The sequence below is a fragment of the Solanum lycopersicum genome, chromosome 3, assembly GCF_036512215.1.
Source record: "Solanum lycopersicum chromosome 3, SLM_r2.1".
NCBI lineage: Eukaryota > Viridiplantae > Streptophyta > Magnoliopsida > Solanales > Solanaceae > Solanum > Solanum lycopersicum.
This window is the reverse complement of record NC_090802.1, coordinates 50,084,113-50,156,201: the sequence shown is the minus strand read 5'-3', so window position 1 is coordinate 50,156,201 and position 72,089 is coordinate 50,084,113. Positions and strand designations below refer to the sequence as shown.

Below are 72,089 nucleotides of genomic sequence, written 5' to 3'. Positions count from 1 at the left end.
CACATAATTGAAAATTGTTCAAAGTTGTAATAATGAGATGACTTATTTAGTATATAAATTTTTATATGTTGGCATATATTGTATCCTACTATTTAAATTATTTTGATCATGATTAAAACTATTGTTGTCAATATGATAGAAGGGTTATCACTTCATTTTAAAATATATCTTGATTGCACATAACCCATCATATATGCATACAATGCCAATTTATCTGAAAAGTAAAGTTGTATTGACTAATAAATGATCATGGCATACTCTTATTAAAATCTACAGCATATATAAAAATTTTCGAATAAGTACACATTTTTTTTAATTGTACATGAAACTTCATATGTTGTAAAAAAAATAATTATAATCTAATTAAAGTGTCGATTACAATAAATAGCAAAAGAAAATAGATATAATTAATTTTTGTATTACATAAAAATAAAAAAGTTGTCTAGATGATGATAAGAACAAAACACTCAAAGCAAATAACGTTCTATTACAGTTTACAATATGTAAGACGAAAAATATATATATCTTCTCTAAATAAAGAATGAGAATTTTTCAAACTATTAGTGCAAATTCTGTCTGAATGATGAAAACTAACTTTACCATCTTGTAAAATAATTGGATGGATAGTTATCACTTACCTTTGAGTAATTTGGTTGTCATGTATAATTTAGTTTTTCAACTTCTTTATCCATTTGAGGAGAAGGAGTGATATTTATACTATTTTATAGTAGTTCAATTGGAGAAGTCTGAAGGTTAAACAAATTTTAAATGTCCTACATTCATTCTATGTGGTGTACATTGAATTTTATCTCTATCTAAGAATTTTTATGCTCTGAAAAAAAAGGTAAAAATATTTTGAGCAAAGTACGAATCATATCTTACTTAATTTCATCATTAAATAATGTAATGCACATTGAATACTTGTAAAACTTATTAAATCTATATTTCATTAGATATTAGAATATATATTTGGTTTTGCATAAAAAATAGAAATAATGTTTTGTAGGGTAAAAAAATATTTCAATTTTTTAATTTTGATGTTCCCACTTTAGAATAATATGATATGATAATTATAGTAATTATATTTAAAAATAAATCAATAAATAATAATAATATATAAATGATATAATATGATGAAGATATATACATTGTTTTATATAGAGTTCTATGACGCGGTCGATTTGGAATATTTTTTAATCTATTTCCATTTTGCAATGTGGTCTTTATGATTTTAATTTCTTTTTTCTACTGTTGTAATCCAATCTAGTATACTAGTTTTTGGACACGTGTGTTGCACGTATATCACACGCTTAATAGGTGGTAGATTTTTTTATTTGAATTTGTAAAGACAACATAAAGGAACAGAGAAATGATATCACATTATTAGTTGATTTTGAACTTTTCTGCACCAGACTTTCTGTGAAATTATTTTATTACACCATCCATTAACAAAAAGTTAGAAGTACTTGCAACTCTTAAGACATTCTACAGTATTGGAAGCACAAATGCACTAAAATCATGCATAAGGGTTAGCCCCTAAACTACTCCGATAAAAATCATACAAATGATCATCAATCTCCACATCGACATAGGAACTCCAACGATTACATTGCAATTATTTTAAGATTTAATATAGGGACTCCAACGAAGAGGTTTGTAAAAATCACTCAGTGAGTCAATATGGATCATATACTTCGAGACAGAAACAAAGGAACGCACGTCACTTCATAAAGTATACAAATGTAGAAAGAATGAAGTTTAGTTACAGCATTACGAGAATAGATTTAACACATCGATAGCCACTTAAAGTTGGCACAAATTTCTACTTAGACGTTTTGACTTGATTTGGTTCATTCAAGACACCTCATGTAACGACCTGTTTAGTCGTTTTGAGCAGCAGATTTTATTTCTGGAAAAACAGGCTGAGACGACGGAACCCACGACGGACCGTCATGGGCACGACGGACCGTCGCAGTGTCTCGTTTCAAAACACTTAGAAAATCTGAAAATTGGGTACTGAAAACGACTCTCTAAACTTCGTAACGGAATGGCAGGACGGACCATCACAGGTGTGACGGACCGTCACAGACCCTTCAGAGAAATTGAGTCTCTGAAGTCTATTACGTAGCAGCAGGACGGATCGTCGCAGGCGCGATGGGCCGTCACAGACTGCGTAATCCCAGTCTGGGTCGGATTTCTTTATACGTTTTAAGGGACGTTTTGGACTATTCCTGCTTTAATTATAAAGTTAGTGGGTTAATGTTAATAAGTCTAATTACTTGGGGGTTAAAAGAGGTAACCTTAAGTTAATTAGTGGGTTATTATTGCCATCTTTCATTCTTAATTATATACTAATTAGGGTAAAAGAAAGAGGGTTTGAATAAGAAAATAGAAAGAACAAGAGAGAGAGGGAGAATCGAACGAGGAAGAGAGAAACAAAGCTTGGGAAATTGCTTGCTTGATCACGAATCTTCGGTGGAAGTAGGTTATGGTTTTCATTCTATTCGTAGTAAACTCTTAATAGCGAATGATATGTGTTAGTAGTATTGTAAACCCTTCTATATGCTTAATTGTATGCTTGCATGAATGATGTGATTATGTAATTATGAATAAATAAGCATGATGAAGCTATTGAATCCCAAATCTTGAAAAGAAACCCTAATCTACTTTGTTAATGATGATGCCTTGGTATAAAAGAAGGCTTGATGAACGAAAGTGGTGAGATTAGGGGATCGGGTGCCACGTTCCGGTACCAGGATAGTATATGGATCGGGTGTCACGTTCCGGTACCAGGATAGAATGAGGATCGGAGTGTCACGTTCCGACACCAGGATAGTATATGGATCGGGTGCCACGTTCCGGTACCAGGATAGAATGAGGATCGGAGTGTCACGTTCCGATACCAGGATAGTATATGGATCGGGTGCCACGTTCCGGTACCAGGATAGAATGAGGATCGGAGTGTCACGTTCCGACACCAGGATAGTATATGGATCGGGTGCCACGTTCCGGTACCAGGATAGAATGAGGCTCGGAGTGTCACGTTCCGACACCAGGATAGTATATGGATCGGAGTGTCACGTCGACACGAGGGAAATAAAGATAATGAATCTTGAAAGATGTTAATATATTCAACCTAATGAACCGAATTCCCAAATAAGTATGATGAGGAGGCGTGAGTCCTCATTGATGTGATTGGTGTTTTAACCAAGGGTTATGGTAACTGTAAATGCTGCATGCTAAGGATATTAGTTGATTTTATGATATTGCTTAATATATACTGTTTTCTATTTTGAGTTGGCCGATGATATCTACTCAGTACCCGTGTTTGTACTGACTCTCTACTTTTATGTTTTCTTCTTTGTTATTTGTGGAGTGCAGCAAACGTGCCGTCGTCTTCAACTCAACAGTAATTCTAGCCAGTCTTCGTCACACCGGATCTTCAGGGTGAGCTAATGCTTCTAGCTTGGAATGGATCTTCTTCCTCATGTCTTGATGCCTTGAAAGTTCCGGCATTGACTAGCTTTTATTTGTTTTAGCTTCTTAGAATACTCTTAGTTTAGTAATTTGATCATAGATGTTCTTGAGGTGATGACTTTAAGATTTTGGGGATAATAATAGTTATTGATTTTGTTAATGAGTTTAAGTCTTCCGCATTACTTTCTGTTGATATTATATTGAAATGTTAATGTTTAGATTGGTTGGTTCGCTCACATAGGAGGGTAAGTGTGGGTGCCAGTCGCGGCCGGATTTGGGTCGTGACAAACTTGGTATCAGAGCATTAGGTTCGTTGGTCTCATCACACAAGAATGAGTCTAGTAGAGTCTTAAGGAACGGTATGGGGACGCCTTTACTTTTCTTTGAGAGGCTATAAGACTTTAGGAAAATTTCATTCATTCTTTCTTTCTTTCGTGCTATTACTTGGGTCCAATTGGTATCTAGGTGATACAAATTGGTATCTGACCATCTTCACTCTATTTCGCAGATGGTTAGAACTAGAGCAACAACCGCGCCAACATCAACATCGGCAAGACAAGAAGCGTCTGAGCCAGCCATTTGGGTTGTAGCTCGAGGAAGAGTAGCGGCAAGAGGCCGTGGTAGAGGTCGTGGGAGGACGTCCTCTAGAGGAAGGGGACGAGCACCTAGCCCATCTGATACTAGGGCGGTGACTGCTCCACCAACTAAAGAAGTAGTAAGAGAAGGGGAGGATGGGGAAAATGAACAAGTGCAGACTGAGGGATTGCCACCCCAGCCTACCCCAGAGATGATAAATCAGGTGCTTGCTTATCTTAGTGGGTTATCTGATCAGGGCCAGACACCTCCAGTGTTTTCTGCACCAGCACCTCAGGCTTCGGAGGTACAACATGCGGCTACTCTGGCTCCCCGCATGGATGCCTAATTGGAAATAGGCACATTTCCTCGTCTGACTACAGGGTCTATAATGACAAATGATCAACATGAACTTTTCAGTAAGTTCTTGAAATTGAAACCTCCAGTCTTCAAGGGTGCTAAATCTGAGGATGCTTATGATTTTCTGGTTGACTGTCATGAGCTACTACACAAGATGGGTATAGTGGAACGGTTTGGTGTTGAGTTCGTGAGTTATCAGTTTCAAGGGAACGCCAAAATGTGGTGGCGATCACATGTTGAGTGTCAACCAACAGAGGCACCACCTATGACTTGGGCCTCATTCTCTAGCTTGTTTATAGAGAAGTATATCCCTCGGACTTTGAGGGATAGGAAAAGGGATGAGTTCTTGAGCCTAGTGCAAGGTAGGATGTCAGTCAATGCATATGAGGCTAAGTTTCGTGCACTATCCAGATATGCCACTCAACTTTGTTTCAGTCTACAAGAGCGGATTCGTCGTTTTATGAAGGGGTTGAGGTCAGAGTTGCGGATTTCAGCCTTACAGGTAGCGGCTACAGCTAAATCTTTTCAAGAAGTGGTAGACTTTGTAATAGAGGTAGAGGGAGTGAAGCCATATGACTTCACCATGGAAACTACATCAAAAAGGTTTAGAAAGGGAGGTGAGTTTAATGGTTCTTACTCTAGAGGACAAGGTTCCGGAGGTTACTTAGTCCGACCAATTCAGTCTTCACTACAGACTGTAGTTGGGGGTCCACCTCAGACCGGTCAACACTTCTCTGAGAGACCTATGCCTGAACCCAGAGAGTGCTATGGATGTGGGGAGATTGGACATATTAAGAGATATTGTCCAAAAACAGAGTTACAGACCTCCAAATGTTAGAGGTAGAGGTGGTCATGGTAGAGGACGTTATTCTGGAGGACGTGGTGGTCGAGGTAATGGTGGTCACCAAAACGGCCGAGGTGATGGGCAACCTGGAGCCACTACATCACAACATGGTAGGGGCAACGGGCAGACAAACGAAAGGGCCCATTGTTATGCTTTCCCTGGGAGATCTGAAGCGGAGACATCTGATGCTATCATCACAGGTAATCTTTCGGTTTGTGATTGCATGGCTTCTGTATTGTTTGATCCGGGATCCACATTTTCTTATGTATCTTCCTCATTTGCTAATGGTCTAAATTTACATTGTGAATTACTTGATATGCCTATTCGTGTTTCTACTCCGGTGGGTGAGTTTGTGGTAGTTGAAAAGGTATATAGGTCTTGTTTGGTGAACTTTGTGGGGAGCAACACTTATGTAGATTTGGTTATCTTAGAAATGGTTGATTTTGATGTAATTCTGGGTATGACTTGGCTTTCTCCGAATTTTGCAATCTTGGATTGTAATGCTAAAACTGTGACGTTAGCCAAGCCTGGGACAGATCCGTTAGTGTGGGAGGGTGACTACACTTCCAATCCGGTGCGTATCATCTCCTTTCTTCGTGCTAAGAAGATGGTTAGTAAAGGGTGTTTAGCTTTCTTGGCACATCTCAAGGATGACACTACCCAAGTACCTTCGATTGAGTCGGTTTCGGTGGTACATGAGTTTCTGGATGTGTTGCCTGCAGATCTTCCTGGTATGCCACCAGATAGGGATATTGACTTCTGTATTGATCTTGAACCGGGTACTCGCCCCATTTCTATACCCCCTTATAGGATGGCTCCCACGGAGTTAAGAGAGTTAAAAGCCCAACTTCAAGAGTTGTTGAACAAAGGCTTCATTAGACCAAGTGCATCTCCTTGGGGTGCTCCGGTTTTGTTTGTAAAGAAGAAGGATGGGAGTTTTCGTATGTGCATAGACTACCAGCAGTTGAACAAGGTAACCATAAAGAACAAGTATCCTCTTCCTCGCATTGATGACTTGTTCGATCAGTTACAAGGTGCTTGTGTCTTCTCTAAGATTGACTTGAGATCCGGTTATCATCAATTGAAAATACGGGCAACGGATGTGCCAAAGACCGCTTTTAGAACCAGGTATGGGCATTACGAATTTGTAGTGATGTCTTTTGGTCTTACGAATGCCCCTGCTGCGTTCATGAGTTTGATGAACGGGATTTTTAAGCCATATTTGGATCTCTTTGTGATCGTATTTATTGATGATATACTGATATACTCTAAAAGTAAGGAGGAACATGAGGAGCATTTGAGAATGGTATTGGAAATGTTGAGGGAGAAAAAGCTTTATGCCAAGTTCTCTAAGTGTGAGTTTTGGCTAGATGCAGTGTCCTTCTTGGGGCACGTGGTTTCTAAGGATGGAGTGATGGTAGATTCTTCTAAGATTGAGACAGTGAAGAATTGGGTAAGACCTACTAATGTGTCAGAAATAAGGAGCTTTGTTGGGTTAGCTATCTACTACCGCCGATTTGTCAAAGGATTCTCTTCTATTGCTTCCCAACTGACGAACTTGACTAAGCAAAATGTTCCGTTTGTATGGTCGGATGAGTGTGAGGAAAGCTTTCAGAAGCTCAAGACTCTGTTGACTACTGCACCAATTCTCACCTTGCCAGTGGAAGGTAAGAATTTCATTGTCTATTGTGATGCATCCTATTCGAGTTTGGGTGCAGTACTAATGCAAGAGAAGAATGTGATTGCTTATGCTTCAAAATTAAAAGTGCATGAACGTAACTATCCAACTCATGATTTGGAATTGGCCGCGGTAGTGTTTGCATTAAAGCAATGGAGACACTATTTATATGGGGTTAAGTGAGAGGTCTATACGGATCATCGTAGCCTACAGTATGTCTTTACTCAGAAAGATTTGAACTTGAGACAGAGGAGATGGATGGAACTACTGAAGGACTACGACATCACTATTTTGTATCATCCGGGGAAGGCGAATGTTGTAGCGGATGCTTTAAGTAGAAAAGCGGGAAGCATGGGAAGTCTAGCTCACTTGCAAGCTTCTAGACGCCCATTGGCTAGAGAAGTTCACATTCTGGCTAACGACCTTATGAGGTTAGAAGTAAATGAGAAGGGAGGATTGTTAGCTTGTGTGGAGGCAAGATCCTCCTTCCTTGACAAGATTAAGGGAAAGCAGTTTAATGATGAAAAATTGATCCGGATCCGAGATAAAGTGTTGCAAGGAGAGGCTAAAGAAGCGACAATCGATGAGGAAGGTGTTTTGAGGATTAAGGGAAGGGTATGTGTACCCCGCGTCGATGATTTGATCAACACTATTCTGAAAGAGGCTCATAGTTCAAGGTATTCGATACATCCGGGTGCAACCAAGATGTACCGTGACCTAAAGCAACACTTTTGGTGGAGTAGAATGAAGCGTGATATTGTGGATTTTATTGCCAAATGTCCAAACTGTCAACAAGTAAAGTACGAACACCAAAGGCCCGAAGGAACACTTCAGAGAATGCCCATTCCTGAATGGAAGTGGGAAAGGATTGCAATGGATTTCGTGGTTGGTCTTCCAAAGACATTGGAAAAATTTGATTCTATTTAGGTAATTGTTGATAGGTTAACTAAGTCTGCTCACTTCATTCCGGTCAAGGTGGCTTACAATGCAGAGAAGTTAGCCAAACTTTACATCTCGGAAGTGGTGCGATTGCATGGGGTTCCACTCTCCATTATATCAAATAGAGGTACGCAGTTTACTTCTAAGTTTTGGAAAATGTTGCATGCGGAATTAGGTACTAGGTTGGACCTTAGTACTGCGTTCCATCCTCAGACCGATGGTCAGTCTGAGCGAACGATTCAAGTGTTGGAGGATATGCTTCGTGCATGTGTGATAGAATTTGGTGGCCATTGGGATAACTTCTTACCCTTAGCAGAGTTCTCCTACAACAATAGTTATCACTCAAGCATTGATATGGCCCCATTTGAGGCACTATATGGGAGAAGATGTAGGTCTCCCATTGGGTGGTTTGATGCATTTGAAGTTAGACCTTGGGGTACTGACCTTCTGAGGGAATCGTTAGATAAAGTGAAATCTATTCAAGAAAAGCTTTTAGCGGCGCAAAGTAGGCAAAAAGAATATGCAGATCGAAAGGTTAGAGACTTAGAGTTCATGGAGGGTGAACAAGTCTTGTTGAAAGTTTCGCCAATGAAAGGGGTGATGCGGTTTGGTAAGCGAGGTAAATTTAGCCCAAGGTATATTGGTCCATTCGAAGTACTTAAGCGAGTAGGGGAGGTGGCTTATGAGTTAGCCTTGCCTCCAGGGCTGTCCGGAGTGCATCCGGTATTCCATGTGTCAATGTTGAAAAGATACCATGGGGATGGAAACTACATTATCCGTTGGGATTCAGTTTTGCTTGATGAAAATTTGTCTTATGAGGAGGAACCTGTTGCCATTCTAGATAGAGAAATTCGCAAGTTCAGATCAAGGGAGATTGCATCCATCAAGGTTCAATGGAAGAATCGACCCGTTGAAGAAGACACTTGGGAGAAGGAGGCAGATATGCGAGAAAGATACCCACATCTGTTTACAGATTCAGGTACTCCTTTTCGCCCTTGTTTTCCTTCTTGTGATCGTTCGGGGACGAACGATGGGTAAATTGGTATCTATTGTAACGACCTGTTTAGTCGTTTTGAGCAGCAGATTTTATTTATGGAAAAACAGGCTGAGACGACGGAACCCACGACGGACCGTCATGGACACGACGGACCGTCGCAGGGTCTCGTTTCAAAACACTTAGAAAATCTGAAAATTGGGTACTGAAATCGACTCTCTGAACTTCGTAACGGAATGGCAGGACGGACCGTCACAGACCCTTCAGAGAAATTGAGTCTCTGAAGTCTGTGACGGGCCGTCACAGACTGCGTAATCCCAGTCTGGGTCGGATTTCTTTATAAGTTTTAAGGGACGTTTTGGACTATTCCTGTTTTAATTATAAAGTTAGTGGGTTAATGTTAATAAGTCAAATTACTTGGGGGTTAAAAAAGGTAACCTTAAGTTAATTAGTGGGTTATTATTGCCATCTTTCATTCTTAATTATATACTAATTAGGGTAAAAGAAAGAGGGTTTGAATAAGAAAATAGAAAGAACAAGAGAGAGAGAGAGAATCGAACGAGGAAGAGAGAAAGAAAGCTTGGGAAATTGCTTGCTTGATCACGAATCTTCGGTGGAAGTAGGTTATGGTTTTCATGCTATTCATAGTAAACTCTTAATAGCGAATGATATGTGTTAGTAGTATTGTAAACCCTTCTATATGCTTAATTGTATGCTTGCATGAATGATGTGATTATGTAATTATGAATAAATAAGCATGATGAAGCTATTGAATCCCAAATCTTGAAAAGAAACCCTAATCTACTTTGTTAATGATGATGCCTTGGTATAAAAGAAGGCTTGATGAACGAAAGTGGTGAGATTAGGGGATCGGGTGCCACGTTCCGGTACCAGGATAGTATATGGATCGGGTGCCACGTTCCGGTACCAGGATAGAATGAGGATCGGAGTGTCACGTTCCGACACCAGGATAGTATATGGATCGGGTGCCACGTTCCGGTACCAGGATAGAATGAGGATCGGAGTGTCACGTGCCGATACCAGGATACTATATGGATCAGGTGCCACGTTCCGGTACCATAATAGAATGAGGATCGGAGTGTCACGTTCCGACACCAGGATAGTATATGGATCGGGTGCCACGTTCCGGCACCAGGATAGAATGAGGATCGGAGTGTCACGTTCCGACACCAGGATAGTATATGGATCGGAGTGTCACGTACCGACACGAGGGGAATAAAGATAATGAATCTTGAAAGATGTTAATATATTCAACCTAATGAACCGAATTCCCAAATGAGTATGATGAGGAGGCGTGAGTCCTCATTGATGTGATTGATGTTATAACCAAGGGTTATGGTAACTGTAAATGCTGCATGCTAAGGATATTAGTTGATTTTATGATATTGCTTAATATATACTGTTTTCTATTTTGAGTTGGCCGATGATATCTACTCAGTACCCGTGTTTGTACTGACCCCCTACTTTTATGTTTTCTTCTTTGTTATTTGTGGAGTGCAGCAAACGTGCCGTCGTCTTCAACTCAACAGTAATTCTAGCCAGTCTTCGTCACACCGGATCTTCAGGGTGAGCTAATGCTTCTAGCTTGGACTGGATCTTCTTCCTCATGTCTTGATGCCTTGAAAGTTCCGGCATTGACTAGCTTTTATTTGTTTTAGCTTCTTAGAATACTCTTAGTTTAGTAATTTGATCATAGATGTTCTTGAGGTGATGACTTCAAGATTTTGGGGATAATAATAGTTATTGATTTTGTTAATGAGTTTAAGTCTTCCGCATTACTTTCTGTTGATATTATATTGAAATGTTAAGGTTTAGATTGGTTGGTTCGCTCACATAGGAGGGTAAGTGTGGGTGCCAGTCGCGGCCGGATTTGGGTCGTGACACCTCATGTTATATTTCGTTGTGTGAGTTTGACACTTTTTTGCTGACTTGACATATTGTGTATGTTGCACGCATTTTGAGCGCGTGAGTAGTTTATTTTTTTAATTTTTTTTTCCTTCTTCACTCTTTATCCCTATCACTTATTCTACCTTCCACCATGCAACCTTAAAAATCTACATCATATGCTAGAAATAGATTTATTAAAAAATAAATGTTGCACTAGATATCAAAAATTCTAAAAAGTACAAAAATTACGCTTACATAATATGATTTTGTTAAATAAACAATCGTTAAAATTAACGATGAGGAAAAAGGCTCACTATTGACAAATTAAATGGCCAAATGGCTCATGAGTATCTTTAAGTGATTATTTTTAAAAAAAACCTCAAACATAAGGACCTCTCTACTTTGTCACATATTTTTGGGCATTGTAATCCAAACTAAGTATATCTTTAATGATTTTATAAAAAAATATCCGCCATTGTAATATGATTTTTCAAAATTTTGTTTTTGAGACGTGCTTTGTACATGTATGTTATACGTTATTATTTATGTTATTAAAAAAAAGTAAATAATTAAAATTTAATTGGGTACATATTTAAAATGTTAAAATGAATTTATATGACAAAAATTTGAAGTATTTAAACTTTTTATTAGTTTATAAAAATAGAATATTTTTAAAAATATCTATAAAATTTTAAACTAACATAATTGAAAATTGTTCAAAGTTGTAATAATGAGATGGCTTATTTAGAATATAAATTTTTATATGTTGGCATATATTGTATCCTACTATTTAAATTATTTTGATCATGATTAAAACTATTGTTGTCAATATGATAGAAGGGTTATCACTTCATTTTAAAATATATCTTGATTGCACATAACCTATCATATATGTATACGATGCCAATTTATTCGAAAAGTGAAGTTGTATTGACTAACAAATGATCTTGGCATACTCTTATTTAATCTGCAGCATATATAAAAAATTTCGAATGAAGTACACATTTTTTTTTCATTGTACATGAAACTTCATATGTTGGCCAAAAGAAAATTATAATATAATTAAAGTGTCGATTACAATAAATAGCAAAAGAAAATAGATATAATTAATTTTTGTATTACATAAATCTAAAAAAGTTGTCTAGATGATGATAAGGACAAAACATTCAAAGCAAATAACGTTCTATTACACTTTACAATATGTAAGACGGAAAAAAAATATCTTCTCTAAATAAAGAATGAGAATTAGTCAAACTATTAGTGCAAATTCTGTCTAAATGATGAAAACTAACTTTACCATCTTGTAAAATAATTGGATGGATAGTTATCATTTACCTTTGAGTAATTTTGGTTGTCATGTATAATTTAGTTTTTCAATTTTCTTTATCCATTTGACGAGAAGAAGAGATATTTATACTATTTTATAGTAGTTCAATTGGAGAAGTCTGAAAGTTAAATTTTTTTAAAATGTCCTACATTCATTGTATGTGGTGTACATTGAATTTTATCTCTATCTTAGAATTATCATGCTCTGGAAAAAAAAAAAAGGTAAAAATATTTTGAGCAAATAACGAATCATATCTCACTTAATTTCATCATTAAATAATGTAATGCACATTAAATAATTGTAAAACTTATTACATCTATATTTAATTAGTAATTAGAATATATATTTGGTTTTGTAAAAAAGAAAAATAGAAATAGTGTTTTGTAGGGTAAAAAGATATTTCAATTTTTTAATTTTGATGTTCCCACTTTAGCATAATATGATATGATAATTATAGTTATTATATTTAAAAATAAATAAATAAATAAATAATAATATATAAATGATATAATATGATGATGATATAGCGGTCAATTTGGAATAATTTTTAATCTTTTACCATTTTGCAATGTGGTCTTCATGATTTTAATTTCTTTTTTCTACTGTTGTAATCCAATCTAGTATACCAGTTTTTGGACACGTGTATTGCACGTATATCACACGCTTAATAGGTGGTAGATTTTTTTATTTGAACTGGTAAGACAGCATAACGGAACAAAGAAATGATATCATAATATTAGTTGATTTTGAACTTTTCTGCACTAGACTTTCTGTCAAATTATTTTATGACACCATCCATTAATGAAAAGTCAGAAGTACTTGCATCTCTTAAGACATTCAATAGTACTGGAAGCACAAATGCACTAAAATCATGCACAAGGGTTAGCCCCTAAACTACTCCGATAAAAATCATAGAAATGATCATCAATCTCTGTATCGACATAGGAACTCCAACGATTATATTGGAATTATTTTAAGACATAATATAGGGACTCCAACGAAGAGGTAAGTCAAAATCACTTAGTGGGTCAATATGGATCATATACTTCGAGATAATACAAAGGAACGCACGTCTCTTCATAAAGTATACAAATGTAGAAAAAATGAAGTTTAGTTACAGCATTGAGAAGGGATCTAGCACATCGGTAACCACCTAAAGTTTGCACAAATTTTCACCTAGACGTTTTAATTAGATTTGGTTCATTAGAGACAACTCATGTTATATTCCGTTGTGTCAGTTTGACACTTTTTGCTGACTTGGCATATTGTGTGTGTTGCACGCATCTTGAGCGCGTGAGGAGTTTATTTTTTAAATTTTTTTTCCTTCTACACTCTTTATCCCTATCACTTATTCTACCTTCCACCATGCAACCTTAAAAATCTACATCATATGCTAGAAATAGATTTTATTAAAAAATAAATGTTGCACTAGATATCAAAAATTCTAAAAAGTACAAAAATTAAGCTTACATAATATGATTTTGTTAAATAAACAATCGTTAAAATTAACGATGAGGTAGAAGGATCACTATTGACAAATTAAATGACCAAATAGCTCATGAGTATCTTTAAGTGATTATTTTTAAAAAAACCTCCAACATAAGGACCTCTCTACTTTGTCACATATTTTTGGGCATTGTAATCCAAACTAAGTATATCTTTAATGATTTTATAAAAAAATATCCGCCATTGTAATATGATTTTTCAAAAATTTGTTTTTGAGATGTGTTTTGTACATGTATATTAAACGTTATTACTTATGTTATTAAAAAAAGTAAATAATTAAAATTTAATTGGGTACATATTCAAAATGTTAAAATGAATTTATATGACAAAAATTTGAAGTATTTAAACTTTTTATTAGTTTATAAAAATAGAATATTTTTAAAAATATCTATAAAATTTTAAACTATGTTACACATAATTGAAAATTGTTCAAAGTTGTAATAATGAGATGGCTTATTTAGAATATAAATTTTTATATGTTGGCATATATTGTATCCTACTATTTAAATTATTTTGATCATGATTAAAACTATTGTTGTCAATATGATAGAAGGGTTATCACTTCATTTTAAAATATATCTTGATTGCACATAACCTATCATATATGTATACGATGCCAATTTATTCGAAAAGTGAAGTTGTATTGACTAACAAATGATCTTGGCATACTCTTATTTAATCTGCAGCATATATAAAAAATTTCGAATGAAGTACACATTTTTTTTTCATTGTACATGAAACTTCATATGTTGGCCAAAAGAAAATTATAATATAATTAAAGTGTCGATTACAATAAATAGCAAAAGAAAATAGATATAATTAATTTTTGTATTACATAAATCTAAAAAAGTTGTCTAGATGATGATAAGGACAAAACATTCAAAGCAAATAACGTTCTATTACACTTTACAATATGTAAGACGGAAAAAAAATATCTTCTCTAAATAAAGAATGAGAATTAGTCAAACTATTAGTGCAAATTCTGTCTAAATGATGAAAACTAACTTTACCATCTTGTAAAATAATTGGATGGATAGTTATCATTTACCTTTGAGTAATTTTGGTTGTCATGTATAATTTAGTTTTTCAATTTTCTTTATCCATTTGACGAGAAGAAGAGATATTTATACTATTTTATAGTAGTTCAATTGGAGAAGTCTGAAAGTTAAATTTTTTTAAAATGTCCTACATTCATTGTATGTGGTGTACATTGAATTTTATCTCTATCTTAGAATTTTCATGCTCTGGAAAAAAAAAAAGGTAAAAATATTTTGAGCAAATAACGAATCATATCTCACTTAATTTCATCATTAAATAATGTAATGCACATTAAATAATTGTAAAACTTATTACATCTATATTTAATTAGTAATTAGAATATATATTTGGTTTTGTAAAAAAGAAAAATAGAAATAGTGTTTTGTAGGGTAAAAAGATATTTCAATTTTTTAATTTTGATGTTCCCACTTTAGCATAATATGATATGATAATTATAGTTATTATATTTAAAAATAAATAAATAAATAAATAATAATATATAAATGATATAATATGATGATGATATATACATTGTTTTTTTTATAGAGTTCTATGACGCGGTCAATTTGGAATAATTTTTAATCTTTTACCATTTTGCAATGTGGTCTTCATGATTTTAATTTCTTTTTTCTACTGTTGTAATCCAATCTAGTATACCAGTTTTTGGACACGTGTATTGCACGTATATCACACGCTTAATAGGTGGTAGATTTTTTTATTTGAACTGGTAAGACAGCATAACGGAACAAAGAAATGATATCATAATATTAGTTGATTTTGAACTTTTCTGCACTAGACTTTCTGTCAAATTATTTTATGACACCATCCATTAATGAAAAGTCAGAAGTACTTGCATCTCTTAAGACATTCAATAGTACTGGAAGCACAAATGCACTAAAATCATGCACAAGGGTTAGCCCCTAAACTACTCCGATAAAAATCATAGAAATGATCATCAATCTCTGTATCGACATAGGAACTCCAACGATTATATTGGAATTATTTTAAGACATAATATAGGGACTCCAACGAAGAGGTAAGTCAAAATCACTTAGTGGGTCAATATGGATCATATACTTCGAGATAATACAAAGGAACGCACGTCTCTTCATAAAGTATACAAATGTAGAAAAAATGAAGTTTAGTTACAGCATTGAGAAGGGATCTAGCACATCGGTAACCACCTAAAGTTTGCACAAATTTTCACCTAGACGTTTTAATTAGATTTGGTTCATTAGAGACAACTCATGTTATATTCCGTTGTGTCAGTTTGACACTTTTTGCTGACTTGGCATATTGTGTGTGTTGCACGCATCTTGAGCGCGTGAGGAGTTTATTTTTTAAATTTTTTTTCCTTCTACACTCTTTATCCCTATCACTTATTCTACCTTCCACCATGCAACCTTAAAAATCTACATCATATGCTAGAAATAGATTTTATTAAAAAATAAATGTTGCACTAGATATCAAAAATTCTAAAAAGTACAAAAATTAAGCTTACATAATATGATTTTGTTAAATAAACAATCGTTAAAATTAACGATGAGGTAGAAGGATCACTATTGACAAATTAAATGACCAAATAGCTCATGAGTATCTTTAAGTGATTATTTTTAAAAAAACCTCCAACATAAGGACCTCTCTACTTTGTCACATATTTTTGGGCATTGTAATCCAAACTAAGTATATCTTTAATGATTTTATAAAAAAATATCCGCCATTGTAATATGATTTTTCAAAAATTTGTTTTTGAGATGTGTTTTGTACATGTATATTAAACGTTATTACTTATGTTATTAAAAAAAGTAAATAATTAAAATTTAATTGGGTACATATTCAAAATGTTAAAATGAATTTATATGACAAAAATTTGAAGTATTTAAACTTTTTATTAGTTTATAAAAATAGAATATTTTTAAAAATATCTATAAAATTTTAAACTATGTTACACATAATTGAAAATTGTTCAAAGTTGTAATAATGAGATGGCTTATTTAGAATATAAATTTTTATATGTTGGCATATTATTGTATCTGCTATTTAAATTATTTTTATCATGATAAAACTATTGTTGCCAATATGATAGAAGGGTTATCACTTTATTTTAAAATATATCTTGATTGCACATAACCTATCATATATGTATACAATGCCAATTTATTTTGAAAAATAAAGTTGTATTGACTAACAAATGATCTTGGCATACTCTTATTTAATCTGCAGCATATATAAAAAATTTCGAATGAAGTACACATTTTTTTTCATTGTACGTGAAACTTCCTATAGTCCAAAAGAAAATTATAATATAATTTAAGTGTCGATTACAATAAATAGCAAAAGAAAATAGATATAATAAATTTTTGTATTACATAAATCTAAAAAAGTTGTTTAGATGATCATAAGGACAAAATACTCAAAGCAGATAACGTTCTATTACATTTTACAATATGTAAGACGGAAAAAAAAATATCTTCATTGTATGTGGTGTACATTGAATTTTATCTCTATCGTAGAATTTTCATGTTCTGGAAAAAAAAAGGTAAAAATATTTTGAGCAAATTACGAGTCATATCTTACTTAATTTCATCATTAAATAATGTAATGCACATTGAATACTTGTAAAACTTATTACATCTATATTTAATTAGTAATTAGAAGATATATTTGGTTTTGTAAAAAATATAGAAATAGTGTTTTGTAGGGTAAAAAGATATTTCAATTTTTTAATTTTGATGTTCTCACTTTAGCATAATATGATATGATAATTATAGTTATTATATTTAAAAATAAATAAATAAATAAATAATAATATATAAATGATATAATATGATGATGATATATACATTGTTTTTTTTATAGAGTTCTATGACGCGGTCAATTTGGAATAATTTTTAATCTTTTACCATTTTGCAATGTGGTCTTCATGATTTTAATTTCTTTTTTCTACTGTTGTAATCCAATCTAGTATACCAGTTTTTGGACACGTGTATTGCACGTATATCACACGCTTAATAGGTGGTAGATTTTTTTATTTGAACTGGTAAGACAGCATAACGGAACAAAGAAATGATATCATAATATTAGTTGATTTTGAACTTTTCTGCACTAGACTTTCTGTCAAATTATTTTATGACACCATCCATTAATGAAAAGTCAGAAGTACTTGCATCTCTTAAGACATTCTACAGTACTGGAAGTAGAAATGCACTAAAATCATGCACAAGGGTTAGCCCCTAATCTACTCCGATAAAAATCATATAAATGATCATTAATCTCTGTATCGACATAGGAACTCCAACGATTATATTGAAATTATTTTAAGACATAATATAGGGACTCCAATGAAGAGGTAAGTAAAAATCACTCAGTGAGTCAATATGGATCATATACTTCGAGACAAAACAAAGGAAAGCACGTCTCATCATAAAATATATAAATGTAGAAAAAATGAAGTTTAGTTATAGCATTACGAGAAGGGATCTAACACATGGGTAGCCACCTAAAGGTTGCACAAATTTTCACTTAGACGTTTTAATTAGATTTGGTTCATTCAAAACACCTCATGTTATATTCTGTTGTGTCAGTTTGACACTTTTTGCTGACTTGACATATTGTGTATGTTGCACGCATTTTGAGCCCATGAGGAGTTTATTTTTTAAATTTTTTTTCCTTCTACACTCTTTATCCCTATCACTTATTCTACCTTCCACCATGCAACCTTAAAAATCTACATCATATGCTAGAAATAGATTTTATTAAAAAATAAATGTTGCACTAGATATTAAAAATTCTAAAAAGTACAAAAATTATGCTTACATAATATGATTTGTTAAATAAACTAATCGTTAAAATTAACGATGAGGAAAAAGGCTCACTATTGACAAATTAAATGGCCAAATAGCTCATGAGTATCTTTAAGTGATTATTTTTAAAAAAACCTCAAACATAAGGACCTCTCTACTTTGTCACATATTTTTGGGCATTGTAATCCAAACTATCTTTAATGATTTTATAAAAAAATATCCATCATTATAATATGATTTTTTTAAAAATTATTTTTGACACGTGCTTTGTACATGTATGTTATACGTTATTATTTATGTTATTAAAAAAATTAAATAATTAAAATTTAATTGGGTACATATTCAAAATGTTAAAATGAATATTTTTTTGAAGTATTTAAACTTTTTATTAGTTTATTAAAATAGAATATGTTTAAAAATATCTATAAAATTTTAAACTATGTTACACATAATTAAAAATTGTTCAAAGTTGTAATAATGAGATGGCTTATTTAGTATATAAATTTTTATATGTTAGCATATATTGTATCCTACTATTTAAATTATTTTGATCATGATTAAAACTATTGTTGCCAATATGATAGAAGGGTTATCACTGCATTTTAAATTATATCTTGATTGCACGTAAACGATCATATATGCATACGATGCCAATTTATCTTAAAAGTAAAGTTGTATAGACTAACAAATGATTTTGGCATACTCTTATTTAATCTGCAACATATATAAAAAATTTCGAATGAAGTACACATTTTTTTTCATTGTACATGAAACTTCGTATGTTGTCCAAAAGAAAATTATAATATAATTAAAGTATCGGTTACAATAAATAGCAAAATAAAATAGATATAATTAATTTTTGTATTACATAAATCTAAAAAAATTGTCTAGATGATGATAAGGACAAAACACTCAAAGCAGATAACATTCTATTACACTTTACAATATGTAAGACGAAAAAAATATATATATCTTCACTAAATAAAGAATGAGAATTAGTCAAACTATTAGTGCAAATTCTGTCTAAATGATGAAAACTAATTTTACCATCTTGTAAAATAATTGGATGGATAGTTATCATTTACCTTTGAGTAATTTGGTTGTCATGTATAATTTAGTTTTTCAACTTTTATTATCCATTTGAGGAGAAGAAGAGTTATTTATACAATTTTATAGTAGTTCAATTGGAGAAGTCTGAAAGTTAAATTTTTTTTAAATGTCCTATATTCATTGTATGTGGTGTACATTGAATTTTATCTCTATCTTAGAATTTTCATGCTATGAAAAAAAAAGGTAAAAATATTTTGAGCAAATTACGAGTCATATCTTACTTAATTTCATCATTAAATAATGTAATGCACATCGAATACTTGTAAAACTTATTACATCTGTATTTAATTAGTTATTGAATATATATTTGGTTTTGTAAAAAAAGTAGAAATAGTGTTTTGTAGGGTAAAAAGATATTTCAATTTTTTAATTTTGATGTTCCCACTTTAGCATAATATGATATGATAATTATAGTTATTATATTTAAAAATAAATAAATAAATAAATAATAATATATAAATGATATAATATGATGATGATATATACATTGTTTTTTATAGAGTTCTATGACGCGGTCTATTTGGAATAATTTTTAATCTTTTTCCATTTTGCAATGTGGTCTTTATGATTTTAATTTCTTTTTTCTACTGTTGTAATCCAATCTAGTATACTAGTTTTTGGACACGTGTATTGCACGTATATCACACGCTTAATAGGTGGTAGATTTTTTTATTTGAACTGGTAAAGACAGCATAACGGAACAGAGAAATGATATCATAATATTAGTTGATTTTGAACTTTTCTGCACTAGACTTTTGTCAAATTATTTTATGACACCATCCATTAATGAAAAGTCAGAAGTACTTGCATCTCTTAAGACATTCTACAGTACTGGAAGTAGAAATGCACTAAAATCATGCACAAGGGTTAGCCCCTAAACTACTACGATAAAAATCATACAAATGATCATCAATCTCTGTATCGACATAGGAACTCCAACGATTATATTGAAATTATTTTAAGACATAATATAGGGACTCCAACGAAGAGGTAAGTAAAAATCACTCAGTGAGTCAATATGGATCATATACTTCGAGACAAAACAAAGGAACGCACGTCTCTTCATAAAGTATACAAATGTAGAAAAAATGAAATTTAGTTACAGCATTACGAGAAGGGATCTAGCACATCGGTAGCCACCTAAAGTTGGCACAAATTTTTACTTAGACGTTTTATTTAGATTTGGTTCATCCAAGGCACCTCATGTTATATTCCGTTGTGTCAGTTTGACACTTTTTGCTGACTTGGCATATTGTGTGTGCTTCACGCATTTTAAGCGCGTGAGGAGTTTATTTTTTAAAAAAAATTTCCTTCTACACTCTTTATCCCTATCACTTATTCTACCTTCCACCATGCAACCTTAAAAATCTACATCATATGCTAGAAATAGATTTTATTAAAAAATAAATATTGCGCTAGATATCAAAAATTCTAAAAAGTACAAAAATTACGCTTACATAATATAATTTTGTTAAATAAACAATCCTTAAAATTAACGATGAGGAAAAAGGCTCACTATTGACAAATTAAATGGCCAAATAGCTCAGGAGTATTTTTAAGTGATTATTTTTTTAAAAACCTCAAACATAAGGACCTCTCTACTTTGTCACATATTTTTGGGCATTGTAATCCAAACTAAGTATATCTTTAATGATTTATGAAAAATATCCGCCATTGTAATATGATTTTTCAAAAATTCATTTTTGACACGCGCTTTGTACATGTATATTATACGTTATTACTTATGTTATTAAAAAAAGTAAATAATTAAAATTTAATTGGGTACATATTCAAAATGTTAAAATGAATTTATATGACAGAAATTTGAAGTATTTAAACTTTTTATTAGTTTATAAAAATAGAATATTTTTAAAAATATCTATAAAATTTTAAACTATGTTACACATAATTATATTGAAAATTGTTCAAAGTTGTAATAATGAGATGACTTATTTAGTATATAAACTTTTATGTGTTGGCGTATATTGTATCCTACTATTTAAATTATTTTTATCATGATTAAAACTATTGTTGCCAATATGACAGAAGGGTTATCAGTGCATTTTAAAATATATATTGATTGCACGTAACCCATCATATATGCATACGATGCCAATTTATCCGAAAAGTAAAGTTGTATGGACTAACAAATGCTCTTGGCATACACTTATTAAAATTTGCAGCATATATAAAATTTTCGAATGAAGTATCCATTTTTTTTTCATTGTAAATGAAACTTCATATGTTGTCCAAAAGAAAATTATAATATTATTAAAGTGTCAATTAAAATAATAAATAGCAAAAGAAAATAGACATAATTAATTTTTGTATTACATAAATCTAAAAAAATTATCTAGATGATGATAACGATAAAACACTCAAAGCAGATAACGTTCTATTACAGTTTCCTCTGATATTACCTCACTCGTGCAAAGTGAGCGATCTCCCTGTATTACTTGACTCTTCTCACACTAGTTTTTGATTTACAGGTGATGAAAATATTGAATTTGTTTGTATAAGTAATAACTATACCCTATTGATCATGACATATCAACAGTTATGGCTGCTTGGTTTCTTGTGCTAGGCTTGTTTTCGATATGTCGATGGGGATGTGCAGATCTACCGCCTACAAGCCCCTCTCATGAAATGTTATGTTTTGCCACCTTTGCCTCAGAAGCACGAGTTTTGTGCTTCTTAAATGTTTGCCTCTTTGTAATCATTTGTGATTGGGACTCACAATGCAGTTGAATGCTTTTACCTGAACTTGAGATCATGATATACGGGTTGATACATCTGTTTGATTTACCTTAATGAGTTATGTCTCCATTTATCAGACAAATTTGACTTTGCTCACCTGATATCTTCCATCCCCTTGTTTTGGTAAAAACATAATGTATTGTATGATAATGTTGGTGACGAATGATAACAACAGATTGAACTTTGGATAAAGCAAAACAATATTAGTCAAGGATCAGGTCCCTTAACTCAACGAGAACAGTAACTAAAAATATGCGTCCACTTACTTCGGTGGTACCAGGTTTTCAATACAGTGACAATAACAAGTAGTAAAATAAGTGCTGAAACTAAGGATTGAACAAGCAGCTTTATGTGGAAATCTCCTTGTTCAAGAGAGTAAAATCACGACCTGTTCTCAACAGGACTTAACTGCTTCCACTAATCTTCTTCAAGCAAAAGTAAAAGTCAGTTTACAAAATGAGATTAGCTGTTAAACTCCACACTAAGCAATACCACGAGCCAGAGCAGATACTACACTGCTCACTAAGCTATCACCCCTAGATAACTTAGACTAAATTAAACGGATATCACACCGCCCACTATACTGACTCTACTGATTAATATAGACTTTTACAGTAAGACACAAAGTTACACCTAATTATGTTCTTGTAAGACTCAAACCAGGTTTGAAACGTTTCTAACAAATAATGCAACGAATCCTACAAGTTAAGCTCAATACAAACATTTAAGAACAACAACAGGTACGAAAATCATTTTTTCTCTTAATCAGGTCCTTGCTCTATATATTCTTGTGCTTGAATTCTTCCTTGAAGATGGCCTTTTATTTTAAGCTCTTTGAGTTTTAGTTTGCCAAATCTTGAGTTTGTGTTTGTTGGAAAGAGATAATATAAATCACAACAAACTCGTCGAGACCATCCCATTGGCTGAAGGTCTGCTATTAGAAAAGTTGTGCACCTACCACATCAAAGGTGACAACTTCTTTATGAGTTCTTTGAAAGACTTGCCAATTGACTTCCTTCTTTGAATGAATATTTATTTTTTGTTCGTCATGTTGACTAAGTCAACCATAAAGAGCTATTGACCGTTGGACAAACAATTGTGTCCATTCTGATTGGTGTAGTACGCTGATGCCTCAACAACCTCTGACACAACAACTTTACAGCTGTTCCAAATAATGAATTTGGACGAGATAACTTAACAAGGGAACAGGTCCCTTTGTTTGTGAGACACTGAAACAAACCATCTCATCCGCTCTTCCTATTGGTGTAGGACACTGCACTTTTTACCTACCACCTGACACGACAGCTTTATAGTTGTACCTCATTTGAATCTGAGCGAAAACAATTTGTTAGGGACCAGGTCCCTACATTTGTGAGGATCATCAAAACACCTAAAACATAACATTTTTCCTCATTTTGATGAGTACACACAAATATTCCTTTCACTGTTAGTATTTCCAATAACAAGAATCTGGTTTCTTGTTAAATCATCAAAACATCATATCAAGTTCGAACTAACATCTCATATCAGCTTCGAACTAACAGTTCACAAAGCTATATATAATCTCTTCTTTCCTTTCATGTTTTAGTTTTAATTGTCTTCCACTATTTGTTGATTCTAGTAGTTTCCATGCAGATTCAGGAACACGTATATTTAAGTGATTATATATTAAATACCTCAAACATAAGGGACAATCTCTAATTTTGTCACATACTTTTTTTTGGTATTGTAATCTGATTTGATCTGGTATATCTTTTATGATTTTCTCAAAAAAATTATATTATTTCCATCATTGTCATTTGATCTATCAAATTTTTTATATTTATCTTTGTATTTTTTATTTTAAAAAATGATATTATAATTCAATATAGTATAGATTTTCCTTTATAGAGTTTTATGACACGGTATTGGAAAATTTTTTAATCTTTTTCCATTTTGCAATGTGGTCTTTATGATTTTAATTTCTTTTTTCTACTGTTGTAATCCAATCTAGTATACTAGTTCTTGGACACGTGTGTTGCACGTGTATTACACGCGTAGATTTTTTTATTTGAATTGATAAAGACAACATAAAGGAACAGAGAAATGATAATAGTTGATTTTGAACTTTTCTGCACTAGACTTTCCGTGAAATTATTTTATGACACCACCCATTAAAAAAAAGTCAGAAGTACTTGCAACTCTTAAGACATTCTACAGTACTGGAAGCACAAATGCACTAAAATCATGCCCTAAACTACTCCGATAAAAATCATACAAATGATTATCAATCTCCGTATCGACATAGGAACTCCAACGATATATTGGGATTATTTTAAGACATAATATAGGGCTGCAACGAAGAGGTAAGTAAAAATCACTCAGTGAGTCAATATGGATCTATACTTCGAGACAGAAACAAAGGAACGCACGTCTCTTCATAAAGTATACAAATGTAGAAAGAATGAAGTTTAGTTATAGCATCACAAAAAGGGATCTAACCCATCGGTAGCCATCTAAAGTTGGCACAAATTTTCACTTAGACGTTTTAACTAGATTTGGTTCATTCAAGACACCTCATGTTATATTCCGTTGTGTCAGTTTGACACTTTTTGCTGACTTGGCATATTGTGTGTGTCGCACGCATTTTGAACGCGTGAGGAATTCATTTTTTTAAAATTTTTTCCTTCTTCTTCACTCTTTATCCCTATCACTTATTCTACCTTCCACCATGCAACCTTAAAAATCTACATCATATGCTAGAAATAGATTTTATTAAATAATAAAGGGATAATGCACAAGTACCCCCTCAACCTATGCCCAAAGTTTCAGAGACACACTTATACTTTACTAGGTCCTATTACCCCTGAACTTATTTTATTATTAATTTTCTACCCTTTTTGGCCTATCTGACACTATCTTGTGGGTCCAATACTGGTTAACTTTTTTTTTCAAGCTAGTGCCACGTCGGCCGAAAAGGTGTAGAAAATTACTTATAAAATAAGTTCAGGGGTATAATAGGATATTAGTATAGTATAAGTGTGTCTCTGAGATTTCGGGCATAGATTGAGGGGGTGTTTATGCATTTTCCCAATAATAAATGTTGCACTAGATATCAAAAATTCTTAAAAGTACAAAAATCACGCTTACGTAATATGAGTTTTTGTTAAATAAACAATCGTTAAAATTAACGATGAGGAAAAAGGCTCACTATTGACAAATTAAATGGTCAAATAGCTCATGTCTACTTTGTCACATATTTTTGGACATTGTAATCCAAACTAAGTATATCTTTAATGATTTTATAGAAAAAAAAATCCGCCATTGTAATATGATTTTTCAAATACTCATTTTCGATACTTGCTTTGCACATATATGTTATACGTTATTACTTATGTTATTAAAAAAAGTAAATAATTAAAATTTAATTGGGTACATATTCAAAATGTTAAAATGAATTTATATGACAAATATTTGAAGTATTTAAACATTTTATTAGTTTATAAGAATAGGATATTTTTAAAAATATCTATAAAATTTTAAACTATGTTACACATAATTATATTGAGAATTGTTCAAAGTTGTAATAATGAGATGACTTATTTAGTATATAAATTTTTATATGTTGGCGTATATTGTATCCTACTATTTAAATTATTTTTATCATGATTAAAACTGTTGTTGTCATTGCACATAACCTGTCATATATGCATACGATGCCAATTTATCCGGAAAGTAAAGTTGTATGGACTAACAAATGCTCTTGGCGTACTCTTATAAAAATCTGCAACATATATAAAAAATTTCGAATGAAGTACATATTTTTTTCATTGTAAATGAAACTTCATATGTTGTCCAAAAGAAAATTATAATATAATTAAAGTGTTGATTACAATAAATAGCAAAAGAAAATAGATAATTAATTTTTGTATTACATAAATCTAAAAAAGTTGTCTAGATGATGATAAGGACAAAACACTTCAAAGCAGATAACGTTCTATTACGGTTTACAATATGTAAGACGAAAAAAATATATATATCTTCTCTAAACAAAGAATGAGAATTAGTCAAACTATTAGTGCAAATTCTGTCTAAATAATGAAAACTAGCTTTACCATCTTGTAAAATAATTGGATGGATTGTTATTATTTACCTTTGAGTAATTTTAAATGTCATACATTCATTGTATGTGGTGTATATTGAATTTTATCTCTATCTTAGAATTTTCATGCTCTGGAAAAAAAAAGGTAAAAATATTTTGAGCAAAGTACAAATCATATCTTACTTAATTTCATCATTAAATAATGTAATGCACATTGAATACTTGTAAAATTTATTACATCTATATTAAATTAGTAATTAGAATATATATTTGGTTTTTTTAAAAAATAGAAATAGTGTTTTGTAGGGTAAAAAGATATTTCAATTTTTTAATTTTGATGTTCCCACTATAGCATGATATGATAATTATAGTTAATATATTTAAAAATAAATAAATAAATAATAATTATATATAAATGATATAATATGATGATGATATATACATTGTTTTATAAAGAATTCTATGACGCGGTCGATTTGGAATAATTTTTAATCTTTTTCCATTTTGCAATGTGGTCTTTATGATTTTAATTTCTTTTTTTCTACTGTTGTAATCCAATCTAATATACTAGTTTTTGGACACGTGTGTTGCACGTATATCACACGCTTAATAGGTGGTAGATTTTTTTATTTGAATTGATAAAGACAGCATAAAGGAACAGAGAAATGATATCATAATATTAGTTGATTTTGAACTTTTCTGCACTAGACTTTCTGTCAAATTATTTTATGACACCATCTATTAATGAAAAGTCAGAAGTACTTGCATCTCTTAAAACATTCTACAATACTGGAAGCACAAATGCACTAAAATCATGCATAAGGGTTAGCCCCTAAACTACTCCGATAAAAATCATACAAATGATCATTAATCTCCGTATCGACATAGGAACTCCAACGATTATATCCGAATTATTTTAAGACATAATATAGGGACTCCAACGAAGAGGTAAGTAAAAATCACTCAGTGAGTCAATATTGATCATATACTTCAAGACAGAAACAAAGGAACGCATGTTTCTTCATAAAGTATACAAATTTAGAAAGAATGAAGTTTAGTTACAGCATTACGAGAAGGGATCTAACACATTGATAGCCACCTAAAGTTGGCACAAATTTTCACTTAGACGTTTTAACTAGATTTGGTTTATTCAAGACACCTCATATTATATTCCGTTGTGTCAGTTTGACATTTTTTGCTGATTTGGCATATTGTGTGTGTTGCAGGCATTTTGAGTGCGTGAGGAGTTTATTTTTTTATTTTTTTTCCTTCTTCACTCTTTATCCCTATCACTTATTCTACCTTCCACCATGCAACCTTAAAAATCTACATCATATGCTAGAAATAGATTTTATTAAAAAATAAATGTTGCACTAGATATCGAAAATTCTAAAAAGTACAAAAATTACGCTTACGTAATATGATTTTTTGTTAAATAAACAATTGTTAAAATTAACGATGAGGAAAAAGGCTCACTATTGACAAATTAAATGGCCAAATAGCTCATGAGTATCTTTAAGTGATTATTTTTTTAAAAAAAAACTCAAACATAAGGACCTCTCTACTTTGTCACATATTTTTGGACATTGTAATCCAAACTAAGTATATCTTTAATGATTTTTAAAAAAAATATCCGCCTTTGTAATATGACTTTTTAAAAATTCATTTTCGACCCGTGCTTTGTACGTGTATGTTATACGTTATTACTTATGTTATTAAAAAAAGTTAAAATTTAATTGGGTACATATTCAAAATGTTAAAATGAATTTATATGACAAATATTTGAAGTATTTAAACTTTTTATTAGTTAATAAAAATAGAATATTTTACAAATATCTATAAAATTTTAACTATGTTACACATAATTGAAAATTGTTCAAAGTTGTAATAATGAGATGACTTATTTAGTATATAAATTTTTATATGTTGGCATATATTGTATCCTACTATTTAAATTATTTTTATCATGATTAAAAGTATTGTTGTCAATATGATAGAAGGGTTATCAGTGCATTTTAAAATATATCTTGATTGCACATAACCCATCATATATGCATACGATGCCAATTTATCCGAAAAGTAAAGTTGTATTGACTAACAAATAATCTTGGCATACTCTTATTAAAATCTGCAGCATATATAAAAATTTTCGAATGAAGTGCACATTTTTTTTTTTTTTGCATAATACATAAATATGCCCTTTAACTTTGCTTCGAATTACATTTATGCCCTTCAATTTTGGGTGTGCACAAGTAGACACTTAAACTTATATAAAGTTGAACTAATAGACACGCTTATCCTGCATGTCATCCTACATGTCATTTTTTGTCCAACGTGGTGTCCTACGTGTATTTTTCCATGTAGGACTCATGTGTTTATTTATTTGAAAGTTGAATATTTAAAGTGTCTGTTTGTACATTATGAAAGTTGAAGGTCAAAGTTATAATTTGAAGCCAAATTGAGGGTCTAATATATGTATTATGCCTTTTTTTTCATTGTACATGAAACTTCATATGTTGTCCAAAAGAAAATTATAATATAATTAAAGTGTTGATTACAGTAAATAGCAAAAGAAAATAGATATAATTAATTTTTGTATTACATAAATCTAAAAAAATTGTCTAGATGATGATAAGGACAAAACACTCAAAACAGATAACGTTCTATTACAGTTTACAATACGTAAGACCAATAAAGAATATATACCTTCTCTAAATAAAGAATGAAAATTAGTCAAACTATTAGTGCATATTCTGTCTAAATGATGAAAACTAACTTTACCATCTTGTAAAATAATTGGATGGATAGTTATCATTTACCTTTGAGTAATTTGGTTGTCATGTATAATTTAGTTTTTCAACTTTCTATATCCATTCGAGGAAAAGGAGAGATATTTATACTATTTTATAGTTTAACGTCACAATATCATTGGACAATTTTATATATTTAACCTAATTTAATTTAGGATCACAAAATTCAAAATCTTCTTTATGCTCTTAAACTATTGCTTTTGATCCAAAAATAAGATAATTTCATGTCCAATAATTGATCACAAAATGCACAAATATCCATTCATTCACTTACAAGAATTAGGTTAATCAAAAGATGTTTAAAAAGAAAAAAGATATACAATCAATGAATCAAATAGACAATAATGGAAACTCTAGATATACTATACAGGATTAGATTGACCTTAAAATCAAAGAATTTTAACAATTCTCTTCACTGGAAGAAGCTTTATTCCCCAAAACATCATGGTTCGATGTGTTCAAATTCCGTCTTTTGCACTGCCACACCACAACTGCAATCAAGATTGTGATTCCCACAACCACAAGTGCACCAATTGCTATACCACCATAGAACAATACAAAAACTGTCAACAAAATAAGAAAAAACAAGTTAGTTAAATTTGATGACATGAGTATAGCTAATAATGTTGATGTATATATATTAAAACTAACTCCTACCAGAATAGTACTCGACTTTGCATCCGAAAGAACGTTCAGAAACAGGAGTGTCCTCTTTACAGTAATGAATACAAGTTGCTACATCACTATTGTCTTTGAAAACACATTCATCATCTCTCCCACACTCTCTGCATAAGAAATCACGCCTCCAAGAGAGATCAAATCCGTAACCCAGAGCTTGGTGAATGCTGGATAACGAAGACGATACGTTAGGTGAAATCCCCGGAGCTGCACTCCATGCCACAGTTTCAACTCTGCAACCGACTGCTAAATCTGAAGCTTGCAATATTTCACCTACGACAAGATAGCTAAAACTAGAATTTGTAGCTGTGCTACAAAAACTTGTAGGAATGTATACTGAGGAGTTGATTTGACCGCGACAGTTGACATAATTGATATCGTTATCAACACGAAGCCATCCGAAGATTAGGCTAGTCATGGCATCGTAACTTGCCCTGTGTTGTGGAAAAACAGAGCAATTTTCGGTCTGATTTTTCAGGCTGGGATCGAGTAGCCTGATTGAGAAGTTGGTATAGTTAATCTCCTGGACGTAGAATTTACGCGACTTGTAATGGAAAATGGTTTCGTTATTCTGGCAATCGAGTTCATATCCAGTCTTACCACAATGCTGGGGATCAGACCTCAATCGGAAAGGAAATTTTAGTTCGCCACTATCGCCACAGGATGAAGGGACACATTGAGAAGTAGTCTGGGCTATACAGCTTGTTATAAATGTAACAAATAGAAAAACAGTAGCAAAAAATGAATTTGTTAAAGACATTGTGTCAATTGAATAGGAAGATACTAATGATATTTATTTTTTTTCTTGATGTGTGGTTTATATAATGAATAAAATTTGACTTTTCTTGCAGCGTGTGCAATTAGACTATTGATTTGTTAAAATGAAGTTGAATGTGTTAACAAATGTATTGCCCAGTCTTATCCATCATACAAGTTGCTTTCAGTAACATGACATTTTCAAGATAAATTGGGGGAAATGATATTTAAGTTGCCATGTTTGAAAGTCAAAGATATGTATTGAAATATTCAACACAGAATGAATAAAATGGTTCTTTATATTTGAAGTAAGGTTTATAAATTATAGCAATAGTAGTTCTTTTAAGTACTCACTAAAGCAATTTAGCTCTTTTAAGTTTGTTAACGAGTCACTTATTATGTTTCAATTTATATGATATAGTTTGATTGGATATAGAATTTTTTTTAAAAAGTATTAATTTTTTAAAAAATTTATACTTTAAAGTTAAATTATTATTATATTGAGAAATGTGTCATATTTTTTAGCATTGTTTAAAAATAAAAGTATGTCATATAAATTGAGTCAACGAGATAGCCTTTTAGTCTCCTGCAAATATTTGCCAACTCTTTTTATTAAATTTGACGAAACATGTATACAGAGACAAAATTAATTTCTGTTACTTTTTTTAAGATCAAGAATCACTTTGAGCCTCTCTGTATATATGTATGTCTATTTTTTAACATTAATTTCTGCTACTTTTTAGTTTTTGGTTCAACATTTTGTATTGCAAATTTTAGAATTTGACGTTATTTTCTTGATATTTATGATTAAATCTTTTTTTCAAATGTTGTCCATCAAATCTAACAAACACAAACCGTTAAATACTTGATGAGTATTAAAACAATACTAGCTCCGTTTAAAAAAGAATGACCTTATTTTCTTTTTAGTATGTTTCAAAAAGAATGATCTTTTTTTTTTGGTAAACACTTTCCACGTGGTATGCTTAAGGCTACAAGATCAAAGGACAATTTTGTACATTTAACCTAACTTTACTTTAGGACCACAAGATTCAAAGTCTTTTTTATATTTTTAAACTCCGTACCAAATCAAATTAGATCATACTTTGTGAAACGGAGGGAGTACTTTGACTTTTTGCAAATTTGAAGGCCCAAAACTATATTATCCATACTTTTTAAAGTCTATTTTAATCTATTCTCAAACACAAGGGACAAATTTTGTCTTTTTTTTTTTCTCTTCAATTCAAACAGCTCAGCAACTTGTTATGATATGTTTTAGCGTGTTGACCTTTAAAACCACATTTTAGTTTTTCTCCAAAGGAACCATTTCCTAATTGGCAACTAAAGCACATTGTTAGAGAAATGCCTCATATACTGATCCACTTGTTTCTTCATCTAATTTTCTTAACTGTAACTCTAGCACAACTAGTACCACCCCATGATCAATGTTTACCAACAAGATGTGGCGATTTCGGTCCGGTGATTCGATTCCCTTTTCATCTCAAAAATCATCAGCCAAGTCATTGTGGTTACCCTGGTTTCGAACTATCTTGTACTTCAAAAAACATTACTCAATTCAATCTCCGATTTCCAATACAAGCAACTATCAACAAATTCGACATTTCGATATCAGCTAACGTTTCTGTTGAGGAAATTAATTACAAATCACAGACAATAACATTATCAGACCTCAATGCTTCGTGTCTTCCCAGACAGATTGCAAACACAAACTCCTCTGCTTCCATTTTCACTTTTGATCCGAACGCGTATGGTGGATTCACTTTATTCAATTGCTCGTCAAAGCAAAAATATTCATCGGCTTCTATTCGAATCGATTGCCTTAGCAGTCCTCAGTATGATGTCCTTGCTTTTAGATCTTACAATAGTATTTCTGAGTATCCCTCATCTTGTACAATGATGTACAACATTTCAGATGTTCCCTACGAGCTACTTTACGGGAAGCAAGAATATAGTTATACACGAATATTTCTGCATTGGTCTGAACCATTTTGTGGGAATTGTGAAGAGGATGGGAAGTACTGCAAGATGAAATCCAATAGTTCAAGGAGTGAAACTGAATGTATTGACATTCCAGAAGAACCTAGCAAAGGTACATCTTTGAAATTGATACTCCCCTTTTCAGTCTCTAATAATTTTTTATTTACCTTCAAAACTATTGTCTGAATGATAATCAGATCCTTAACATACAAGCTAGGAACATCACTGTTTAGAGATCAAGATTGTTAGTTAGTGCTAAATAGCAAGTAGAAGCTAACAATATTATCATCTTCATTTTATAGGGCTGTCAAAGAAAGTTACTGTTGCAATTGTATTCGGTAGCCTGTTTGCCTTTGTGTTAGTCTCTCTAGCAGTCTACAAGATTGTCAAATTGAAAATGAAGAAAGAGGATCAGCGGAGGATCGAGAGGTTTTTGGAGGATTATAAAGCTCTGAGACCTACAAGATACAGTTATGCAGATATTAAAAAGATCACAGAGCAATTTAAGTATAAACTTGGTCAGGGAGGCTATGGGAAAGTATACAAAGGGAAGTTATCAAATGAAATTCTTGTCGCGGTTAAGGTACTTAACAATTTCAAGGGTGAAGGGGAAGACTTCATAAATGAAGTTGGCAGCATAGGTAGAATTCATCATGTGAACGTTGTACGTTTAGTTGGATATTGTGCTGATGGTTATAGACGAGCCCTTGTGTACGAATATTTATCAAACGATACACTTCAAAAGATCATATCATCAGGGAATGGAAGAGGGTCATCATCACTAGGTTGGGAGAAGATGTTACAAATATCTGTAGGAATTGCCAAGGGACTCGAGTATCTCCATCAAGGTTGCAATCAACGAATTGTTCATTTCGATATCAAACCTCATAATATCTTGTTAGACCAAGATTTCAATCCAAAAGTTGCTGATTTTGGTCTTGCAAAGTTGTGTGCCAAGGAACAAAGTGCTGTGTCAATGACTGCTGCTCGAGGCACTATTGGCTATATCGCCCCTGAAGTGTTCTCCAGGAACTACGGAGATGTGTCCTATAGAGCAGATATATATAGTTTTGGCATGTTGTTGCTTGATATGATTGGTGGAAGGAACAAATTTGATGATGCTGCAAAGGCGGAGAACAGTAGTAGTCAGATTTACTACCCGGAGTGGATGTACAAACAACTCGAAAAAGGTGAAGAAATAGCAATCCAAATCGAGCATGACGATGAGAACAGCATAATCAAGAAACTGGCAATTGTAGGACTTTGGTGCATTCAATGGTTTCCAGCAGATAGGCCATCCATGAAAGTTGTGATTCAAATGCTAGTAGGAGAAGGCATTCCCATAATGCCACCAAATCCATTCGGCTCAATGAATTCGACAGACATGAAGACTAGTGCAGATAGAAACCAATATAGCAGTGAGATTCAGAGAAGTTCTGAAACTGGTGCAAATTCAAATTGAGTCGCTGTGATGCATAGTATATTTTTCAAATAATGTATAAATTTTGGTTGTTGTAAATTCTACTCAATAAAAATTTGAATGGAACTGAATTTTCAAAATAGAGAGTTTACTCTACAAAAGAGTGGGCGGCTCAATGCCTTTAAAAATTAGGCATAAGTTTTATTTTAGTAATAAGTCTTTACTAGTACAAATTAATTACTCAAACATATGCATTGTACTTTAGCATAAAAATTTCGATCTAGCTCTAACACATAATTCTCCATTAAGTCGAAATCGAATAAATCATAATTACAGTACTGCACAAATCAAAACTGAACCATATCCACCTAATTTTCAAATTATCGAATCGAAATTTTCAAAAGTCGGTACCATGAACACACATAGGGGAATTGCGGCAAACTGGACAAGAAGCATTTAATCGAAGCCATTCATCTATGCAGTCTGCATGGAAACAGTGTAGGCATTCAGGAATGGTCCTTAAAGTCTCTTTGGGCTGATATTCAGCCAAACAAATTGGGCAAATATTATCATCGGGCTTGGGCAAACGTCTGCTCTCTCCCAATATAGTTTTGGGATAAGATTCTATTGTGGGCCCATCTAGGCCCGTAAATACGATGGGTTGTGGTGTAACCGCAGAGCTGAATTCTAGGACTGGTTGGGCTCTTCTCCTGCAAGACCTTATCCTTCCACTTATGAAACATAGAAGCCCAATTAAGAATAACATTGCTGGTACTCCAGCTCCCACAATTATAGCGTAGCGCGCGCCTCTAGGAAATGCTGCAAAAGAAATTTACATCATTTTTTTTATTGTTATTGTTAGTGAGTTGGTATATCTTAAAATACATCAGCAACTATTAGAGATTATAGTGAAATGACAAGTACTTTTTTAATTTTTAACTGGATGTTTCGCAGGTCAAGTTCTAGATAGAGTCACTTTTGGTAGCTAGGGAGCATTTGGTGGGACTTACTAGCTAATTTAAATTAGTCAAGTCCCAAAAATAGGTACCAAACATTAGATGAAAAACCAAAAGAACTATTATTTGTGAATATAGATAGAAGACTAGTTATAAAGAAGGTAGTAAAAGGGGGAAAATTATTACTTCGGGCTAAGATGTTGACTTTGCCGTGGAAAGAGTAATGAGAGGAAAGTCTTGACCTTCCCTACTGCCGAGAGGTTCTAATCGGCCTAGCTTAACCAACCGTTACAAGCGTGCAGGAAATAGATATGATGGAGACTCAAGTCAAGGCGATGGATTACTATTACTATAAATAGATGCTTTCCCTAAAATAGATTTAACTTTGCATAGTGATGATGATGTGTTTTTTAACATCTCAGTGTATTTTAACCTGTTAAAACAAGTAATTTGTCCACACAAACAAATGATATCATTTTAATAGTAATAACTACTCATGGCAATAGTCACAGTCTCTCAAGTTATGACCTAAATTCTCTCTTTTCATGATAAGTCAAGCTCTTGACATAAGGAGATTCGGTCCAATATGTTCAATTCAATTTCCGTCCTATTTAAGTTATTGCAACTCTAGTAGAATAGCATATCTATAGTATACTTAGTGAAATTACACAAGTAAAATCTAAGAGGATAGAATATATGCAGACTTAGGTTTCCGAATTGCAACTCTAATATCTTTTTATAAAAATGACTATAGTATGAATAATGAGGGGTTTACTTTGATTTCACACTTCTATTTTTTATTTTATTTTTTTTGGTTCAACATATTTGCTTTGTCACTTTACCTACTAAAATAATGCAAGAAAGAGAAAAGTAAGGCAACATTCCACGCATGTCCTTGTAACGTAGAAGAAAGGGTGTATGTGGGGACTATTGACTCACTCAAAGTTTTAATGCTCCAATTCCAAAGTCAAACTTAGAATATTTGAGTGCAAAATAAAAATAAAGAGCGTTCCATAAAACTATTGAGTAACATAGATAAAGTGCAAGGAAATATAAAGATACAAAACCACAAAAACAAAATGCCACTAAAATAATGAAAATGGCTTTAAAAGTCATATGAAGTTATCATTTCTTGCATCTTCTTCTCTTTACTTGTCTTTTATGGTTTTTGATTTAGTAATGTCATTATCAAATTGGTCCATTATTTCAATTTCAAATTTGAAGTATACAATGTGAAGTTCGTTTCATGTCCAAACACAATAGGATTTGACCTCAGCATAGAGAATGAAGGTGTGAACAGCTTTCCGCAACACTCAACGTATTAATTGTCCAGATACAATATTTCAAATCAACTCATATTGAAATAACTTTCTACAAGTGTTTTAAACTAAAACTACATATTTTTTTTTCACATTATAGTAAAATCTGTTCAGATTTTAGAAACAGGATACTAGTTAATTAATTATTTAGCTAAGTACTTTCTAATATTATTATATATGGTTAGCTACTTCCGTGTTTATTTGACTATCAACTTTATGAGATGAACAAAGTCTTCAAGAAGAGAGGCTATGTTGACTTAAACATGTGAAAAGAAGTAGGAATTGCAAGCCTTCCAGAATATTGAATTAAAAATTAAAGATGGGAGACTTCAAATAAAGAACTTTAGGCCTAAAACCTTATTAGATGACATGAAATAATCATTTGAAAATTTTATTTGATCAAATTCAAAAAAGAGAGAAGAGAAACTCTTTCTTCTCAACAGTAGAACAAGGAAAGCCCTCAAATTTCGTATAAGAAGTGCCATGCTATACCAAAAAATTTATGAAAAAACATTTTTAGTTGCAAAAAAATAACACTAGAACTCGTAAAAATATATAAAAAGCGAAATAAATAAATAAACTATTGATTGCAAAACTCATATGGTGACGCAACTATAAATAGTTCAAGTATGCTTAGTATCAACTATCAACTATAATTAGAAAGCATCCAACAAGCCTTTTAACTTGCCTATGAAAAGCTCTAACCAATTTAGAGTTTAAGGAACTCTTTATTGGGTTTGAATATACTCTCCACTTACTTTTACATGTTTATTATATTAAAATAAAAATATTTTCATTTTATTTATTAATTTTCACGTATAAAAAAGAATAAATCATATTATTTTCCTGGTCTAGCCTCTAGTTGTAATTAGTCACCAAAATCATTTATCAAAAACTTAAAATAAACATCAATTCATATGAATATTTTGGTAATATTGTGAAACGTTTCAAATATGGACGAGTAAAAGTAGAGGGAGTAGTTAACAAACTTTCCCACTTCGGAAGAAGTGGTAAAACGGCAATCAGAGATAATATGAGGAAAGTTGATATATAACGAATGTTTAGAGATCTTACCAATTCCACGACTGTTTTCACAAATGATTTCTCGATTAAACGGTGTCCTCTTCAAACTACATCTTCCACCTCTTAACGCACAAATTCTACAATCTGGATTATCCCATGTGAGCAAGATATCACCACTAAGATCTGAGGACACCACCTGTTCGAAGAAAGGCCACTGTACAGGAACCGGTAAAGTTCCAATCGATTTACAATTTGATTTTGACAACAAGTCAAATCCCCTCATAGAAGATGTAGCATAAACAGTATAATTGGAACCACTCAAACAACCTATTGGATTTAGCTTGAGCGTCGTATGATCAAAGGAGCAATTGAACAATGTGAAATCCTGATAATAAACTCCCAAAAAAGGGGAAGAAGAGAGATTTAAGTTGAGGAGAAGCTGAGGAAGGCAATTGTTACGATCGTTAAGCCATAATTCCTGTGTAGAATAATTTATAGCTTCGATTGTGAATTCTCCTGGCGAACCTGGTAATCGAATAATTGTTCGATTTAATGCATCGCAGAATAAGTTGAATCCTGGATAGCCACAATCTAGGGATTGATAATTACGGAGACGAAAAGGGAATCGGATTAATGGTTCATCTTTGCTACATGCAGATGTGAAGCAACCTGTGCTAGCAACTACGACTGTTGTGCTAATTAAATAGCACAAGAGAAAAAACAGAGCAATTGTTTTATGCAATTCCATTTAAGAAGAAAAAACTAAACAGAAACAGAGTATTAGTTTGTACTATAGTATTTTTGTTAAAATGAGTAAATAACCATTATTGTTAATTGGTAGGAATCATGATAAAGGATGTCAATATCACAAGTCAATGGTATTAGAGTTATTTTATAATTATTATTTTTTTATAGTCAAAAAGAAGAGTAGTAATTTACTTTGAACTTACTGAAGATTATGAGAGAGTTATTAATAGTGTTGTTTTGTTTGTAATATGGTTTATAGTAAAGCAGAAAGAGAGTTGAATTCCTACTCTTTACCTAATTATAAATATTAGTACTATGTGTCCGATCAAAGTAAAATAAAGAATGGTAGGTAACTAACGAGTGGCGGTAAAAGCATATGATAAATTGAACTTTTATATGAAAGTGAATTAAAATAATAAGGATGGTAAAGTTAAATGACTTTGGAAAAGAAAAGTGCGTTATTATTTTTTTTGAGTAAATTAATGAAAGAAAATTATCGCATCAATGACGAAAGGAGCAGTAATTTCGTTGTAACAAACAATTTAAGGACCATAGCACAAGCAAGTGCACAACTAACGTTTACAGATTTGGTAATCAGTATAGAGGATTCGTAATCTTACAACTAATACTTTCTAGGATTATGATGTGAAACAAGAAATTGATCACACCATTTTACCAAGTCCAAATTACAAACAGATAATATTGTATTAAATTTTTGATTTTGTAGACATGGAGTTGGTCAATGCCTTAGTAAAATGGTATAATTGAATGTTCCATGACATAAAATGATTCAAGTCACCATCAAAGACTTAAAACATTTACCAAATACCAGAAAACATCAAATCATCTAATCCCAGATTTAATTGAACAATTAATATTCTTGCATCACCCTATAATCATAGAGATAATAATTTGTAAATTGTAATTAACAAGACTATAACCTATATTATTAGAAACTTTGCGTTGTATAATCATGTAACAACTGCTCTTATTCAAGCACCGCGAAAAAAGAAAAAAAAAAGAACTTTGAAAAATAACACCTACATTATTACTACTTCATCTCCAACATATCTGATAGGGAACTCATTACCTGTAAGACGACAGTTCAAATCAAAAGCTGAAAAGAAGATTAGAAATCAGAGCAGCGGCCACCACGCTCCCAGTCACCATAGCGGGTGGGTTCAGGACCTTTAGGGCCTCCAATCTCACCAGTCTTTTTGTTAACATTAGAAGTATCCTCTTCGTCATTGTTGTCCTCAAGTTTAATATTCCCTTCATTTTCGTAATCAACCTTCTCCTTCTCATCCAAAGTATGAGCATCATGCTCTTCATCATGATCCTGGTTGATTTGCTCTCCTTGAGTTGAAGAGCAAATGAGTCGACCAGCTGAGTTCTTTGAAAAACCAACTTTGGATATTGGAAGCTCAATCAACGATTTCAAGAGATGACCCATATTTCTTGCCATTTTCCTATTTGCTTCGCGCAGTCTTGACCAGACTCGTTAGCGAGACAGAAAACCTTCAGAAAGAGTAAAAAATAGTGCCTGATCAGATTGCAGTTAATAGGTGAACTGGCTCCTTACAAGTGCAATTCCATATTTTCTCCTTGACTATCATCAGAGAGTTTATAGTGAAAAAGACTTTCAAGTATAAGTTTCTCATGAAACACAACAATCAACAAGAAGCTGCAACATTTAGTTGGTCAATAAATGATTCTTATCATTTTTCTTGCTTCCATAATTTTATCAGCTCTGAGGAAGGAAGTGAAAATGATGAGATAAATAGCAACAAGAGAAAAAGGCAATCATGACAAACTTGTAGAAACAAAAAAAGGAAGCATCTAAAACTGCCACTAAACCTCATCTGCCACCTAAATAAAACAGTTCAAGTAATTTTTGAAAAGGAAAACTTTGTTTGGAAAGCACATAGAGAAATAACGACAGCAAATAGAAGAACCCTAACAAGACAGTAATTTTATGGAACAACTTAGGGAAACAGAAGCAAAGAAGTGAATTGAAAATAGACAGGGAGAGCACAGTGGAAAGTGATACTGAGAATAGATAGAGACATGAAAAGTTCTCTCTGTCTTAGGTGTGCTATAAAGACTGTTAATTGGAGGAGACTTGCGATTGGAGAAAAAATCTGAAAAATAAACTAGAAAGTTAATAGAGGACAAGTAGCACAAAATTAGCAAATAGATAAAAACTGTATATACTTATGGCAAAGATTTCATTTCTTTTATTAAAACAGAGTGATAAGAGAAGTTTACAGAAGGGAACTCATTGTATTGTATCTAATACTCGCATAGAGAAGGTGCAATTCAAAACCACATGTCAGATTCTTCCATCATCCCCTAAATCATAAAAAGCATTTCTGTTGCCATAATGGCCAACTGTGTGGCATAATGTTGGTTATGTGGAGATAACAAGATCAAAGAGAGATGGAGAAGCTATTTTGGTCAATTCTTCAACTCGAGCCACAAGAATATACAATTTGATCTAAATACATCTGCGCACGATAGAAACTTTAGCTATAATGGTAGAAGTAGGCCTAAAAATATTTTTAAAAGGCAGTTTGGCGCACAGAGAATTCTGCGTTAGCAGAGTCTGGGAAAGAGCCAAACCCCAAGAGGTGTTATGTAGACAGCCTAACCTAATACAAGCTTTAGTGGCTGCCTACATAAAAAAGAATATGAAGATTAGAAAACTATGCAGTCCAAATGGTAAATGCATTAAGATTTGGGAGTGTCTTCGGAAAAGGAGAGTTTACCAAGCTATTTAATGTTTTATTTAAGGTGGTAGGATGCATGACGAATAAAGGAGTATCCTAATTTCAATTTTTAAGTGTTAAAGTGTGTGACCATCTCATGTAAAAGTTTAAGCTATTACAGAGTGCACAATTTTATTATTTAATTATATTCTCAACACGCCCCTTCATGTTCGGGCCTGATCATTTTCATGGGCCAAGAACGTGTATTTTCTTTTAGTTTGGATGGCGGTGAGATTCGATCGCAGGACTTCTGCCTGCTCTGATACCATGCTGAAGCGTGTGACCATCTCATCTAAAAACTTAAGCTGTTAGAGAGTGCACACTTTTATTATTTGATTATATTCCCAACACAGGAGGCCTGATTTATTATCATGGACCAAGCACGTGTAAATTCTTTTTGATTTGGGTGGCTGTGAAATTCAATCTCAAGACCTCTGCCTGCTCTGATATCATGTTAAATTAGGTCTTAAACTTAACTCACACCCTAAAATCTAGCTCCAAGGGAGTAGGATTGCCTGAACCTTATAAGGAGTCCATCCATCTCATTAACGACCAACGTGGGACTTTTGACATTCTTTAACACCCCATCTCTGACCTCACGCCTAGTGCTTAGCATCTTGTGCATGGGCAATTTTTGGGGGCCAAAAAAGATTGTTTTTTATGACAATTATGTCCGAGCTAGCTTTCATGCACCATGACAAATTCCACAAAATACTTGTCCCCTCTTACCAAACAACATGTAGTAGATAACTTTGTTCACCAAGATTAGAACAGATGAGAAGAAATCACCTGGTGTTTTTTTATCTCTGTTGGATTTGAATATAAGACCTCATGGTTCTAAACCAACCATCGGGTCACACCCTTGGATACAAAGAGATATTCCAAGTTGTGAAAACGATCACGGAATTGAATTTATAAAATGAAACTCGAAGAGAAGGCGATAGGGTGTAGACTTAGGGACACTGCAAGAGTGGCTAAGAATCAGTTTGAATTTACAACCAATATATCTCCAACAAAAGTTATATTCTCATCAAGAAGATTGATGAAAATTCATAGCTAGAGGAGACTAGATGTACATATGGTGTTAATCGATCTTGAAAAAACATATGATAGCGTACCAAAATAGCTTTTTTGGTAAGTTGGAGAAAAAACCACTTTTGTTATCATACCCCAACCCTAGGTGAGGCAGACAAGTACCAAACACATGCTTTACAAGTGACCTATGATGAGAAAGTAAACTATCATGCGGATAGATTTACTGATGAGAAGCTTCATATACAACACATATTGACTAGTTGAACCGATACATGTGACAAGTAAAACCATGAATACAGATGATAGCTTTACGATGTCTACAAAACCTCTACTGGAATCCATGACTATACGACTATGAAAATATGCATAGTAAAGACTCGGCTCCTGTTAAATGGATAAATGTCAGAACGGACATGTATGAAGGAGCCATCACTAGGATGAGAGCGATAGTAGGAGATACAAAGGACTTTCCCATAACCATGGATTTTATACTAAGTTCAGCAACTGACCCCATAATTGTTTACCCTAGTAATCAATTTAAAGTGAAGATGGGATTGTTTTACATGGTCGGTAAGGATTCACATAGGCAAACCTTGATTTTGTTTAGGATTAAGGCATAATTGTTGTTGTAAGTCCTTAAAATAATACTCCCTCCGTCCCATTTTATGAGGCAAAATTTGACCAGGCACGGAGTTTAAGAAATAATGAAGACTTTGAAATGTTTATCAAATTGTCCTTCAAAAAAGTAAATTCACTTTTCTCTCTCCTCATAAATGTATTAGAGTACTATGTTTAAAATTAAGTGGGACCAACAAGAGTAAAAGAGGAATTGTACCTTTAAATACTTACCATATAAGGAAATATGACATTCTTATTGAGACTGACCAAAAAGGAAATGGTGCCACATAAAATGGAAGGGGGGGAGTAGTACATCCTAGGTGTATAGCGTCTAGGCTCTTAATAACAGCCATGGGCACTAACAGATGGATCTGAAACAAAAACTTAAGAAAGATTGTTGGTTAGGCTCCATCAGCTGGCACCTAAGCACTATCAGAAGTACATGAATTTACAGAGGTGCTACCAGAAAGAATGTGTTCTCACGGACCCTGGAGTCTGAACCTAAGGTGCTACGACTAGCACCTTGACTCCATCATTTAGAGTCTGCATGTCATCCTAGCACAACTATTTTTCCCTTGAAAAATTACGTCTTCCAAGGTCAAAAGATAGCCATGACAATCTTATTATTTTTCAAATAGATAAGATAGATTATATGAGGAAATAAAGCTGGACCTAGGTTCTTTTCTTTTGTTCATCCTTGGTTAGATAATATTCTCCCCACAAAGACGTTTCTTTGTTTAACCACTTCAGTAAAATCATATTTATACAACTGTGCATTGTCTAAGTAGTGGTCAATAATATTGCTATTCCAATGCCAAACAATTTCGCATGAATGAACATTATTGACCATCTCAAATAATCCTCCACATTAGTTACCGATCTCCTTGAACATTTTTTGAGACCACAAATTCATGGGTAGACCTAATATTCTGATCCATACCCAGTATCTTCTTATTTCTGCAGGCAAACTCGATCTCATGCATGTGACATAGTTATGCCAACTCATACAATATAATTTGGCATTAGAATAGCAAATATGTTTTTCTTAAGCACGAATACAACACAAGATCAACATTTCATGAAACATCTATAAATATTGAATTTAACCAAACTCACAAAGGGAAGTAAATAAATAAATGATAAAAAAGATAGGCTTGAAGAAAGTACAACCCAATTTTGCTACTTCTTGTTGTATCATTTGAAGATAGTGTCATCACTCATTAGATAAATGCAATTTCACGAACTATTGACTCATCACTTTAATTGTACTGAGGCCATATAAAGTAACTCTCCAAAATTTGATGGAAAATGCGAAGGTGATAATAAAACCAAGATTCCATGTCAAAAACTCAGAACTACTGGGCACAAGGACTTACACCATTTGACGCAAGATTCTCCTAATCAAGACCCTCTTTGATTATGAAATGTAAAATATTAGATGAATCATTGTATCAACAACGACAACATAAAAGACACAAGACCAAACCAGTCATATAGTTAGTAATTATGTACCTAAAATCACAAAAAAAAATGTAATTTTTGAGACTACCATATAAAAGAATAATTAGGGGAAACCCAGGAATTAGAAGAAGCAATCTCGTTGTTTTACAACCAATTTGCCACAACCCAAGTTACCAAGTTCAAAAAAGAATCAAGCTTAATTGTATGATTTAATTGATGAAGTAAAAACTAGGGGTTTAGGGAGCAACCTGTGAAATTGATTCTGCTGCGCCTTCGATCTTTCCTCTTTTTGTCAGTTCTTCCCTAAAAAGATTGGCAAATATATATAGGTCAGCTAAATGAAACTTACTCTAAATATATACGGAAATGAAAAAGAAATTTATTAAATTACGTGAAATTGAACAAAAATATATTTTTTATTTGGCCAACAATATCTTTGTTATCAATACTTTAATTATTGATAGTTTTTACTTTGGTCAAAATTACCCCAGCTATTAAAGAATATTTTAGACTCTTTTTCATTTTTTATTTGCGAAAATTAAATCTAACGCTTGCAGACTTCAATTGGTACAACTAGATTATAAGTTCTTAGAGATCCTTAGCATTGGAAATATGGCTAGTTTCTTGAAAGAAAAACAAGTCAATACTGTACTTTGGAGAGAGCTCACAGCAAGGATATCTTGTTGTAAACGGTAAGATTACGGCGGACTTGCTCCGACAACCTCGCCCGAGCCTCCCTCCCTTCATTCAATGCTTGACAGTTTTCTTCATGCGGCGCGCGTGACACGTCTATCTTTGACACTCATTAATCAGCTAAAAGACGACGGTTGCTTGACAGTTTTCTTCATGCGGCGCGGCGTGACACATCTATCTTTGACACTCATTAATCAGCAGCTAAAAGACGATGGTTGCGAAGGAAGCAAGGATGTTTATTGGCCCTATTTTTACAAGTGAAATTTTGAAATTTTGAATCGAATTTGTGAAACTATAGTACTATACTGAATAAGTAATTCTTAAGCAGTGTAACTTGAACGGACTACGCCTAGAAATACTTGAGACATATTAAAAGTGATGAACTTTTTACTTTGTTCGTATAGCTGAATCAATGTCATCTGATACTATGTTAATTTTCAGCATCTACATCTACACTTGAACAAATGGCAACAGTAAGTTGGATGATATACTTCACTTGTCACAACTATAACTTAAGTGAATGCTCAAAGTTTTCAGAAATAATGTATTACTTGCAAAGTACATAAACCAAATGAATCAACAAAATCCCCATATCTTAATTTTGGGCAAACGAACTGTACATATTATTATTTTTTCATCTTAGCTTATGTTGGGAGCTACCCTCCAAGCAAACTGGCACGGACATAATATAGTTATGAACACCCAAGATGCAGCAACCAAAAAACAAAAAAAATACTATTCCCTACCCTCAAACTCTCCCCAAAAAAAGAATCAGAAATTCTCAACTAGTCCCCCCTATCCTATGTTCCAGCTGAGCTGATCTTGATTTACTATTATGTATTTCTTTTCTTGGAAGTTGTTTGAAGGAAGATTACTAAAACCAGCCTCCGCCAAAAGCAAGTGTCTTATGTCACGACTGTTGGCTGCTTTTTGACAGATTCTTGTTGGCTAGCTGCATCAGCAGACGAGTCCTCGTCATCCTTCATGAGAAACTTGTCAACTTGAGAAGCTGCTTGTCGTCCTTCAGAGATGGCCCAAACCACCAAAGACTGTCCCCTACGACAGTCTCCTGCAGCAAACACCCCCTCCACACTAGTTGAGAAGCGTCCATAATCAGCCTTGAAGTTGGACCTGTTGTCCTTTTCTAATCCTAGTTTGTCTGCTATTGTCTGAACAAAAATCAAATACATGGTTTAACCAAGTCAACATTGAATTGAATTTCATCACAGCACCAGGATTCAAACAGGAAATTAAAATGAAGAGTCATTAAATACTAACCGATTCAGGACCAAGGAACCCCATGGCTAGCATAACCAGATCAGCCCCGATAATTTCTTCAGAGCCTTCTACTTCCTTGAATTGGAATCTTCCACTGGCATCTTTCTCCCACTGTACACGTATCACCTCCAGTCCTTTCACATTTCCATTTTCGTCTCCAATGAAACGCTTGGTCAAAACCTCATAGGATCTCGGATCCTTACCAAACTTTACAGCAGCTTCCTGATGCCCATAATCTACACGGAAGATACGAGGCCACTGCCAACAAAGAAATGTGAAGGACAGGTCACATTGATATTCAGGAATTTGATGAAAAAACTTGTCAACAGAAGTTATACGATCACTTTATGATCCTAACTCCAACTATAAAGCCAATTCTAGTAACTTCCACAGGAAGTATAAAAGAGCAGTTTCCTCAAGATCTTAACTGTCAAAAGCCTCATGTTGCCACTGAAACCATCATGCACATGATAGACATAAAGCAAGCATCTAATTGAGTAAAAAGCTCTAGATTAACTAAAACATGATCAAACCTGTGGCCAAGGATTTCCAGGAGCCCTAGTGTTTGGTGGCTGAGGAAGAAGCTCTAGATTCACTACGCTGGTGCAGCCATGGCGAATTGATGTTCCTATGCAGTCTGTCCCAGTGTCACCTCCACCAATAACAACCACCTTCTTTCCCTTGGCTGAAATGTATTTTCCATCCTGCAGATTGCTGTCAAGCAAACTTTTTGTGTTTGCGTGAAGGAATTCCATGGCGAAATGGACTCCGGATAATTCTCGTCCAGGAACAGGAAGGTCCCTACAAAAAGTCAACAAGTATTTAGTGAGCAATTACAAGTCGGAAAAGACACTAACGGCTGAACCAAAGTGAAATGACGACATCCAAGGTACTCACCTCGGCTTTGTGGCTCCAACAGCCAAAATAATTGCATCATGATCTTCACGAAGACTATCCAAGGAGTACGCAGGATCATTTCCAATATTTGCATTGACTACAAATTTCACCCCTTCCTTCTCCATAAGGTCAACCCGCCTCTGGACGACATCAATTTTGTCGGTCTTCATGTTGGGCACACCATACATCATCAGACCACCAATCCTATCAGCACGTTCAAACACGGTGACAGTATGACCCAATCTATTTAACTGATCAGCAGCAGCCAGGCCTGAGGGTCCACTTCCAACAATTGCAACTCTTCTCCTGATAGAGGAAAATTGTGAGCCATCAAAGTTACATATGGTAGAGTCTAAATGTCTAACCATTAAAGCTAATTACTATGAGCATCAATCAGTACAGGCACAACTACTTCTGAAAACCTATGATGCTAGCAGCAAACACATTGTAAGATAACAAACGGGAAAGAGGATAAAATGCATTACAAGCAAATGATGAGTGCATACCCGGTTCTCTCAGAAGGAGGTCGTGGCACCATCCACCCCTCCTCAAAAGCTTTGTCAATAATGGCACATTCAATGCTTTTGATAGAAACGGGATTCTCAATGATACCAAGCACACAAGATCCTTCACATGGTGCAGGGCACACTCGACCAGTGAACTCAGGGAAGTTGTTTGTCTCAAGAAGCCTATCCAGTGCTTCACGCCATCTATTCTGATACACTAACTCATTGAATTCTGGTATTTTGTTTCCAAGAGGACATCCAGAGTTCTCCTGCAAAATATTTTATATAAACATAGTTGACTCAGATTTTGGCCCTTTGCATTTCATTGTGTGTAATAATCACCACATATATCAGCATTAAAATTACCTGATGACAAAAAGGAGTTCCACAGTCCATGCAGCGTGCAGATTGTGTCGTAAGGAGCGGACCGGGTTTTGATTCCTCCATAACCTCTTTCCAGTCCTCCATCCGAACATTTGGATCCCTGTAGGACACACCCTGTCGCTCATAAGCAACAAAACCTCGATGCTTGACTGCCTCAGCAACTTGGATGGGCCTCTTCAATGTCTGCTCCTCTTCAACCTGCAAAGACCAAAACTACTTATATAAAGTTGCAACACATATTGTAAAGCCTCTCACATCTAAATACCCATATGCAACTCCAAAGACCAATAAAATAATTAAAGTAATAATCAGGTTCATTACATGGAAATGCAGGCATCTGAAACAAATATCCATCCAGTCCCAAATTGGAAGTGCAACGATGCTTTAATGATTTTAATAATAATAATAATAATAATAATAATAATAATATATATATCAGCATTTCTAGCTATCAATAGAAAATATAGGATCTCTATGGAATATGATGAAATAATACAAAAGAAATTCCAGGGTAGCTCAATTAGAAACTCCATAGATGAACTAACCTGACTGGATTCATCCTTAGATGCAGCTGCTAACTTCTTCAGCTCTTCAAAGGCATCTTTTTCCTTCAACTCTTCTTCTTCTTGCTCCTCCGCTTCCTTGATGGCACGTTCTTTTGCTGCTTCGTAAGCTTCCTCCTTTTTCATGCTTGCAAGAACCCGTTTATAATCTCTAGGGAAGACCTTAATAAATCTAGGCAAAAGATTATCAAAATCAGCAAGAACTTCTTTCGCCAGTTGGCTGTTTGTGTTACGCTGGTGTTGCTGTATCATCATCTTCAAAGTCATGATATCTTCTTCTTCTTCAACTTTATCGAGATCAACCAGCTCTGGATTGCAATGAGAGTGGAACGTGGAATGCAAGTCAAGTACATAAGCAACACCACCACTCATACCAGCCGCGAAGTTTCTTCCAGTCTTCCCAAGCACAACAACTGTACCACCAGTCATGTACTCACAGCCATGATCACCAACTCCTTCTACAACAGCTTTGGCCCCTGAGTTACGGACACAAAATCTTTCTGCTGCCATCCCATTAAAATATGCCTCCCCACTTGTTGCCCCATAAAGAGCTACATTTCCAATCACAATATTTTCTTTGGGGTCAAACTTGCTTCCTTTTGGGGGATAAACAACAATTTTGCCACCCGATAAACCTTTACCAACATAATCATTGCTGTCTCCTTCAAGCTCTAATGTGATGCCAGGGCAAAGAAAAGCCCCAAGACTCTGTCCTGCACTTCCACTAAGCTTGATATGAATGGTGTCTGTAGGAAGACCTGCGAGGTGATAACGCTTGGTCACTTCATGGCTTAGCATAGTTCCAACAGCCCGGTTTACATTGCAGATTGGAGTTTCAATATACACAGGAAGACTTCTCTCTAAAGCAGCCTTGGAAAGGGCTATTAAATTGTTATCTAAAGCCATGTCCAAACCATGATCCTGTTTCTGTATACAATATTGGGCAGCTTCAGGCCGGATATCAGCAGCAGGTCGAAGCAGTAGGGACAGATCAATATTCTTCAATTTGTCATTGTTCTTGACTAAATCATTGTCCATTTCAAGCATGTCTGAACGGCCAACCATTTCAGTAAGTGTTCTGAAACCAAGTTGAGACATAATTTCTCTCACTTCCTCTGCCAGCATGAAAAAGAAATTTATGACATGTTCTGGTTCTCCAGCAAACTTCTCCCGAAGAATTGGATCTTGAGTGGCAATCCCCACAGGGCAAGTGTTTTTGTGGCATTTTCTCATCATTATGCAGCCAAGTGTTATGAGGGGAGCAGTGCTGAAACCAAACTCCTCTGCACCAAGAAGAGCAGCAATGGCTACATCTCTTCCAGTTTTCAATTGACCATCTGTTTGCAGCACTGTTCGACCACGGAGGTCGTTAGCCACTAAAGTTTGATGCGTCTCTGCAAGACCAAGTTCCCATGGAAGCCCAGCACTCTTGATGCCAGTCCATCTTGAGGCACCAGTCCCTCCATCATGACCGGAGATCAAGACATGATCAGCATGTCCCTTGACAACGCCGCTGGCTATAACCCCAACACCAGCTTCAGAAACCAACTTGACACTAACACGTGCCCCAGGGTTTGCATTCTATAGGCACAATAGGGCAACACCTCAGGATCAATGAACAAAAATGCAGAAAGTATTCATAGTACAGATACAAGAGATTTGAATACCTTAAGATCATGAATCAACTGTGCAAGATCCTCAATTGAGTAGATATCATGATGAGGAGGAGGGCTAATTAGTCCAACTCCAGCTGTGGAGTTCCTAGTGACAGCAATGTCGCCAATGACCTTGTGTCCAGGAAGTTCACCCCCTTCTCCAGGCTTAGCTCCCTGCAAAATACAATAAGAAGTGAATAGGTGTGTTGACACATACACGGAAAACTTCACTGTTAACACTTATCTCACCAAATGCCAAATGCAGGTTTCAGTTAAAGAGGCAAAGACACCAATAGGTGCTTTGCAGATGCAGCATCATCTGTCCATGAACATAAATTCATAAACAAGAGAAACCTCTATTCCAACTGGAATACAGGATCCGATAGGAATGGACCAACATGTAGTACAAACATCACTATGAAGGAAAATAACTGTAAATGAAACATATTGTAGTGCACAAGCATGTAAAGTGTACCTGAGCCATCTTTATCTGTAGCTCGTCAGCATTTGTAAGGTAATAACTTGAGACTCCAAATCTACCACTTGCAACCTGCTTAATTGCACTTCTTTTTGGGTTCTTTGTACCATTGGGAAGAGGTTCCATCCGAGAAGGTTGCTCACCACCCTCGCCTGTTCAAAGTAGGTACAGCATTTATGTTACAGTAAAGAAATTCCACTACCCAAGGGTAAGACACGGTAGCCTCACAAAAGAAAGATCACTGTCAACATTCCATTTAAGAAAAACATACCTGTGTTAGATTTGCCTCCAATCTTGTTCATTGCTATTGCAAGAGTAGCGTGTGCCTCCAAGGAGATTGATCCATAACTCATGGCTCCAGTACAAAAACGTTTTACAATCTCACTTGCCGGTTCAACTTCTTCTAGAGGAACTTTAACCTCTCCCTCTTTGAATTTCAAAAGTCCCCTCAAATTGCATTGTCTATTTAATTCCTGTACACGCTTAGAATATTCTTTGTAGGCAGCTACACTATTAGATTGCGCAGCCTCCTGCAATTTTGCAATGGCAAATGGATCGTTAAGGTGAATCTCACCACCCTTTCTCCAATGATAATCACCAGGATTAGGGAGTGCCACAGCTTCTGCACTTCCTGGAGCCAAGGCCCGTGATGGAAATGCAAGTCCATGCAGATTGAGTGCATCTTTGGCAAGTGCCTCAAAAGTTGCACCCTCCACTCTGCTAGGAGTTCCATTGAAACATCGCTCCATCACTTCTGACGAAAGACCAACAGCCTCAAATATCTGAGCACCCTTGTACGATGCCAATGTTGATATGCCCATTTTTGCAAGAACCTTCATCATGCCATAGTGACTTGCTTTGAAGTATTTCTTGACAAGCTCATCCTTGGAATGAAACTCACCGGTTGACTTGGGTGGGATTTTTCCATCAACCTGTAGTCTCCATATAGCTTCTACGGCTAAATAAGGGCAGATAGCATCAGCACCAAATCCTACCAATGTACAGAAATGGTGCACTTCTCGTGGCTCGGCAGATTCAACAATCAATGCGACTCGAGTTCGCTCAAGCTTTTTAACTAAATGATGATGGACAGCACCAATAGCTAATAAAGAGCTCACAGCAACACGCTTCGGCGAGAAGCCTAGGAAAGTTAAGAAGAAAAATTTTAAATTTAATGCTATGTCGATAAAAGAGATAAAAGCCTATGTCCAGCCCAATGACAGATTTTTAAAAAAGAAAAAAAAACAAGTGTATAAAGAGTAGGCTTTCTGAAAAGAGTGGTACCTCTGTCAGAAAGTACGATTGCTGTATAACCCTCCTGAATTGCATCATGCGCTTCAGAGCAAATCCTGTCTAGGGTCTCCTCTAGACCTTTTGTACCACGGTCTCTGGAGTAGGTAATATCAAGAACCTTACTGCGCCACCCTCTGTAGTTCATCTTCTTTACAGCTTCCATTTCTTCAATGGACAAAAGAGGTCCTTTGAGTGAGAGCCGGTGACACTGTTCTTCCGTGGTTTCAGTAAGATCTCCTTCAGGACCAACCATACATTGCATAGACGTAACAATTTTTTCCCTGATAGGGTCAATAGGAGGGTTTGTGACTTGAGCAAACATCTGCTTGAAATACTCAAATGTAAGTTTCTCTCTATTAGACATCACTGCTAATGGAGCATCATTCCCCATTGAACCAAGAGCCTCAACACCATCTTTTGCCATTGGGAGTAGCAGCATTTCTAAGGCCTCTGTAGTGTAACTGCATAATAGGCCAGTGATTAAACTATTTTCTTCATGTTGTCAAAAAATCTCAACGAAGTTTCTGTCTTAGGCAAAAGATACATACCCGAAGGCCTTTAATGGAGCCAATAAACCGTGAAGTCCCATATTTTCCATACTGTCCTCATCACTTACCGCCTAAAATTTAGAAGACCAGATAGATAAACAAAATGGCACTTAAAGACCAACTAATAATAACAAGTACAATTAACAGCAAAAAGGTTTAATTAATAAGAGATTCAGAGGAACTAAACTAGTATGAGACACAGTACTTACAGGCAAAACTCCTGCAATGGGTGGAGGTACCCTATAGGAATAATTTACTGACTCAACAATGTCTTTCAGCTCTATCTTCTGCTTTTTCAGCCACTGTCCATAAGGTCTTGCAAGAGAGTACTGCTTCTTCAAAGCATCGTCATCTACAACAACATGGTTCTCAAAGTCCACCAGAAGCATCATTCCAGGGTTTAGTCTACCTTTCCTGGATACATCTTCAGGTGGAATATCAACTACTCCAACTTCACTTGCCATAATAACCCTACCACTGTATGTAACATAAAAGCGACCTGGACGCAGACCATTCCGATCTAACGTAGCTCCAAGATAGCGCCCATCAGTAACTGCAAAGCAAAGCATCCCCATTAAGCAAACAGCATGCCGGAAAACCTCATAAAAAATATCAGCTAATTCCTTCAAGTATATTACATGACATAAGAGCAGGTCCATCCCATGGTTCCATGAGGGCTGAAAAATATTCATACAATGCCTTCCGGCTAGGATCCATGTTTTTGTCATTTTGCCAGGCTTCAGGAATCATCATCATTACAGCTTCTGGGAGGCTTCTACCAGCTCTAAGCAGTAGCTCAAGCACACCATCAAAAGCTCCTGATAAATGGAGATCATAATCAGCTATGGGGCAATCAAGACAAATAACAGCTAGTAGGAAAATAGGTTGAGATGTTGACTGTTTCAAGGTGCAGAGAGGTAGTATACGAACCTGAGTCAGATGAACTGGCATCAACAATGGGCAAAAGTTTTTTCATTTCTGTCTTTGAAAGGCCAAGCTCTTTGCATTTAAGAAGACCCTCACGAGCCCTCATCCTGAATAGGCAAAAGTAATCAGTCCAGAACAAACTTTAAAATCAATGCAGATGACAAATTAACAAGAAAGAACAGTAATTTGCCACAGTTAAACAACGGATTTTCTCGAGATTCTTCCTCAGCTTCTGAGGAGTCAAGCTGGCCAATTTATAGTCAATATGCTACTCCAGAACACAAAGGGGACAAGAGAAGATATTTGATGCAAAAGGAAGGAAGACATGCTCGAGTAACGTGGAAAAAAATTTATTAATCAGCAACAACTACAGTCCACTCCTTATCCTCACAATTCATATCTTACAATGTGTCAATGGAGTTCCTTCTCAATTTTCACATGGAATCAAATTATCTAAACTACCTCTGCATTCAGGAAACTAATCCTAAATGAGTTACAGTAAACACTACATATACTACATCTATTAATGCAACTCTGCAGGGAACTTACCAGTTCACATTGCCTCGAAGTGTGTTAATTTCACCATTATGACCCAAGACACGCATAGGCTGAGCACGATCCCAACTAGGAAAGGTATTTGTAGAGAACCTAGAATGCACCTACACCAGAAACACCCAAAATTTTATATTTTGGAAAAATTTGATTTTCTTTAGAAGAAAAAAATAGAGATGCTGAGATATGTCTTCTGAATGCAGCGAGGATTGAGTTCAGGCACTTTGAAGATTGTTGCAGTGACAGAACACATCAGCTTGAGCCCTAGTCTAACCTTGAGCACACACAAATCCCTCCACATGATATAAGTGGAGGTTTTACTATTAAGAACAGATGGCAGAGAGCAAGGCACCAAGTTTCTGAAAACATTATTTACTTCATAATGAGTTTCCTTACCAACTCACCAAAGAGTCCAAACGGGCATCCAAATTCAAATTGTGATCAAGGGAGTGGAAGAACTTAAGAGATCATTCATACTTCAATGCCTCAGAAGTCATTCCTCAACCTTGCCTCTCTTCAGTTTACTGGTTGATCCATTGCTGTTCGTTGTTGAAGTATGGAGTCAGTGTACAAATTAAAAGAGAATGGATTAAATATTTACCAGGGCCATGTAGCTCGTAAACCTTTCATTGCCCAAATCTGCGAAGTAGTATTCCTTCAACTGATTAGGCTTCAACTGACCTTTGTAAACAACAGTCCTGTATTAAGCATATTCAAAATATTAGTCATAGCACTGCAGCAAAGAGCAATGTATTCTGAGTCTCCAGAACAAACCTTGAAGAAAGAGAGCATACATAGAAATCTTTCACGCCACCATGTTGGAGGTTTAAAGCAGCTCGTATAGCTACCATTGCCACCCTCCTCAAAATATACATCTGCAGGGGGGAACAGATTCAGAATGGATATGTGGATAGTACTTGATATAGTAAATAGTATGTACCAATGAATCTAAGAGGTACTTCAGTAACAGACAACTACCTGACGTTCAAAGTCGACCTTTGACCTAGGAGTTGGTGTCAGAAACACTTGCTCAATGATAGGCTCAGTCTGCAATGCAGACTTGCCCAGTCCTGAATTATCTGTAGGGACTGGACGCCATCCAAGAACTGTATGACCAAGTGACTCAGCCACCTGCCCAAGAACAAAGAATCAAAAAAAGATAATCAGAACACATGCAAACATAATTGACCTGAATAAATCTGTTTTTCAGTAAAGCATCGGGTAGAGCAAGAATTCACCTTAGTAAATACAATCTTGCTTTGCTCCCTTCTACTGTCAGAGGTAGGCAGGAAGAACATACCAACTGCATATTGTCCAGGTGGTGGTATCTCAAATCCCGCCTCACTAGTTACCTGATGAAAGTACAGAAGATATAACATTCAGATTTCAGGCCTCACAAATTACAACCTCTCAAATACTCTCAGTGCAAAATTCTGTATTCGTAGTCCATTTCTGATTATCAATTAAAAAAAATACCTAGCAGCACCTTCAAAAAGAACATATAAATGAAAAGAAAAACCTTACTATTATTTTTGACCTATTAATTTCAAATTATACTGATTTTTAAAATAAAATTTCTTTATTATCATTATATAAGAATGGCACCATTTCCTTCTCACCAACCCCACCCACTTTTTATGATTAGCAGACTGTTATGACAATTCTCCTAAAATTGACTGTTAATCCACCTGTTAATCCACCCACGAAGGATCAACCATAAATAGTAAAGAACAAATGAAGCAGCCATCAAATGAACAAGTCATAACAGGATTCAAGAACATCAATTCGACGAAAATAATTCACTAAGCAGTAATTCTGAGCAGTTAAATTAAATTACCTCCTTGTAGAAGTCATGAGGCAAACCAACAAGAATACCGGCTCCATCTCCAGTATTAGTCTCACAACCACACGCGCCTCTATGAGACATCCGCACTAACATCTCAATAGCATCAGCAACCTATTATCACCCAAAACAAAAACAAAAGCAAATTCAGACACTTTCCACAAACCAAAAATCAAAAAACAGTCTTAAAAAGTTTTCTGATTTACCGTTTTCCGGCTACTTTCACCGGAAAGTTCAGCAACAAACCCAACGCCACAAGAGTCCTTATCAAATGATGGATCGTAGAGTCCAAGAGGCTTCTCCGGCACCTGAGACAATGCAGAACGCACCACGACCCTTAGCTTCGGAGCCCGACCCGGCCCGTCAGATTGCCAAAGGTGCAGCCTTTCCGGCCCGGAAGCCCGAAGCTTGGCTCCATAAAACTTTTTCTCGAAACCGGTAGTCCTCTTCACTACCGAGCTCCTCGTCACCCTAGTTCTCCCGAGACCAACACCAACCCTACCCAAAGGCATAGCATTCAATTGATGCCCCACGAGACTCTTAACCGGCGATGACATAACAACGCCATTGTTCTTGGACTGAAGTACAGAACTCGAAGCAATCGACATATTCAAAAACACCCAAGTTCAAATCTTTACCAGTTTTTAAGATAGATTTTTGTATATATATAATATTAAAGTCGAGATCTTTATCGAATATCAACAAAAACAAAACGTTATACAGGAACCAAGATTCTTAAAAACTCAAGAAGGTCTCAGATCCGTTGTTCAAGATGACCAAATCAGTCGATTTTTCAGCAGATCACATGAAAAGATGAACAAACCAAAAGGGTTTACAGAGGCGGCGTAAGGGGGCGGTGGATAAATAGAGAAAAAAAAAAAGGCTGTCCGTTGTCCTTATCCAGACTAACTTTTCAAGAAAACTGAAGGAAATGGTTCTTTCTTTTCACATAAATGGAGATGAAAATGAGGAGAAACGAAACACAGAGAAAAACAGAGAGCTTCACAGAGAGAGAGAGGGAGTGGACACAGGTGGGTAGGTGGCGGAGCTCTGCACTCTTGTTCGTTTTTTCGGCATGGGCGAGGTGGCTTGTGTTATGATTTTATAGATGAGATTACACAGTATAGCTATCGGGGTGTGTAGATTTGGGGGGCTGGGGTGAGTGGGTCCTACCTGCGTGTGTATCTTTTTTAAAGAAAAACGTTTTTATCTTTACAAAATCTATCATCAATTCACAAATGAGGAATATTATGTGTATTTGTTTTTATCTTAAATGATAATAAGATATAATCCATCTTTTGTAGTGCCATTTATAGTAAAGTAAATATATAAAAAAAAATAAACTAAGTCTTATTACTATCCAAATTTATTTTTTTCTTGTAATTTTATAGATCTTCTTCACTTACGCATTTATCCAATTATCTTTCGGGCATCTCAATTACGTTTTTATAATTTTATAGACTTTTTTTTATTTAAATAACATTTAAATATCTTTTATGCACTCTAATTACGTGAAGTCATAAAATTTATCACATAAATTAAAAAGCATAACAATTTACCAAAAATAAATAAATTAATAAATATAAAAATATATTCAACTAAATAGTAACTCTAAAATTTCGATTATACTCTAATAAAATATTTATGACTTATCCAATTAAAAGCGGACGAGGGAGTTTATTTCAGCTCAAAATACGTATTAAAATTTGTTGTTGTCACGTGGAGAAGATGAATTTCCTATGCGGCACCCGACAACCGCTCGTGGTGGGGCCTCTCCGTCGACCACGGCTTATCGAGGAGGTTCGCGGTGGTGATTATCATATTCTGTACAGCCGCCTCTAGGCACGGTTCCAAGCCTCCGAGGTTCGGGCACGGTAAAATATGTAAACAGGATTTTCAATTTTTTTTTCTCTTTGTGGGACCCTCCTCCTATTGTGCTCAGGTGAAAATTTGCTACGTGGTGCAACTGTGCAAGTTGATCAACGGATGTTAGAAAAGTTTCACTTAGGGACTAGGGAGCAAAAACAAATTTGCAATTTTTTTTTTATTACATCATCATTTGCAATTTTTTTTTATTACATCATCATTTTCTCCTGGTGTCTAACTAAAACATTAAAAAAATATCATAAGAGTTCATTTTTTGTTTCTCATCGGCGCCCACAGAATTTTCTCAGCTCGAAATTCAATCTTAATATCTAATCTTTATATAAACATAAACTAGGGTTTAAGGTTTAGTAGCATTCAGAAATTTCAATTTGAGTTGAACACAAATTGTACAATCCAATTCGAATTAATCGCATTTTGTAGAGTTTTCACAAAATTACAATGGCTACAAGATCACAAAACTAAAAAGTTTTTAATATACTTTACATGTCTAATGTTTAAAACTACAAAATATAAAAATAGTTTCATCTTTTAAAACCTTTTTGTCAAGTTAAAATCAGACAAATAAACTAAAATAGAAAAGTATTATAACTAAGATTAAAATTTCTTAATAAGATTAAAATTAGAGTTTCGCTAACGTTGTGATTGGACAACTTTCTCAAGCTCTTGTTGGAAGGATTTATAGCTTTTGGATTACTATAACAAGAGAATATTAAATATGATTATAAACTTGCTAATCCACAATATATATATATATATATATATATATATATATATATATATATATATTGTTTATTTATTTCGTTATTGAATTCGTCATCTTTTATCAATTATGTACTAACAAAATATATATATATATATATATATATATATATATATATATATCGCATTATGGTGACATGAAATATATTTTTTTGTTAATATATAATTAATAAAAGATGACGAGTTCAATGACGAAATAAATAAATACAAATTGAAATTAGAGTAACAAAATAAAAATAAAAAACAGACGCGGCCAATAGTTTACGTGAGAGACCAAGTGCCGGTAGTTTTATGCGACCAAAAATTATAAATCAAAACGATGATGTTCCTTTATTACACGCATACGAAGTAAGAAATTTGAGACAAGAAAAAGTCAAAGAAATTTCGCTTTCACGTGTTTATTCTTATTTTGATTTAATAAAAAATTAAAAAAATAATATGATATATAATTAAAAATATATTAAAATATTATATTTTAATCTTAAACATATAATATGAAAAGTTAAAATCCAAAAATGAATTAGAAAAAAAAATTAAACGGAACAAATTTAAAACGGAAGAAATATCTTTTAGCATTTGTCTTATATATATTTAACTAGGGTTTTACCGTATGTTTTATCATTTGACATTTATGTATTCTATTAATTATTATTATGTGGTTTATTTCTTGTGGGCTGCACGTAGTATGAATTTAAAGGCTAATTAGGCTGAGAAAATTGGATTAGTTTTTTTTTTAGCTATTACATAAAAACACTAAAAGAAACACTAATCTACAAAAGCATTTGCCTTAGTCAAACAGGCTATTGTATTCACAAACTGCTTAAATATCTTTATTACGAGTGTAATTAAAATATTATAAGTAATATAGATTCATTGATTATAACTTTATTTTATGATTCGTGATGTTTAATAAAAAAAATTATATTTCCAAATTCAATGATTATATGCTAGTGACATGATTTTGCGCAGAGACAAATGCCTACAACTACGTATAAATCTAATTGTGTATTTGACTAAATTAATCATACGTAAGGGTAAGAGTGACAAAATCAACTACTCAATAAGATTATGACTAGTTCATTTTGGTGATTTTATTTGATATTATAGTCCTAATAAAATAGGGATATTATTAGGTAGTCAAACAAATCTATATATATATATATATATACATTAAAAAAAGAGAGAGAGAATGACAAATGATAATATAGAATTATTTTAGACATTTTAGCGACTAATAAACCCAAAGCAATTTTCAAAAATAATAACAAATTATCAAAAATTATTGAATTTATTGTATTATTGAATTTATTGCACATACATAGGAACATTTTAGTTGGAAGGAAAATAAACAAAATTAGATTTAAAAAATACCATTTCCCGTCTTACCATTTTTCGCTTTATCGCCGCGATGGAATAGTTATTTTATATATCATTTTTTGCGCATTACGCGGATATATATATATATATAACTTTTATATATAGAAAAAACTCCTAATTTTGAAGAACTCAACCGAGACTAGAAGTCCATATTACGTGTCTTAATAAACTCCTTAATCAAATGCAGACATTGATTAGCTTATTTTGTTAATCAAATAAATAGTTAGTGAAATTATCTGGTTCAAAACATGAAGCTAAAAAAAAGTGTAATCTGCCCAAAAAAAAAATAGACAGAAAATAAAAGTGATCATTGGAAGAAATTAAAATTAAAATTAAATCTGCCAAAAATTGACACAAAATAGAAGTGAAATATTGATAGGAAGAATGTTTGATTTGAATTATATTTTATTATTTATCTTTACGTGTGAGAAAATTGGGACATGACTATAAAAAAAAGATATAGTGAGATCAGTGAATTTTTTTTTCGGAAAAGGGTCTAAAATATTCTCAAAGTATTGAAAATGGTACAAAATTACCCTCCATCCACCTATTGGCTCCAAAATACCCTTTCCACCCACCTATTGGGTCCAAAATACCCTTGTCATCCTCCTTTTGGTTCAAAATTGACCACTTATTTAACGGTTTTATATTTTAACTATTTAAATATTTTTTTTAAATACGTGGCACTCAACTATTTGTTATAATTTAACTTATTAGTATAATTTATAACTCAATCTACTATCCATCCATTACTAATTAAACCCTCCAAATTAATAAATCACTTAGATTATTAACGCAACAATAGAAAAGCTACTGCCAATTGAGTGTTTTTTAAAATTTGAGACGAAAATATCTATAGAAGTTAATTATCATACATTCAAGTGTCTAAATAAAAATTACCAATAAACTTAAAAGTCTGACTATGTTCATCTTAATTATTCTTACGTCCCAATTATGTGATGTTACTTCATAGGTAACTTTTTTTCAAAATAATATATTAAAAGTTTTAAAACAAATCATAAATATTAATAAAATTATATTTTAAAAAAGTGCATGAATTAATTCGGGATGTATTACTTCTTTACCTTTAATCATAAATTTCTAATTCAATCTTGAAAGAGAATCAAATTGAAAGTGTCTTCCTAAATAAGCGGTTCAACATAAATTTAATTGGGGCTTCGATTCAGACTCGAATAATTTTGGATGTCATTTTCATTAATCTATAATTTCATCGCGTTTTAGTAGTGTTTATGACGATTTTGATATTATAGTTGGATTATTAATTGGCTGGAGTTTAGTTAGTAATGGGTGGGTAGTGGGTTGGTTTATAAATAATACAAATAAATTAAATTATAACCAGTAGTTAAACATCAAGTATTTTAAAAATATTAAAATAGTTTAAATTTAAAATCATTAAATAAGTGATCAATTTTGAACTCAAAGGTGGATGAAAAGGGCATTTCGGAGCCAATGGGTGGATGAAGGGTAATTTTGTACCATTTTCAATACTTCAAGGATATTTTAGACCCTTTTCCATTTTTTTTTATCTTTTATTAAATATCTTAAATTTAATCACATTAATGAAGAAAATCTTGGTGTAGAACATTCTTCATACAATTAAACAAGAAAATAGAAAGACCCAAGGAAACAAAATGCCTTAGCATGCAATGGAGGGAGAAAATAAAAATAAAAATATGGTCCTTATATTTCGAGTAGGATCAAAATAGTTTCTTAAATAAACTATTGATCCTTAATTAACCTTTTTAGTTTATAAAAATAATTTAACCTAAAAACACCAAGAAAAACCGTCAAGTTCAATAAACTACTACGCTAAAAACAAGGGCAATTTAAGCACTTTGGTGACCTAAAGCCTAAAATGAATTGGAAATGTTAAACTTTTGAATAATAATAATAATAATAATCTTTTTTATTTAATTTTCCGTTTCAATTTTTTTATTCGATAAAATATTCAATGGTACATTGAAAAAGATTTTTAAAAAATAACAACATAAATTGCATAATATATTATCCAACTATAAGTTTTTCTTTATTTTTATTTTAAATTACAAAATAAAGTTGATGAATTATTTCTTTTATTTCTAATTACTTGTCCACTTTTGAAGACACTCTTGTTAAGAAAATAATGAATAATATATTAAGCATATCATTTTACCCCTATTAATTATAAAATAGATAAACTAAAAACTTGAGATTTTAAAAAGTTCTATCATTTTCAACGTGATTAATTGAGGATATAATAATATATTAAAAATATTTTTTCTTTTATTTAAATAATAAGTAATTAAAAATAATCAAAAATTGGACAAAATAATAATTAAAAATAAAGAGAATAATAATTTGATAATATTTAAGAAATAATTTTACAAAATTATATTTATTTGTGTGATTTTCTCCTTGTATAAGAGAGGAGGTTTATCAGGCAAATAATGAGAAGTACGGAAGGGCCTTGTTTTTCACGTTTAAGTTTGACGTAAAATCATTTGAAAAGTCAAAACAACTGAGGTTACTTTTATTGCACTACCTTACCTTTTTAGGTAATTGGTCATTCATCTATCATTATTATGTTTTTTTACTTTTGTCGTTTGGGTAGCTAAAGTTTTGGGTCCCATGCCCCCACCCTCACCAACCAACTTGGGTTAGGTGAGGATAAACACTAAGGAGCCGTTCGGAAAAAATCACCTGATAATTAAATTTGATATAATTAAATGAAATTATATTATTTGACCTATTTAATTGATCAAATCATTATGTAATTTATCAACGGTAATTACAATCTCATGAAAGGGATGGGAATTATTGGTAATTATATAGTGTAATAACAAGCTGATTATTCTTTAATTTTTTTTTTATTTATTTTCTAAAAGTTTGTTTTATGTTTTTTATATTCATTTTCTTCTCCATGTAATTTTTCGTGTAATTTATTTTTATGTCATGCTCATTTTTTACTGGCATAATTTTGATAGTATTTTGGGTCGAACTCATAAACAAATCTCTAAACTTGTTGATTTTTTTCTCAAGTACCTTAACTGCGTCATTTTCCTATTGAATCATTGAACCACCCATAATTTATTTCGTTTAAACATTGTTGGTTGATTATGATCGGCTTTCTATTGTAAATGTCTTCAATTGTGTTCGAATTGTAATGTTCGTCTCATTTGTTTTCTAATGTGTTCAAATGACTTAAGTAAAACACAATTATTTTCGAACGTTTTCACTATCAATTGGACTAATGAGTTCTGGAACAACATGTGTATCCTCTATCAATACCCTTCACAAATTTGATCTCGCATCAGCCAACAGTGTTTATTTATAAGGAACAAATTATGGGTGGTTCAATAATTCAATAGTAAAACTTGAGGGGGAAAACCCAACAAGTTTAGGGATATGTTTATGTATTTGGCCTAATTTTTGAATTTAAGTAGAAGTGTCATTGTTGAGTAAGGTTATTGACTTATGTTTTGCTTTTCTTTTAGGGATAATGCCCAAGTACCCCCTCAACCTATGCCCGAAATCTCAGAGACACACTTATACTATACTAAGGTCCTATTACCCCCCTGAACTTATTTAATTAATAATTTTTTTACCCCTTTTTAGCCTACGTGGCACTATCCTGTGGGCCCAACGATGGTTGACTTTTTTTTCAAACTAGTGCCACGTAAACTAAAAAGGGGTAGAAAATTACTCATAAAATAAGTTCAGGGGGGTAACAGGACCTTAGTATAGTATAAGTGTGTCTCTGGGATTTCGAGCATAGGTTGAGGGGTACTTGTGCATTTTCCCTTTCTTTTAAATCATATTTATGTATGTTATACTGAAATTTGATATTTCGTTCGTCCCATTTTATATGTCGTCTTTTTAATTTGCACGTGCATTGAGAAATGATATAACTTTACCCTTCTATCCTTATTTAATGTTTTCTTAAGTCAACTTTATTAATAAATGATAAGATTATTAACTATTCTATCAAGGATATAGGTAAAATATGATAATTTATGCATAAATTTTATAAAATGACAAGTATTATGGTCCAACTATTTATAGAATGAGATGATTTATAAAATAGGACGAAAAAGTATAAAACTAATTTGTTCTGGATCTAAAACTTATGTTATATTTTCAATTTTATTTGTTTTAATAGTATTGCCTTGAGACTTCATATTGCAAGTCATTTTTTTTTGTTAAACTTGATAGATTATATTTTTGTCAAATATATTAATAATTTATGATATTTTATTTATAATATTAATATTTTAGTCAAACATGCATTTCATGATTTTCATAGAAATTTGTATTTTTATTTTTTATGATTAATTCAATTGTACGCCAATTTGAGAAATACAAATCAATTAATTTTTCCATTATATTAGTTAAGAACATATGCTTATTAATTAATATATTTTCAAAAAAAAAAGACATATCTTAAAGATTTAATTTAAGATATGTCATATTTTTTGAAAATATATTAATAAAGTTTTTTATTTGTCTAATATAAATTATAAATAGTTAATTTTTTATTTAAAATTTTAATCTAACCTTATGATTACATTTGTGCAATCAAACCAAGTGACTTTTCAAACCGACCCTAAATGATTTTCTACTACATTTGCAAACAGATCATACTCCAATTATGATGTGAAGTTATGCTAGACGGAAGGAGTATATACTTTATTTCAATCTTGAGATATGGATTCGAGTCATCAAGAAAAGTAAAAGAGTGAGAACTCTTGAGAAGGGGGTGTAAAAAAAAAAGAAAAGAAAAATCTTTTTGGTTAGAATGATATTTTATTCATGTTATTTTATCTTTTGAAATATTTTTATCCTTTTAACTTTAATACTTTTTAACTAAAAAAATTTAGTTTATTTTAAAATAAAAAATATTATATTTTTTTAATTATTTGGGCAAATTCTAATCATATACATACTTTATGAAAATTAATGTATTGACTTAAGTCATATGTGGCCCCCTTAAAGTTGTCTGCATAATTCATTTAAACACCTCAACAAAGGTTTGTACCTATTAAACACTTTAATTATTCAAAACGTGTGTCTATTGAGCACAAAATGCTGACGTGGCTAAATAAGTGTATCTCACAGCCTAGTAGCACGTGAATATATTCCTAATTTTTTATAGAATAAATGTTATTCTTTTTTTGTCCTAATCAGCATTAATTAATACAACTCAATATTTTTTGATTTAAAATAATGTTTTTGACCAAAAAGAAAGCAACCCCACCCATCATTACCCCACCTTTGTAGGCTATACCAATTGTCTTCTTCTTTACCCCATTTATGCACTTTGTTTTTTTCTTTCGTTTTTATTTTTCACTCTTCATAAAGTGAAATTGAATTTGTTAAAAGAATTTGCAACAAGAAACAAATGGGACATAAAACTATAAAAGCAATCTTTGTTCATCTATTTTTCCGGTCACTTCGATCAACAAATATTATCAACCATTATTTAAAATTATATCAGAAAATTTGATATAATTCATTTGAATCATCTTGATTTCTCTTTATTATTGATTTTGAAATAATTTATCAAAATAATTTATCTACGTCGATTTTTTCCCATAAAGAATCTTAACAATCACTTCATTAATATATCATACTTCATAATTTATTTCACTATTTCCATTAGACTTGATTTCAATAAGATTAATTTTTTCAAAGGAATAGAAAATGAGAAGTAATTGATGATGATGAAGAAGAAGATAAAGCAAATGATCAGGTTGACGAACTTGGAGGAGCGAGTGAGGGAGATTTTCTTTTTTCTTCTATTTGTTGTTGCCGGAGGAATCGAATTTGTTGTTGGAATCATGATGGCCGGTGAAGGGAAGAAGAAGAAAGGTGTGTGTGTGGGTTTGTGTGGGAATGAGGTTTTTCTTTTTTCTCCTTTTTGCTGATTAATTTTTAGGATTATTAATGATTGGTGTTTTTTTTTTTTAATAATCAAATATACATTAGATTGGGCCTACATGCCACATACAACAATTTTATTGGTTACTTTTTAAAAATAGTGTGCGTGAATTACACACAATATTTTAAAAGCTTATTATTATTTTATGTTTAATAGGTATATATTCGTTAATATTAGAGTGTTTAACAGAAACTAGCTACAACTAAAGTGTTTAAGTAAATTATGAGAACAACTTTAGGAACTCCTGAATCTTTCATTTACTTTTTTCCGTGTCACAATGTCATCTTAGGTCCCATAAAGGTACATAATTCTAATAGGACAGTTATGAAGCATTCACTCACAAGATAGATATATCCTTCTTTAAAAAAATAAAATAAAAAGGAGGTCAAATTGTATTGGTAGGTTTAAAATGATACAAAGGGGCATAATAGAGACGTAATAATAAAAAGTACAAGTATGGGGATGATATATGAGGTATCTAAATCTAATCCACAATTATTGATCATTGCGTTTCAGTATTGATGTTGGCAAGAAAGGAACAAAATTGTAGTGTTCAACAATGATTTTGTGTACTTTTTGTCACAAAGTTGTCTTATTTAAAATGTGAAGTTTAGGCTAGAATGAGTAGTGAACATATTTTGGGGAGAGCGTTTTCTTTTTTATATTGATTAGACTGATAAAGACTTTAATATAAATATCAAATATATTACATTATTTCGCCTTTGCCGCTAGTTTTGCCACTACTTTTGTGATCTGTAACTCCTTATGGTCCATGCGTATGCGGCAAATGCTTGTCGGCTGATGTTGCCTGCTTTTTCTTTGATGACAATTCAAACGCCTCAGTGTGTTTTACCTATAATATAATATAAATTAGGGAGAAGGGTTAAAAACGTCCTCAACGTATTCCAAATGGTTCAAAAATGCCCTCCTTCCACCTTTTGGTTTAAAAATGCCCTTAACGTTTTTTTAAGGTTTAAAATTGCCCCTTTTTAACGGTTTGCTGACATGGCAAACGTGACATAGATTTTTTTTAAAACATTTCAAAATTTATGACCCATTTGGTCTAAAAATCAATTTCTAAAAAATTGACCCGACAATCGTTTTTGGGTCCTTTATTTCCATTGCTTTAGTTCTCTTCTTTCTTCTTTTCCTTCAATTCATACGTTCCATCTGCTTCTGGTTTTCATTATAGAAATCTAACTCAATAAAATTGCTGCACATTTCTTATCAATTTATTCATGTCTCCCTCATTAGTTTGGAGTGGTATTCTGTTTCTTTCTTCCGCAACTTCCAACCATAAAACATAATAATACTAAAATAAACTTTTGACAAGTAAAACAAATCAACAATACACATAGCTAAACAAATCAACCATGTTGTCTAACAACCATTAATAATACAAAAATCAGCAAAAACACAAGGTGTTTGGACTCCACTAGCAGTAAAAAAAAATTCTACGATAATGAAGACAAAGACAAATAAAAGAGAAGGGACATGGACCACTACAACTAACACAATACAAAGAAAGCATAAAAAAATTCAAAATACATGAGTTTTTAATAGATACTCAAATACTCTGTATTCTAAAAAAATAAAACATTACCTTAGTTGCAGGGTAATGAAATCAACTGAGTGAAAACTTGAAGTAACAAAACAACATAACTAGAAGGTGTTGTGATTTTCAACCTTATTCCTCCATCTTCGGCGACTGCTACAAAAAGAAAGGCTGAGAATTGTGTGCTAAAATGGAGTTCAAGAATATATTAGGTTAAAACGTAAACGGGTTAGTGGGTGGGTTTGAGTTTTTATAACATAGATGGGTCGGGTCTGGATTATGAAAATTTAGGTGGACCAATAAGATGAAGGCATTTGTCTAATTTAATGATTCATCATTTGCCATGTCAGCAGACCATTAAAAAGGGGCAATTTTAAACCTTAAAAAAAACGTTAAGGGCATTTTTAAACCAAAAGGTGGAAGGAGGGCACTTTTGAACCATTTGGAATACGTTGAGGGCATTTTTAACCCTTCTCCCTATAAATTAATCTATGCATACCTCACATGAGTTGTATATGATTATTTATTCAATTTTATATAAATTTAGATGTTTATTTTTAGAATTAGAGAACATAAATTGAGCACTAAATAAAATTAATTAAATAATACGTTTATATATAAATTTGGGAAAAGGTTTGAAATATATATTAACTTTGATCTAAATTGATGTTACGATGATCTTTTATTTCACTGCGTTATTTAATAGTGTATTTTAAAGATATATATATATATGCCCACGTGAACATAAAAAAAAGGAAAACTTATATAAATATACTATAATAAAAAAATATTTACCATTTATAGCAATAATATTTTTTTTCACTTGATTAGTTTTAATTCATTTAAATACAAGTGTAATGCATATTACAAAGAACAATTTATTATTCACATATAATACATGTTTTAATGATGGATAATATATTTATCATACATTTTAATACATTTGTAATACAATGTGTCAAATTTTTACCAAATAAACATAATATATTTCAAAAAACAATTATAATTCATATATATTGCATACACAATTCACTTTTAATTCATGTTACAAATTTTACATAATATTGCTATAAATGGTAATAAATAAAAAATATCATTAAAATCAGTAATTATTTATTAAAATGTACCAATTTATGTAATTTTTTCAAAGAAAAATACATAATTATTAAATAGTAATATGTCCACGTGGGTACGTATATACCGTTAAATACACTATTAGATAGTTCAGGGAGTAAAAAATACACTATTAAATAGTTCAAAAGGTAAAAAATCCTTTATAAAATTTGATATCATAACAATAATTTCAGTCGAAATTAAAATACTTTTCAAATCCTTTTCCTTATTAATTTCAGCACGAAAACACCACTATGTATACTCTAATTTTATCGAGTAAAATCACCTAAAACGAATTATAATAAAAGAATACATGGTCAAAAATTACACATTTTTTATGATATATCAACTTGACATAGTTAAATCCAACTTTACACATAAATTTGTCAAAAAAAAGAGTGGGATAATTGATGGAAGAAAGTATCTTTATTATTTTATTAAATATATCATAACAACATGTTCCACACGCCTCTTACTTTTCACTTTTCAGCAGATATATCATATTTCTACCAACTCATAATAAGGAAAATAATGCTAAGATTATAAGATATACTAACAATCGATATCGACACCTAACGCAATCTTAACTACCTAGGTACTCTTTTTGTTAATTAATATTTTTGATACGAACACCTTTTAAATAAAAAGTTAACATGTCTTTTCGATTCTCATGAAAAAAATAATGTACTATTAATAAATAACTACTGTATATGTGCGTGTGTACTTTATGTTTGAGGCTTAAAATTATTGAGTAAATATTTCAAAACGTCACACTCAAATTTGAGGATCATTTTTTAATTAATTAAATAGTTTAATTTTATTCTGCATCAATAAAATCATTGAAATTTAAAATTTTCTTTTATATAATTATTCAACTAAATTTACCATAAAAATAATTTGAAATAATAAATAAATTATTATTTATATGTCTTGATAATATGGATTACTTTTGTAAAATCGTTTTTATTTAATTTAACTTATAATATAAAGCGTGATATGGAATATTTTTTTTCTCAATCTCATTACCAAATATCCATTTTTCCAAATCGTACATTCAAAAGTCTTTGCTTTTATTTGCATGTTTAAATCTTCATTATAGTGTATCAAGATTCAAGGGTGTTTTCTAAATCATAATGAACAAGATGCTTTGTAATTTCATATAACTTCCTTCCACCACATCTTATAAATACGAAAATTTTAAATTTTCGTATCTTGTATTTGATTCATCAATCAATAATTATAACTTTTTTCAAAAGGCGAAGTAATTTAATAATTATCATAGAAAAGAAATAATAAAATAGAAGAAGAAAAACATATAAAGAATTGAGATTTGAGATAAAGCAATTACTTTTATGTTTGAAGAGTGATTCGAAATGAAATAGGACCGAGTGAATTGGGATATGAGTAGTTTATAAGAAATAGTCTTTCGGTCTTATATTTACTTCAGTTTTATAGTAATGATGTAATATTTATGATATATATTCTTACGATATACTATTAAATAGTGTGTGATAATAGATCATGTCTAAAGTTTGAGATTGTTATAATAATTTCTGTCAAATTTCGATTATTATTTTAATTCCTTTTTCCATCTTTTATACACACAAAATAAAATTGAATAACAGTTATCAAACAGTTGAGTGAGCTTTGAATATTTTTACAATTAATTGACGATGATTTACGGTAACTTGATCAGCTCGATAAAACATAAGGAATTGGATTTAAGAATATTAGTACCTAATAATTAGCGTAGATTTTACGTAATTATTTCCACTTAATGATGAGAATATAAAACCGAAAGTATTTTTAAAGTAGTCAAAAAGGAATCCATATGAGAAATCTTTATCATCTGTTTTTGTTAATTTGTTAAAACATAATATAATTAAATAATTAGATTATACTCTCTGTTTCTATTTAGTTGTCCATTTTAGAAATGACAGATATATTAACACACCAATTATTATCATAGTTAGTTACAATTTTACCATTAACTTAAAAGATTATGTAACTCCCCAAGTATAATAAATGTATTTTCTGATTTCAAAAAACATGTATTACAACTTACTAGTACTAGAAATTTTCTAGAATTAAATAAGGGCATATTAGAAAAAAAAACTTATTGTCTTTTCTTGATTTGTTAAAATGGACAAGTAAATAGAGACAGATATAAAAGAAAATATGAACAAGTAAATAGGGACCGAGGGAGTATATTTTTTGATCATTTTCATAATAGATAAGTGATTTCATAAATTAAAATTTCACTATCATCCTAAATGTAAAAAAAAATAAAAAAATACTCATATTTAGCTTATGAAAAAAATTACAAGTCAATATATCACATATTTAAGTAACTTAAAGTATATATATTTATTTTAATTACTTAATTTTTTATGAGATGATCCGACAATTCAATAACGTATAACATTATTATGTTGATTCAACAATATTTAGAACTTTGGACGATCTTGAAAAAGTGACTAATTTGTGAATCTCGAATATGAAATAAAGAATAAGCATAAAGTTAAAGAAACTTGTAATATACTATAAATTAAATTAGAGTGGGACGTGTAAAAGGTAATTAGACAATATAAGTAAATATTTTTATCAAAATAATTTAATAGAAAGTCCAATGTGTTTAATAAAAAAGGAAATCTTATCCAAGTTCATTGATTGGAATAATAGTGATTTTGAATAACCAAGATCTCATTGTCTATTAAAGGTTATGCTTCTCAAGTTTGACCAACAATATCTAATTACTTTTCTAATTGTACAAACTAAAAGCGCTTATTTACAAAAAGAATTAATTACCTTGAAATTAGTAACTTCAAAATTTCATATCTCATTTATAATATGAGATAAAAAATAATTATCACTATAATCTAAAATTCTATTTTTAAATTAGGAGAGAATAAAGTGTACATAAATCATACTTCAATATATGAAGAATGATATAATTGGTTCAATAATTTTATTCCAACTAAATATATGATAAACTCATATTATACCATGATTAATTTCAGATATTAGTCATCTTTTATCCCTTACCCCCACAATTTTCATAGCTCACCCTTCTCTTGTTCATGTCCCATAAATATGACAGAATTATAATGGCATTATAATTTGTTTGGCTGAGCTATTAAAATTAGCATATTTTGATTTTTCAAATTATTAGGTGTGCTTTTAAGAAGGAAAAAAAGAAACAATTTTAAGAGATGTATTTCTTTGTCTGTAGCTAATTAATTTGAAAGTGTTTTTGTCAAATATTAAAACAAAAAAGTTGTTTGGCAAAAATTTCAAAAGTCTTCATAGGATAGCTATATTTTCTATTTCCAAAAACTAAACTTTGCTATTATTCAAACACACTAAATTTTCCGTTAAACTTTGCCCAAACACACCAAAAAAAATTTAAAAATATTTGGTAACGTAGCACGCTCTATAGCACTTCAACTATACGGATGAAAAAGAAATCTTACCTAATACTAGAGATTAATTAATTTATACACACAAAAGGTTTGTTTCTTTTTTTTAAAAAAAAAAAAATACACGATCAAACGCCTAATTTGCTGACAATTCTTTCACAAAAAATAAAATTACCATTTTTAAATATAAAGTAAAATAGTTGCTATGATAAATAAAATAAAGTTCCACACCATCAACACGTAAGTTTTTTTCTTTAAAAAAAAACAATATAATCTTGTACGTAAATAAAATTTAAATATTCTGACTGGCCATTGTTCCATTGAGAAATTTTAAAGTGATTGAAAAGTTACATAAACTCGTGTAGCACATTTTATTAGAAATATAGTAATCATATAAAATATTAGTGAGTGGATTCGTGTAAGATAAAATAAAAAATGACTTT

At 32.6% G+C, this 72,089-nt stretch overlaps 4 protein-coding genes and 1 long non-coding RNA gene across 7 annotated transcripts; 1 reads left to right on the top strand and 4 right to left on the bottom strand.

Annotated features, from left to right (window-relative positions):
- Positions 1–29,440: 29,440 nt before the first annotated feature.
- On the bottom strand, positions 29,441–30,776 carry LOC101252760 (uncharacterized). The gene is made up of 2 exons (XM_004234901.5): positions 29,863–30,776; positions 29,441–29,768 (listed from the first exon to the last, which is right to left on the bottom strand). The coding sequence occupies exons 1-2, from the start codon at positions 30,641–30,643 to the stop codon at positions 29,605–29,607; spliced, it is 945 nt and encodes a 314-aa protein (XP_004234949.1). The 5' UTR covers positions 30,644–30,776; the 3' UTR covers positions 29,441–29,604.
- A 192-nt stretch (positions 30,777–30,968) lies between these two features.
- On the top strand, positions 30,969–34,194 carry LOC101251453 (rust resistance kinase Lr10). Its single transcript, XM_004235056.5, has 2 exons — positions 30,969–32,746; positions 32,937–34,194. Exons 1-2 carry the CDS (start codon positions 31,999–32,001, stop codon positions 34,094–34,096), a joined length of 1,908 nt encoding a protein of 635 aa, XP_004235104.1. The 5' UTR covers positions 30,969–31,998; the 3' UTR covers positions 34,097–34,194.
- A 40-nt stretch (positions 34,195–34,234) lies between these two features.
- On the bottom strand, positions 34,235–44,284 carry LOC101253066 (RING-H2 finger protein ATL22). Its single transcript, XM_004234902.5, has 3 exons — positions 44,230–44,284; positions 37,404–39,617; positions 34,235–34,873 (listed from the first exon to the last, which is right to left on the bottom strand). The coding sequence occupies exons 2-3, from the start codon at positions 38,098–38,100 to the stop codon at positions 34,452–34,454; spliced, it is 1,119 nt and encodes a 372-aa protein (XP_004234950.2). The 5' UTR covers positions 38,101–39,617; positions 44,230–44,284; the 3' UTR covers positions 34,235–34,451.
- A 920-nt stretch (positions 44,285–45,204) lies between these two features.
- Positions 45,205–56,831, bottom strand: LOC101254281 (glutamate synthase 1 [NADH], chloroplastic). Of its 3 annotated transcripts, XM_004234907.5 has the most exons (22): positions 55,805–56,831; positions 55,593–55,712; positions 54,994–55,107; positions 54,734–54,886; positions 54,530–54,630; positions 54,357–54,453; positions 53,753–53,862; positions 53,207–53,310; positions 52,915–53,094; positions 52,486–52,829; positions 52,277–52,347; positions 51,720–52,189; positions 50,707–51,576; positions 50,433–50,587; positions 49,970–50,131; positions 48,285–49,883; positions 47,722–47,937; positions 47,356–47,624; positions 46,850–47,155; positions 46,486–46,753; positions 45,953–46,210; positions 45,205–45,843 (listed from the first exon to the last, which is right to left on the bottom strand). In XM_004234907.5, the coding sequence occupies exons 1-22, from the start codon at positions 56,204–56,206 to the stop codon at positions 45,580–45,582; spliced, it is 6,633 nt and encodes a 2,210-aa protein (XP_004234955.2). In that variant the 5' UTR covers positions 56,207–56,831; the 3' UTR covers positions 45,205–45,579. The 3 variants fall into 3 exon arrangements, with proteins under 3 accessions (XP_004234955.2, XP_010318009.2, XP_010318008.2); XM_010319707.4 differs by lacking the exons at positions 54,357–54,453; positions 54,530–54,630; positions 54,734–54,886; ... (1 more) ...; positions 55,593–55,712; positions 55,805–56,831 and adding an exon at positions 54,160–54,294; XM_010319706.4 differs by lacking the exons at positions 54,357–54,453; positions 54,530–54,630; positions 54,734–54,886; ... (1 more) ...; positions 55,593–55,712; positions 55,805–56,831 and adding an exon at positions 54,152–54,291.
- An 8,079-nt stretch (positions 56,832–64,910) lies between these two features.
- On the bottom strand, positions 64,911–70,603 carry LOC138347247 (uncharacterized). Its single transcript, XR_011220025.1, has 2 exons — positions 67,163–70,603; positions 64,911–66,412 (listed from the first exon to the last, which is right to left on the bottom strand). It is a non-coding gene; the product is annotated as an uncharacterized lncRNA (long non-coding RNA).
- Between the last annotated feature and the right edge of the window lie 1,486 nt (positions 70,604–72,089).

Coding starts and splice junctions, on each gene's coding strand:
- LOC101253066 (XM_004234902.5), bottom strand. CDS start 38,100: ATGGAATTGCATAAAACAATTGCTCTGTTTTTTCTCTTGTGCTATTTA. Junction 34,874..37,403: donor TGAAAACAGTCGTGGAATTG/GTAAGATCTCTA, acceptor TTTCTTTTGCAG/CATTTCCTAGAGGCGCGCGC.
- LOC101251453 (XM_004235056.5), top strand. CDS start 31,999: ATGCCTCATATACTGATCCACTTGTTTCTTCATCTAATTTTCTTAACT. Junction 32,747..32,936: donor TCCAGAAGAACCTAGCAAAG/GTACATCTTTGA, acceptor TTCATTTTATAG/GGCTGTCAAAGAAAGTTACT.
- LOC101254281 (XM_004234907.5), bottom strand. CDS start 56,206: ATGTCGATTGCTTCGAGTTCTGTACTTCAGTCCAAGAACAATGGCGTT. Junction 55,108..55,592: donor CTCATGACTTCTACAAGGAG/GTAATTTAATTT, acceptor TACTTTCATCAG/GTAACTAGTGAGGCGGGATT. Junction 53,863..54,356: donor TTACGAGCTACATGGCCCTG/GTAAATATTTAA, acceptor TTTCTGGTGTAG/GTGCATTCTAGGTTCTCTAC.
- LOC101252760 (XM_004234901.5), bottom strand. CDS start 30,643: ATGTCTTTAACAAATTCATTTTTTGCTACTGTTTTTCTATTTGTTACA. Junction 29,769..29,862: donor CAAAGTCGAGTACTATTCTG/GTAGGAGTTAGT, acceptor TTTTGTTGACAG/TTTTTGTATTGTTCTATGGT.